The sequence below is a fragment of the Lipophrys pholis genome (assembly GCF_963383615.2).
Source record: "Lipophrys pholis genome assembly, chromosome: 4".
Lineage (NCBI taxonomy): Eukaryota > Metazoa > Chordata > Actinopteri > Blenniiformes > Blenniidae > Lipophrys > Lipophrys pholis.
The window spans coordinates 27,878,815-27,941,208 of record NC_137637.1 but is presented as its reverse complement, the minus strand read 5'-3'; the positions used below and the strand labels follow the sequence as shown (position 1 = coordinate 27,941,208).

General features: G+C 40.1%; 5 protein-coding genes across 5 annotated transcripts; 2 read left to right on the top strand and 3 right to left on the bottom strand.

The window, feature by feature from the left end:
- The first annotated feature begins 6,145 nt into the window (after positions 1–6,145).
- Positions 6,146–19,407, top strand: LOC308108806 (tetraspanin-2-like). The gene is made up of 8 exons (XM_080462044.1): positions 6,146–6,342; positions 9,606–9,708; positions 16,483–16,580; positions 16,822–16,896; positions 16,991–17,077; positions 17,163–17,234; positions 18,228–18,311; positions 18,411–19,407. The coding sequence occupies exons 1-8, from the start codon at positions 6,274–6,276 to the stop codon at positions 18,474–18,476; spliced, it is 654 nt and encodes a 217-aa protein (XP_080318170.1). The 5' UTR covers positions 6,146–6,273; the 3' UTR covers positions 18,477–19,407.
- Positions 19,408–21,943: 2,536 nt separating this feature from the next.
- On the bottom strand, positions 21,944–27,032 carry slc25a55a (solute carrier family 25 member 55a). The gene is made up of 10 exons (XM_080461507.1): positions 26,921–27,032; positions 26,123–26,231; positions 25,737–25,862; positions 25,344–25,399; positions 24,096–24,186; positions 23,881–23,999; positions 23,594–23,789; positions 23,325–23,479; positions 23,161–23,236; positions 21,944–23,059 (listed from the first exon to the last, which is right to left on the bottom strand). The coding sequence occupies exons 2-10, from the start codon at positions 26,140–26,142 to the stop codon at positions 22,900–22,902; spliced, it is 999 nt and encodes a 332-aa protein (XP_080317633.1). The 5' UTR covers positions 26,143–26,231; positions 26,921–27,032; the 3' UTR covers positions 21,944–22,899.
- A 4,353-nt stretch (positions 27,033–31,385) lies between these two features.
- On the bottom strand, positions 31,386–32,921 carry tshba (thyroid stimulating hormone subunit beta a). The gene is made up of 2 exons (XM_080461473.1): positions 32,638–32,921; positions 31,386–31,944 (listed from the first exon to the last, which is right to left on the bottom strand). Exons 1-2 carry the CDS (start codon positions 32,797–32,799, stop codon positions 31,663–31,665), a joined length of 444 nt encoding a protein of 147 aa, XP_080317599.1. The 5' UTR covers positions 32,800–32,921; the 3' UTR covers positions 31,386–31,662.
- Positions 32,922–34,587: 1,666 nt separating this feature from the next.
- On the top strand, positions 34,588–41,939 carry slc5a8l (solute carrier family 5 member 8, like). Its single transcript, XM_080462252.1, has 15 exons — positions 34,588–35,320; positions 35,652–35,717; positions 35,976–36,027; positions 36,248–36,315; positions 36,606–36,760; positions 36,973–37,113; positions 37,190–37,319; positions 38,041–38,129; positions 38,373–38,485; positions 39,238–39,305; positions 39,414–39,500; positions 39,617–39,810; positions 39,948–40,057; positions 40,150–40,235; positions 40,328–41,939. Exons 1-15 carry the CDS (start codon positions 34,967–34,969, stop codon positions 40,439–40,441), a joined length of 1,827 nt encoding a protein of 608 aa, XP_080318378.1. The 5' UTR covers positions 34,588–34,966; the 3' UTR covers positions 40,442–41,939.
- An 8,479-nt stretch (positions 41,940–50,418) lies between these two features.
- LOC308107989 (monocarboxylate transporter 1-like) lies at positions 50,419–58,361 on the bottom strand. Its single transcript, XM_080460631.1, has 6 exons — positions 58,102–58,361; positions 57,068–57,146; positions 54,871–55,119; positions 52,538–52,681; positions 51,557–52,330; positions 50,419–51,441 (listed from the first exon to the last, which is right to left on the bottom strand). Exons 3-6 carry the CDS (start codon positions 55,085–55,087, stop codon positions 51,206–51,208), a joined length of 1,371 nt encoding a protein of 456 aa, XP_080316757.1. The 5' UTR covers positions 55,088–55,119; positions 57,068–57,146; positions 58,102–58,361; the 3' UTR covers positions 50,419–51,205.
- Positions 58,362–62,394: the final 4,033 nt, after the last annotated feature.

The following is a 62,394-nucleotide window of genomic DNA, read 5'->3' as shown; positions in this document are numbered from 1 at the left end:
GTAGCTCACGACACTACCTTGTTTATTTTGATCAGTGCAGATTAGTCTATCTCAAGCTGAGGCCTCGTATTCACTCCTCCCAAACAAAATGCAACACCGCCCTCTAGAGGACACAGGCTGGAAGAATATGTAAGAATGTCTAGTGTTTAACTAGAAAGGGGAGAAACTCAGCATCTGCCTCAAATAATTGATTAACAAGCCAGGCAATTGTATTTCCTCACTTAATGTAGTATCATAAATGTAATATGTATATATAGAATATAATATGATGAAAATATAAGATTCATATTATATAAAGGAATGAACGCTTTCCCCAAAATGACTCACTCATTTTGTCAAAAGAAAGTGAAATTAAACTATGTTATTGTGCTCAGAATCCATCCCATATAAAGTGGCCAGCAATAAATTATGGAGATTCATTTTGTCTTTGATGTGAGATTATATTCGTGTTTGGTCTGGTCTGGCAAACTGATTCCAGGAAAGTCAGACTGACCGACTGGTGTCTAATGGATGTCATGTTAGGAGTTTGTTTGTTTGTTTGTTTGTTTGTTTGTTTGTTTGTTTGTTTGTTTGTTTGTTTGTTTGTTTGTTTGTTTGTTTGTTTGTTTGTTTGTTTGTTTGTTTGTTTGTTTGTTTGTTTGTTTTTAGACTGTTACATTTACTTACATTCAGTTCAAATGATTATCGCGGAGCTGTGAAAGACAACCTGAGGTACCTGAAGGAAACCTGAGGAGGATAAACATGCAATCTCACCACCTAAAGTGCTGACCATTGCACCACTGTAGTATCCTCCTAGCACATCCTTGTTTTTAATCATTACCATGCATACCATCTTGCTTTTCGGCATTAGGCTAGTTGTTATGTTATGTATTTTTGGTCGTACGTATATGATGTTAGTTTTCATTAGGATACATGGGATTTGGAACATTTGTAGTTTATAATCTATGATACAAATATTATGCCCCATGTTCTGTGTCCCTGTAGTTCATCAGCTGTCACAGACAATATATTAATGATGTTTACATCGTTGTGTGAACCTGCTGATTAAAACATTTGTACTCGTAGTAGTAATATTTAAAAAAAAAAACAACAAACAAACACTACAGTGATCCAATGATGTAGTAGAAACACTTTGAAATATATATAAAATGCTTTGATATTGAAAATATGAAGTGTGAGAAACCAGCGTGTGAGTGTGAGACACTTGTATTTAGAAGTTGAGATATGTAACTGGAATGGCTAAGTGGGAGGAAATATAATATTTAATACCTGCAAAGTTTAAAAATATGAGTCATATAGGCAGAATGATTTAAACCTCTGATCTTGAAGAAACAATACATAAATTTACATTTATTTGAGTAGCTATGAAATTATTATTGTGAAAACATTAAGTACTAAACTCAGCATCCCTGACTGCAACTTTAGTATTGAAGCAAATAATCGGTTGTAGTTAGGGCAACTTATATACATTTGAATTCAAACTAAAGACAATTCCAGTCTTGAAGTTGCGCAAACTTCAAGACTGGAGATGATTTTGCAGTGCACTGAAACTGTTATCCCACGAGAATGGTAAGAAAGTAACTCAAGATTATGTTGTCAGAGAACTTATAAAAGCAATAGGACCAGATAATCAAGTGAGTATTTCATGTCTAAAACAGTGGTCAAAACAGAGCAACAGTCTGTGTGGACATTTCTCACCGTGGCCACTAGATGGTGACAATGAGAGACTTTTGTTCGTGTGGTTTCAGCTCTCCTGTACTATTTCCGATAATATTAGTGCATGCTTAATATTAATTGGCTCAGATGTTGATACACACTGTGCTATAATTCTTTTATTGCTCATAGGCCCCTGAATGGGATGACATTCTGGCAGTGATCTGGATCATGTGTTTCTTTACCATTCAACCCGTATATGTCACTGAGTCCCGTCTTTTTCTTATTAGCAGAGCTGCAGGCCTGCTCCATCCAGTTCTTATTTTGCCGTATCCACACTGTCTCCTCACCTCTGCGATCGTGCGGATGACTCATAGCTGCACCATATGGGGAACGGGTTACACTATCGCAGCTGATTTACATACCAAGCACAGTAGAGGAGGGTGAGGAGGAACACGGGAGCCGGCTGTGGAGGAATAATGGGACTTTGACTCTATTATACCCAGAGGATAGGGTTTCAGTTTGGGTGTACTTCCGCAGTGAAGATTAGAGCTGTAAATTCATGTCAGGACAAGGAAGCCAAACTGAAATTAGGTTAACGGTGCAAGTCAGTGATCCTGTTCTGAGTCACATTGAAACTATTAATCATTCAAGATTGATTTATCCATCCATCCATCCATCCATCTATCTATCTATCTATCTATCTATCTATCTATCTATCTATCTATCTATCTATCTATCTATCTATCTATCTATCTATCTATCTATCTATCTATCTATCTATCTATCTATCTATCTATCTATCTATCTATCTATCTATCTATCTATCTATCTATCTATCTATCTATCTATCTATCTATCAATGAAATAAATGACTCTCTTCATGTTCTGACCGAGGGAAGAGGAAGTAGGCCGTGATGCGATGCGTCTCGTGATCGACTCGGACTGATCCCGGCTGATAGTGGAACAGGGAGTCGCTGTTTCCCTCCCACATCGGCGCAGCAAACAAAAGCCACACAAACATGAGGAGCTTGAATGTCAGAGCGGTTGAACCCGAGCTGACCTAACTGCAGCCTGCAGAGGAGCTCTGGTGACACGCCGCATTCACAGGAACTTCAAATGCATTTCGTTGAATCCAAATGCAAAATATCTAAAAAGAGCTTAACCTGACTTAACATTCTGTCTAAATTTAGGACAAGAATTTATAGCTATATATACAGCATATAATTTTCATTTGTGCCAGACTAACACAGTGATCTTATAGGTGAGTATAACTAAATACAGTAATCTAACTTCCAAAACATGCCAGATTTTAAGGCTTCTATGCTTATTGAAATATCATGAGTGGTGCAACCACAAGCACAAGCTGTGAAAAAAATAAAATAAAAAATAAAAAATTTTACACATCGATACTGAAATAAATTAACAAGCAACCGTCCTGATTTGAAAACAAATGTGATAATTAAATAGAAAAGTTGTCAGAAAATATGTCTCATGAGCCAAAAACGGGACAGCCTGGGAACGTGTGAAAATGGCAAAATGATTGTCTTTTATTTTCAGTGGACGTAACAACATTGAGTGCTGAGACCGAGAGTGATGCAGCAGTGACATCTCGTCATCTCATTGCCACATTGTGAGCAGCGGTAGCACCAGGGGCATCATGTGAGAGTGAGACTGTGAAAAACACCCCGCAGAAATCCTTCTCCTTGACAAGTGGCGACATCACCCTGAAGAGAAATACTGCAGCAGAGCAGTTTACACATAATTACCACATGGCCGACCAAAACTGAAAGTTAGGTCGTGTTATGTTGCAGTTTGGTCTTGGAGTAAAAAGGTCAAATCAAAGACATTTCAATGTAATTTTACACTTCTATCCATTGTCCTTAATGCAATAATGTTGGCACTGCACTCATGTTTCTTCAAAACAGTTCATGAGTTTATGCGAAAGATGTGTTTATTTAGATGCTGTAAGTTTTATTATGAACCGAGATGTATGTACACATTTTGAGAATCATGGAATATCATAATGCCATTTTACTGGTCTGGCCCATTCTAGATCAGATTGGGCCTTTTGTAGCTACTGGACTAAAATAAGTTTTACATTCATATTTTATATCAATATATGACCAAAGATTAACATAGAAGAAAGAAATACAAACACTCATGGGCCTAAAAGGGAACAAACGCTTCATTCATATGAACTGAGGCCGGTTCAGAAGTGTTCCATAAGGTTCATCCAGACGTCTAATGTTGATTTAATATTTAGGGGGAACCTCTTAAGATGTGAGTTTATTGAGCGGTAAATGGTGTAGGACGATCTTCAAAAACATGTTTGTTCTCTGAGAACTAAATATGGGGTCAGAACAGTCGGTGGGAAGAGCTGAACTGTTATTGGTGACATATTAAGATCCATATGTAACCTACTGTATGTAAGTGGGCGCTCTGGTCATGTGGCACAAGTTTACAACACAAGTTGATTATGATTTAATGAGACACAATTATTAAAGTGACTGTTTCTCTATGGCGTGTCATGAATTCTGTCATGGGTCTGAAATTTCATGGCTCAACGCATCATCTAATCATTTTGACCAACGTCTTCATCCGTCCATCCATCTTCTATAGCTACCTCTTTATCTAACTTAGAGTTGTGCAGATCTGGAGCTGATCCCAGCAGATTGTTAACTGAAGGCAGGTTCCACTATGGACTGAGGCACAGGCGACTGCACACTCACTTTCAGACGTCCTAGACATTTTTTAAGCTCTCTAATTAACCTTAAACATATATTTTCAAACTGAAAGAGGAAACCACTGGGAGAGAACATGCAAACTTCCCATATAAAGGCTCATAGGCCCAGACTGGGTCATCTCTTTGTGTGAGGTGTGTTTAACCACAGTGGTGATGTGTATTGTTTGTTCTTCTAACTGGCTTTACAGACAAATCTCCTGCATTGCAATTTGTATGTGCTGTATGATGCAACAAACTCATTGTGGTTCCTGAGCTGAAATGACATTGGGGTGACCATCGATGATATGTGCAACCTCCGAGATTAAAACATAAAGAATGGCACACTGTGACGTGGTAAAAACTGTCTCCACATAGGAAGAATGTCACTGGTTCCAACTTCCTGTTTTTCTGTGAGTTTTCTTTTCCCTGTGGTTTCGGGTTTGTTCGGTCACTTGGTGACTCTTAATTTCTCTTAATGAATAGATGGATGGATGGATTTCTACTGATCGTATCTATTTTGTTTTTATTTTATTTTTTTCTATTAATAGTGCCGTAAAACACCTTATATATATATATATATATATATATATATATATATACAGTGTTTGAAATTGTCTTTAAAAGACATGCAGACACTATGACAGTATAGCCTCAGTCTTGTCAATATACTCCCCTCACAAACTCCAGATATCCAAAACAATTCAAGGATTTCTACTTTGATTATTGAACACAATCCATATGGAAATAAATTAGACAATCGCTACACTCTCTCCTATAAATCCTTTCTGTGTCCCTGCTGCATCACGGTACAACTGTGTCATTTGTTTCAGGTGTTTCTGGTGCACACAAAAGCCCATATTTTCATAATAAACACTGTTTAACTCTTGTTAAACTTTGAACGTAAAGGTCACACGAAAGGTCTAAGTAATGGAAGTAAAAGTAACACTGATTTTTCTGCTTTGTTTGTCTTTATTAGACATGACGGTCAAAGATTTTAGGAAAATGAAGTCAATATATTTACAGAGGATGGTAGGGGAAAAAGGAGGGCGGCTGGCCATAATGTTATATAACTTTGTATTTAGTCATGCGGTCACATCAGAAATCGACAATCATACGGGAAGATTTGATTTTAAGCAACAATATGTATATCAGTTGTTGGTGTACAGATCTGGAATTCCCAAATACAGGATTTAAAAGGTTGTAATAATCATCCATTTAAGAAAAATACATACGTAGAAAGCTTTGTTATGGACTTAAACGGGGGTCACAATAAATTCATACTGCTTCTTTGTTAGTTCATTGTGTGTTCTATCATCACTGGGTGAAAGGTGTAGGCTTCTGAATTCTTATTATTTATTATTATTTTCACTATTCTTAAATAAGAGGCATTTAAAGATAATAATTTTTTCTTCTTCTGGCTGTTCCCTTCCAATCTTAGAGGTTTTTCTGACAATTTAGGGTGTACTGTTGTAAAGAAGTCTACAAACTCACGTCCTTCACAAATGAAGTTCAGTGGAGAAAATGTGATTAAATGTGCTCCAGTTTGGAAGATTGCTCTCACACCCTTGTCCCTCGTTGTTGTTTTTTTTTTTTTTTTTTTTTAACAAAGCGTCAAACCCCAGCAGCGACCTCTCACGCTGTAATGAACCTCCTCCTCCCTAGGGGGTCCCTGAAAAAAAAAAAAAGAAGAAAAAAAAAACCTACCTTGGGCTCACGCGTAATGGGCGGCGCGAGACGCTGCCGCGCTTGTGCGCATGCTTTGGCGCGCGGATGGTGTGACGGGCGGCGCAGGTCTTCACCATCACTTGCATGGGGTTGACGCGCGACTGCGAAGATTTGCAAAAGAAGAGGGCATCGCGCTGCGGATCGGAGAACGCGACGGACCAGGGGGCATCATGGGCAAAGTGCAGGGTGGGATGAAATGCGTGAAATATCTGCTCTTCGTCTTTAACTTCATCTTCTGGGTGAGTCCGCCGCCGCCGCGCGCGCAGCGAGCGTGGAAACAATGTTTCTAATTTTAAAATCCCTCTCTTGTTTTGTTTTTTGTTTTTTTAAATCAACACGACTGCTTTCATTATTGTCTACTTAAAAAAAATGTTGATTTATTGAAGTAAGCAACTGACTAGATTTGTTTTCACGAGGGCAGCCTGTTATTGTGACGCGCCACTGTTGTTTACATGCCTCACCATCGATCCTGCTCACATTGTTTGATATTTGTTTTTAATGAGCCTGGCTCGTTATGCAGCGGGGAAGTGTGGATGCAGCAGATTGCCTCTGTTCAAACTGCACTGTTCACACTTTCTCCAACTCCACCCCACCCCACCCCCACCCCCAACATCCCCAAACTCATCCAGACTTATACGATCAATTATCTTTTCATTTCAGTCCATTCCGAGCTGCTTAAACAAAAAACGATCGCCTCTGAAACAGCCTCTACAAACCTCTGTTTAGTAATTAATGAGTGAGTCCAATCTGGGCTCGTAAGCCTTTGAACATTCATGATGATTTATCTCGTGTGCAATGTCGTCCGGAGCTGCAGTGTGTTGCCACTTTTCCAACACACACTCTCATCATTTGGCATCATGCTGTGACTTCCCTGCTGCAGGTCTGACAGTATGTGGGAAGGAATTTTTATTTATTTATTTTTCTATTTTTTCATCAACAGGGTTTATTTGTTTTGGGAACAATGTGTGATTTTTTTTTGTTTTGGTCTGCTCCGCTGCGCAAATTTACAAGCAACAATTTTTTTGGGGGGGTGGATTTAGTTTTGGTTTTCTTTGCAGTGACGTGTGTGACGCTGATGTCAGGTTGTACATCTCAGTGTATGAATCCAGAGTAAGGGCTTTATTACTTTTGGGTTAGAAAAAGCTTTTCTATAGCTGTTAGGATTTTAATATGCAAATGTTTTCAGATTATTTGGCTGATATAATAACAAAGTGTAACTGATAATGATAGTAGCATATGTCAAAAGTGTAGCTGAAGCTTTTTTCTTTTTTTTTTTTTTCTTTTTTTTAAGCCTGAATCAAGATAATGTTATTTTTGGTTATCTTGTTAAAGTTTTTTCCTCTTTATTTATGTGGTGGGGAAAACAATTTTACATAAGTTTGGCATATGAGTACATTGGATTGGATTAATCAAATCAATCTTTATTTGTATTGGACTTTTCAGACTGCGTTTGACACTTTAACTGAAAATATTTGCATGCATAAACCTAGAAGCACATCTACACGTACACACGTGCACACACACATTTTGAGATACAGAGCTGCACTGCAAATTTATGAAATGACAAAAGAAGTCAAAATAAGGTGAATCATTCAATGACAGACATTGTGCACTTTCTGTTTTCTCGTTTTGTCGTCCTGCAAATGTATCTCTGATGATAAACTATTGGTTTATAATACGTCAGCAGATCCTTCTTCAGATCGTAAGATAAGAAGACTCTTGTTAATTCGTAAATAGAAGCTGCATTTCTGTTTGGATTTTGTGAGGGCCTTTGATGAAGTGAATACAAAGGATGACAAACAGGTTTATGGGAGAGTGTCACAGAAATGTAAAGTGCTCGCTTGTTGTATCAGACCCTTTCAGTTGTTGGTGATGGGTACTGATATTTAACCGCTGAATGATAGAGTATATTTGCTTTTAAGACGGCTGCATTGACTTATCTTGTGCTCCGTAAGAAGATCACTTGTGTCGGATAAAGTGACAGCGGCTTCTTTGTTTGGCAGTTTGGGGACTGAAAGCAGAGCCGTTGTGGTCGGAGCCAAAAAAGGCGTACAGTACGCTGTCATTTTGGGGTGCAGAGCCAACAAGCGGCCAATGCCAGCGTGAGTTACATCACCCAGGCACCGTGAGACTGGCACAGCCTGTGGCTGAAACCCACCACGGGCAGATGGAGCACCGACGCCGGTGCCGGCGTTCAGACGTGATACTTCGATGCGCCGTGTGGACATGAGAGCTGCAAAGTCTTAGTTTGTCTTTTACAAACTTTGATCCTTTGATCATTCGTAGGCTTTTTGAACACAAGGAACAGACAAATAAAAGGGTTTCAGAATAAGAGGTCCACCAAATCTCACTTTTCCGGTGGGATTCAGTTTCTTTATGCCGTTAAAACGTTTAGGGTTGATGATTATTTCTACATTTCCAAAGTTTGAATCAATTTAAAAGAAACCATTGTACTGGATGTATGTACTCTAAATGTTGCTTTTTGTTGTTGTTTAAATTTGCATTTGTTTTGAAAGATTCCAAACTATGACAATGTCCATTCACTGATGGACGAATGCATATGTAGTATAGCTCACATTTTCAGGTTCATATTCCTGGTTGTAGAAACAAAAGATCAACTCAATTATAGTCAAGTCCAGTCACCTCAACTAATCCCCCCAAAAATGTTGATTTTTAAATAAACTACATGAATTAACTGACCAGCGTTTCTCCTGCTGATCAGGAACTAAACCAGACTTAAACCCTCAACCCTATCTTATATTTTCCTCCTTGACGAAACAAAACCTAAAACTGAATTAACAAAGTTAAGCTGACACTATTCTTGTTCTCTCGCTCTCTTCTTGGCACAATAGAACAACGAGAAACTAAAGTACACTGAATTAAACTAAACCAAAGAAAAAAAAATAAAGAAAAAATGCTTCTTTGGTTTGTATGGAAGGTCAGATGTATTCCTTTTTCTCAGCGTGACACCTGACCTGAATCGATTTGTTTATTTCTGGTTGTGGTTTCTCAGGAAGGAGGAGTGATGCTTCACAGAGAAGATAGTTGGCTTTTTTTCTTTTTTGTTTTTTTTTCCCCTCACCTTGTTTTGGCCGGTGGATTTCTTTTGAAAGGCCTTCAGCTATTGCAGAAGTAAAGCATTAACATATCTGGCAGGAGGTTGCTTTGAATCACGAGATGGGGGGAAAAAAACCAAAAACAACCTACCTCTCAGCATTGGTGGACACTTTTACCGAAGAGACAAAGAGGAGAGCGCCATCTGCAGAATGTTAATTAACTGATGATACAAGACAGATTAAAAAAAAAATAAAAAGGAGACGTCGCTGCCGAGGCCTGAAGCGATTTCTGGACAAACGGCTTGAGAGGAGCTGTCACCACTGACGTTATTTAATCCAAAGAAACTTCACAAGACTCCGAAATGTGTGAATCTGTATTTTAACAGCATTGTTACCCGGATAGATTCTCCGGCGTGAATGTTAATTTGATCATTTTCCCTCTTCAGCTGTCAGGCTTGTTGGTGCTGGCAGTGGGACTGTGGCTCAGGTTCGACCCAGAAATAGTGGAGCTCCTGACGGGTGATGAAGCCCCCTCCACCTTCTTCATAGGTACGTCCCCCATTCCCACACTTTCACCTCACATCAGCCTCGGATGTTACTCTAATGGAGTGCATTTATACTGTGGTACTTACAATGTAGTCATCGCAGAGCACGCACAACGATGGAGGGGAAAAGCTCACTTTTTAATAGCAATAAACCTCCCGAAAAAACCAAAAGGAGACATTGTGCTCCTCCCACTTGGACATAAAAAAAAGTACAGAGACTACAATCAATAAAAAAATAAAAATGAGCACACAAAGTTTTTGACATGGATTCGTGACATCTAAATACGTGGAGATTGAATAAAAGAGCAAAGTCTAAATAGTGTGATGAGGTCCTCCAGCAGTCCAAACCTATATCATCAAAACTCATCAAGTGGTTGAGCATACAGGTGAGCACAGTTCCACCTGCAGGGCCACACTCCTGTACGAGTTTGTTCCACTCCTGCTTCATCACATCTGATTGTTATGAAATACATTGTTATCAGGTTTAATGTAAGATGGTGGTTTGATCTCCCATCTTGCCCTGAACATGTGCTGAAGTATCTTTAGGCAAGATACTGAACCCCGGGGACCAGGAGTACAATATCTATGAGTTAAGGTGGCATGGAAATTCACTATATCTGGGTAGGGACACTCAAGACTGTATAATGTGGTGCAAGTGATGCGTTGTGATGATCATTGTTAAAGGCCCTAGTTATCTTCCCAGAGGGACGCCGCCCTGCCATTTTGACCGAGGGAGGTTTCAGGGGCCACAGGTGTGACACTCATCCCTGAGTGCTTTACAGCCGCATGTTCTCTCCAATGCAACGTGATGTTTTGTCACTTCTTCTGCACAAAGCGTGCTGGAAGTTGTTTTAATTATCCATTCTCTCTTCAACTATTAGGCCCATTTGACGGCTAAGTGGTTTTCCATTTGAAGTCCTCTCATCCTGCCCACTCACTCTTTAAATGGCTGCTCTCAGTGTCGTGGGGCTGGTTGACTAGTGGATGAGGAAATGCCAAAGAGTGACGGAAATGCATCTTCAGTGTTTGCGCTCGGGTTTAGTGCTGTTGGAGATTTATGTTGTACTCATTAACACTGATTTGATTACATTTTGCCTGAAGTAATAAACGTGACAGTCGGACACGGTCAAAGGATGACAAACGGCTCCTGTGATAGTTGAATAATAACATCTGCGTTTTTGCTGAAAGTTTTCACAACTGGCGTTCTTCTTTGATTGATGCTGAAGGAAGAGTTTCTCTGTAAAGCCCCAAGTAAAACACAGAGTAGATTATTAAAACATACAGTAGAGGAGACAAACAGCCTTCAGTGTTCAGCACTCTATACAATAGGCCCTCTCTGTGTTGCTCTGCGTAGGAGCAGACGATGAGAATGAAGCCTATTCTTGTTACACCCGTTTAGACCATGACCTAAAATGGTGACTTCACTTCATCAGCTCTCGGCTGTGCTTTCATGGAGCCGGATCCCCACAGGACATGTGTGGCAGGTTGGGTGGGGCAGGTGGCAGGAGGCAGGAGGCAACCCTGTGGTTGTAGGAACAGGAAGGATGTTAACTAACGTAAACTTGTCTTGTTTTTGCTTTGAGGGTGTCGTTTGAATCGTGATCCAGCTTGTGCACATAAGGAAGGGAAGATTTACAGCGCGCATAATTGTTTAATCATTATGCAAATCAGGGGTGGCCAACCAGTCAGAGACCCGCCCGCCGACAAACGTCTTCCCTGCGCACGTGAAGTGTTGTGGAAAGATATTTCTATACTTGAAGTCCAGTATAGAAATATACCATTACATCCAAATATCTGCAAAACTGAACAAAATAACACATATTTCACAATTTCCAAAGAAATCAAAGGGAGCCAACAATGGCCTGAACAAGTCACTAGTCTGCAGGGCTGCTTAGATATTACTTTAGTTTATCTGTTTATGCAAAGCTCAGGAGGCACGATACTTTTCTTTTTCAGTTTGGTGTCACAGCATTTGTAAATGTGACATGTAAACTGAGTTAATGTCCATCCATCTATTTTTTTTTTTTATAAACACTTTATCCAAGGAATTATTCTGATGTTCAGAGGCAATCCCAGCAAGAGAGAGAGAGGGGAAGAACACAGAAGTGCAGACAAATGTCTCACACCTGCTCACATTTGTCTTTGGGCAATTTAGAGAAATCCGATAACTTCACGAGCGTGCACGCAGACCTTATGAGGGAACAGGAGCACCAAGGGAAAGTCCACACACTCACAGCTAAAACATACAAATTTAACCTGCAGAGGTGTTTCCTACTCCTGTTATTTTAACCATAACTCTCCACTTTGCCTTTGTTTTTATTTCTGCTCATTCTTTTGCCTTTAAATTCTTCACCTGCTACTCTCGTGATTCTTTATTTTTTTTACACACAAAATAACTTTTTCAAGAAATACTTTGTTGACATAAACATATTTAGTGGAACTGATAACAACTGATACGGAACAAAACTCCTGAGGCGTTCAACAAATACAGACGGAAAGAATGTCATCCAGCTGCAAGGACTGTGAGAAAATGGACGAAAAGGTAACGCTGCATGAAGAGAGGATTGAATGAAATACGTGAAAGTAAGGAGTTCTTTGACTCTACTGCAACCAGTGTACGTGTTGAAAATGTAACTGAACAGACACAGATTGCATTGCATGGGAATGCATCCCACCGTGGACATTGCTGCAACAATTCAATGGATTTGTCTAAATATGACTGGAATAGCTGCCGAGGCTCCAAAGTCAAACGCCATGTTTCTAACTGGAGCAGCATCAGATCCCGACCTAAAGCGTCGACTCCAGTCTGGAGCCGGTCTGCTGTTGTGTGTAAGAGACTGAACGATGACGAAAAACCGAATCCCAGGAGAAACAGAAGAAATTCAACAAACTCCCTTTTCCATACAAGACCAGCCGTTCACTCCTTTGATTGTGGACTGCATCGCCAGGCGAGTCGGAACGTGAAGGACTGAACATTTTAACTGTGGCCGACACAACATTGCAGGAGGAGGAGACGTTACTCATTGTTTTGTCTACACATCCCAGCAACATAAGCATTGGCATTCACATTGACTCCTTTAACTTACCGCGGAGAAAGACGGGTTCTGAGGTCCTGGAAAAGTCCCTTTTCCCACTAATGGAGACACTGAAGGACTTGAAGTCGCAAAACATTTTTCATTTCAGGCCCCATTCCGACCCTGGGAAAAAGAATTGAATCTTTCTCTCGCCTTTCAGCCCTGAATATGTGGCTGACTTCAAGCTTGCATCTCCAATGGGATGAAGTTCATTGACCACTTCAACAGCATTTGGAACTGTAAGGACCGCTTCAAACTGTCCAAATGTCCCTGGATCCAGACTGCCTGGCGCCAACATACATCATGCCCTGGGGATAAATCGGTCAACGAGGAGCAGGGTGATCGGCACCAAGGACAACGGTGCAAACAGAGCCTTTGCTCCAGATCACGTTTTATTCGCCATATAATATCTTATGGCATGTTTTTATGATGTTAGACCATGCTCTTCATTTGTTTGTAGGGAACACATTCTCTTCCATTAATCATATTTCTGTTTCTGCAGAAGCCCAAACACAACAACTTTGACACTGTAGAGTGGACATAAGGCTGTAAAATGATTCGGTACCTTCTATAAACCTGATGCAAGAAAACTATTCATCTCTTATACAACTTGATGCTAAATGTTAAATTAGAGAATGGTTATATTTATGGTTTTATTTTAGATGTTATATTTATTTTTTCTCTAACCAGAACTGTGGTACTGAGACTGGGAAATAAAACCTAAATGAACATTGATTTGCCAACCGCTGTTTTAATGTTGACTCCTTAAATGAGCCTGTTCATTTATAAAAGTAAGTCATTAATAATAAACTAATCTCTACCTACGATTATTGCTGCAAGTACTTGGCAAGTTGCAAGAAGTACCACTGAGTAAGTAGGTTAATAAATGTGGGAGGGGATTTGTCAAATATTGTGCGATCCATTTTGATTGGAGGACGTATAAACCTCCACTCAGTTTGAAGTCTGTAACGCTCGGTGACTGCACGGTGAAGCGATCTTGCAGAGGATCTTCTCTTATCAGGGGCTTTCTGAGCAGAAACATGGAACCTCACAGCCAAACACTTAACCCCCCGCAAAGAGACAAAACAATGTCATACCATAATAAGGCAAAGTAGCAGCGTTCCCTGAAATTGGTTTTACTTTCCACTCTTTGTCTTACAAGTAAACAACCGTTTTACGCGTGTATATAAGATAGGGACAGGGTTAACCAGGGAGAGCTTACAGATGTTTCTGATGCCTGCTGACATGCTACTTAAAAATTAGGAAGTGCATTTGGCAGCGGTCTGCAGGTTATCGCCACTCCAGTAAAAATATTAGGGTCAGTGATGAAGCGATGGAAAACGAAGGAGCCTGGATCAGTTCACTGTGGACAGTCGGTATATACAGAGGCTTTTCTGGGCCCATTATACTTTCCATTGCCGTCGTGGAGAACCTGCTTTGAAGCCACTTCTCCCCTGCTTCCAACTCCCTTCAGCTCAGTAGTCGATTCAACTCATCTTTACCTTCCTTTTTGTTCGCGAGCAGGAAAACAACAGCTTGCGCCCAGCCCCATGTGGATTAATTAAATTGCTGCCGTGGTTGCTGTCTATGTCACTGATTAGGCCCCTTAGCATGGAGCTTGGGGACCAGCCCGGTGTACAGTTACAGTGTAAAGGGCTCAGGCAGTCGTGAGAGCTGGGAGAGCAAAAAGTAGAGCTGGATGACATCAGCCGGGCCCGAGGGGAGCTGTGATGGTGGCATTCAGCAGCAATCAAAACTCTCCCCCCAAAAAATTTGATTTTATGAGGCAGATGGCATCTCTCTCACCGCTTTGCCCCGCAGGACCACAAACAGTTAAGGTCTGAGTAATGGGAAACTGAGCTAATGCATCGAACAGGCAGACTGCGAGCAGCGTCCCTCAGTAGACTCTCCAGCTCCATCAGCTTGGATTCAGACTCTGTTATGATTCTGTTCAGACTCAGCAGCCGCACACTGAACAGGCAGCCTCAGGAAGAAGCTATTCGCATCGGTGTGAGGCGGGAAACAATCCAACACACTGTATTGTTCCTCCCACAGGCTGCAGCGCTTTCTCTTATTGTTGCCTCAACATTTTAAATTAGCAATTTTACCGGAGCTTTCTCACCTCGTGTATTTAGACAGGGCAGCATAAGCACAATTTATACACCATTTCTATAATTGCTTATTTGAAATCAAGCCGCTATAATAACTTCTTGATTTGTTTGATGAGCAGCTTTTCTTTCACATTTATCAGCTTTAAAGTAAAAGTGTAGGCTGATAATCACACTTTATTGTGGGAGCAGATTCAGAGATTTTAGGCAACTAATTAAGTTTCCACCTCCACCTTTTTCCTCCTGGCAGAACCCCCCCACCCCCCACCCCCACCCCCAACTCAAACGCTTTCGAAAAAGACACTGGGCTCACACTGCCATCTGCTGGTAGTGTTGGGAAGTGCAGTCATGTAACAAAAAGACAAAAACATCAATTGAGTCTGTGATTTCATAATGAACACAAAAGTGACTATAGGTGATTTCATATGTGTAATTATTGTTTTAATTTAGATTTCCAAGATTTGATAAGATCTGAATTAATTCCTCCTATACAACACAAACACAATTCACACAGGCTCGGTCACAAGGCAGACAAACCAACAAATAACTGCTTTTCTTGTCTTTTTATTTTATTTGTGAGCAGAACTGAACCAATTCAAACTTTTGCCACCCCCTCCGTCTTTTACAACTCAAACACAATCACTACAGCTTCATTTTAAACAAATAAAAACCCAAATGCTTTTGATGAATTAATAGATAAATCAATAAATGAATATGTGCCCAGCTTAAATAACATGATACTATTATATTTCATTTCAAATAATTTTTTTTTAAAAAGGTCACTCATACAATATGTGTAAGAAGTTATATCTCAGTCACCCAGTGAGCTCACCAAAATTCAGTATTTATGTTTTGTAACTGTACAAAAATATTAAACATTAAAAATATTGAAACCATGCAGACAATAGAGGAGGTGTTGCAAAAATAATCATATCCTCGTTGAACTTTTTGAGGTGGAACTTCGGAAATCATCATGACTGGTATCATTTTAAATACAAAATTGATAAATAAAAATAAATATGTGTTCCATGATTGAGGACAAAACTGCATATTACAAGATGATACTAAACAAGGGAGAGAAATGTAACAAAACAAGGCTATGGCTCGAGTGAGCGTCTGGTCTATGTCAGATAAGTCTTCATAGACTAGACAAAGCCAACATGTCGGCCTCTGTACTCCCACTTTAGGGCTCGTGAGTCGATTTCCCAAATTTAATAGGTTTTTGGTTTGACAGGTGATCAAAGGAAAATGTTAATTCTCTTTGAAACGGGTAGAATTACACATTACCCAAAATGACCTTATTACTGGGTTCATATCACGGAGGAAAATATCAAAACATGAAATTGTCACTTCATTTTTCAGTTTCGCAGACATAATTAATATGTTTTCAGTTTTGGACAACATATGTACAACTTTTTATTTTAGGCGTTTTGGATGCAACACTAGAGTTAAAGTAAATGTTTGTCAGTTAGATTGACTGATTCAAAGCTTCTGTCAGCTTTCATCTCAACTTCTCATTCAGTTTTCTATCACGGACTGTTCATTTATTTTAGATTTTTTTTCATGTGATCTCCCTGTTTTTGTCTCCCTCCTCAGCCGTCTACATCCTCCTTGGAGCAGGCGGGTTGATGATGATCGTCGGGTTCTTTGGTTGTTTCGGGGCCGTCCGGGAGTCTCAGTGTCTTCTTGCATCGGTGCGTTTCGGTGCTTGAAGAAAGCTGCCTGTTGTAGCGTTAAAATCCGTATTGCACTGTTGATATTTTAAAGGAAGTTTCCAAGAGGGAAAGCTGTGAAATATAATGTGATGCTTAAGTTTGGGAGGAATTTAGTTTAAAAAAAAAAAAAACAATTTCTGGACTAACTGCATTTCTCAGTCTCTTAATTAGGACATTTCAGTTCCCTGAAATAACTGAAGTATGTGTTTGTGTTTTACAGTTCTTTGCCTGCCTCCTGATAATATTTGGAGCAGAAATCACTGCCGGTGTGTTTGGATTCTTAAACAAGGAAAAGGTAGAGTCGGCCATCCGTTCAGTGTTGATTTACACAAAATAATGTATTTCCATTGTTGTTTAACTCTTTTTCTATCCACCTCCTCTGGTAACAGATTTCTGAGGAAGTTCAAAAGTTTTATAGCAGCTCCCTTGCAGAAGCCAACAATTCAAACGGCACCGCAGCCGCTTACCACCAAATAGTGAGTAAAACTTCTCAGTGACTTTCTTCAGAAGGATTGCCACAACTGCTACTGACGTGAAGTCATTTTACTTTGAAATGCACAGCTGAACTGCTGCGGAGGATCTTCCCCTGAAACCACTGCTGCTCTGTGTGAAGACGCTGCAGAGGACACGCAGGTAAACTTTCCAGCAGGGGGCAGTACAGGTTTTTTCTTTTCTTTTTTTTTTTAAGAGGAGCGTTTCATCACATACAGCACATTGAGGTCTCTCTTTACTTTTTAGGAAATCTCCTTTGTATTTTTTAATTAGTTGACATTATCCAGACTGCAGTGAACAGAGAGAAGAAGAAGGAAGGATGGAGAAAGAGCAAATTAGAGAAATAAATAAAGAGAAGTGAAAAGCTGCATCCAAAAAAAACAAAAAAAAAACTCCATGATATTTTTTCTTTGAAAATCATTTCTGAGAATTGTGACAAGTTTCTCTTTACCATGGTGACTCAAAGAAAATCAATCGACGACCATCTGTGAGTCCTAGAATTGCGGTAAAGTTGTCTTTTTGTACATTAACTTTCAATTAAAACTATATTTTCCTGCCCCGTGCTTTTCTGGGTGATTCTGCTTTCCTGAAACGGTCCAGAAACATGCACATGAGGTTGAAATCGCATTGCAAATAAGTGAACGTGAGTGTGTGTTTATGTCAGTGTCTCTATATTTGCCATAGCTCCTGTCTTATCCTGGACGAGGATAAATGTGTTGGTTTGCTCACTAATGGCATTATAAAACCAGATCACCTGATATTTGATCCATGTCCAACCTTTTTCTTCAGCTCGTGAGTTTCTCTGTGAACTCTGCCTTCCTCCAACAGACCGGATGCAAAAGAGATTAATTGTTGACAGTAAATAGCCTCGAGGAGTGAATGTGAGTGTGACTGTGTGGATTGTAGGACAACTCGTCCACTGACGTCTCTGTAGCCTCCTCCCACAGTCACCTGAGCCCCACTGCCCTGTGACCATGAGTCGGATAAAGTGATATCGATGATGTATTGCTGGCTTTATACTCAAAACGTACCCTTAACTATCCCTGTAAAAGTCATGCTTCCTTCTGATTTCCTCCTAAAATGAATGTTGAGGATATTTCATCCTCACTATGACGTCTGTCTTGTTTGTTTCAGGACTGTCTGACTGCAATATCGGACTTTTTTGACCAAAAGCTGCACATCATTGGCTTCGTGGGGATCGGCATCGCAGGAGTCATGGTGAGTGTTTACCTGTATTTCAATATTGGAGGTATTGGTTGTAATACAGCAGAATATTTAATGTTACCAAAGCTCTAACGTGCACCATTCTGTTCTCAGATTATAGGAATGGTCTTCAGCATGGTCCTTTGTTGTGCCATCAGGAACAGCAGGGAGGTTATATAGACGGTGAACCCCCCCCCCCCCCCCCAAACAGGCCATACACACACACACACACACACACACACAGCCACATGGGTAGGGAAACGCCAAAGTCACATTTAGATGCCAGTTCACGTCGTTCACACTGATGGTGGTGGGGATGTTCACAAACAGCGAGCCGATACGCCGGATCGTTCACGCGTCCTCCTCGACTCCCCCAGCACTGAAAAACACTGATTGCTTCCTGTCCTTTTCTCGTAACACACGCTCCGCTCTTAACGCACCTCCATGACACTTTTAACGCGTTTCCGCCGGACCGCCGGCGCGCCGCAGAGGCTACGACGCAGCACACAAAGCCTTTTGACTGAGGAATGGTTGTGACTGGGGAGTATTGCTGTAAATACACCTGTTTTATACGCCCGCTGTTTAACCTTATTCACCCTGTGCACTTTCTCACCCTTTCAGGCCTAATGCCAGTCATAGCGTGCTTTTGTGTTTTGAGGACTAGCCTACCTTTTTTGCAGAGTAAATAGTCCGTTTCTGTGCCTATATTTCGTGACAGCGTCTCTCCCCCCTGCTATTGGACTCTTGCGATTTGACACATGCGTTTAGGACTGTGCTTGTTCCTGCCGCCACTCTCAAGTATTTGCCCCTGCAAAGCACAATAGAGCGGCGTGTAGCCATGATATCGAAGCGAAAAGGTGAGGAAGGTCTGACGATAAACTGCCCCCGTTGTAAATCTCCAAAGCATTTTTTTCTCTGAAAGTCGATAACACTTTGTGCTGGAGCGTCTCTGAACTGTAACCGTGAGCTAGTTTGCATTTTCGTGTCAATTGTTGTGGATGTAAATTTTGTTGGTGTGCCAATAAGATGTGAATTATAGAGTAATATAGTTCCTGTAATTCTTTTAACCGTAATAAAAACTCTGGGTGCTTTTAATAAAACGTTTTCTGTTTCTTGTCTCGTTAATTTTTTACATTATTATCACACTTGGCAAGTGTTTTATTTTGATACCCGGCTTAAAGTGGTTTGGCTTTCATTTTTCAAAATTGATCCTAAAGGAGTTCTTAAGAAGTAGAACCACGGAATCCGTGTAGCTGTCTGACTTGAAAAGTAGAAGATCTGCGAGCTGATGGTTTTTTAAAGGGGAAAGCTTAATTAGATTGAAGAAAAGAAATCATAATACACACGGCCACGTTTTCCAAACTGATGGGAAAAAAACCTTTGATGATCAAAGACAGACTGATAATGTAATAAATTTAATCTCTTTAGTCCGGCTGTTACGCAGCATTTGTGATTTATGATCTCATCATTTTATGCCTAAATGTTTTTCCTATCTTCTATAAATGTTTCATTTTTGTTTTTCTTATTCCTTAATGTTAAGCTTTAGATCTCATTTTAATCTTTATCTTTCCTGCAAGTCTCTTTTACTGTGGTTCATATAGTAACTTTTAATGCTGCTGTATGTTCAAAAAATACTTTTTCGATTTTTTTCAGTCAAAGTTGGATTTCAGTCGTTTTCAGTCGTTTACTTTTTTAACAACTTTTACTGGGTTTCTTCATCTGTTATTTATTGTAAATTTCAAAGATGCATGAAACTTTGAACCTTATATGTTGTGGAAGTAAAACTAACTGACAAAATAAGTCACTTTTTAGTGGTATTTTGCGATAGAGGCCGTCTATAATTCGGCAGAAAATGAAAACCAGGGTCAAACACATGAAAAGGTACGAAGTGGCTGAACAGCAGGTGCACGACGGCCCGTGTCGCCTCAATGTCGCCTTTGCTTCTTGTTCGGCGAGACGTTGAACTTTCTGTTTTTGCGGTGAAGACGGTTTCCTGAGCACGTCCGTGTGGGTCGACTTGAGCAGGAACTAAAACTTGAAAACAACACGTTTGGCAGGAAACGAACGTAAATACAAGAAACAGACCGGAGAAAAGAGTATATACACCAGACCCCCTGGAGCGCGACAGCGCATTGTTCAACTGGTGTCAAATCGCTCACAGGCCACATGTAGATCCATTTGATCCGGAGTCGGTCGGACCACAACAACAGTTGTAACCCTGAAATACACACATTTATTTTTGGGACAGCTCAAACTGTTTGCTTTTTGTTAATATAAAAAAAGGTTCATTTTGATAAAACTCCATCAAATTGAAGATTTCAAAGCCCAAAAAAAAATGCAATTCCAACATTACACTAATTTAAACAGATTACAGCAAAATATACCGCCGTGCCCTTTAATCGTGAGTCTTTGACCTGCATTGTTTTGACCCTCAGTGTGGTTATGATGAGGCAGCTACTTACTGGAACAGTGAGGTGGATTGATCTCTGTGATAAGGTCTCAGTGTGGTTTTATGTCCTCTGCTCTCACTAAAACCGTGTGAATAAATCAACAACAGTAGTTATTTTTGTTCAAATAAAGTCAGGTTGATGTTTTCCTTATTTTTAAAACCAGGAGCCGAATTGGATTATGTAGCGGACTAATGTTTGACAGCAGTTTAAGACTCCTGGCCAAGTGCCTTTCAGCTTTTTTTCTTCATAAGTAAAGCCTTTAACTTGAAATTATACATTAACTTTGGGGTTAAAACATAACTAAGCAGGGCAACTGAAACAGTGAAAGTGTTACGAGTAAATATAAAACATTATCCAGACTGAAAACACAAAAGTGTTGAGAAATAAATTAATTATAAGTTCATGGTATGACCTAAAAAATTATAAATATGTTTATTTCATCCGACTGCAATCATCAAATTCCACCAAACACGGCAAACAGGAATCCACGGTGAAAACTGAATTCAATAAAGGAAAAGTGTTTAGATTTACAAAATAAAAATAAAAATCATGGCGGCTCATCACACTAATGCATGTTACAAAGATATATAGATTTACTGGACTGTTAAGACTGCTTATGTAAGGTTACATAGGTTTGAAGTTAACTTAAATATTACATAATATACCGCCAAGAAAAAGCTTTTGTTTTTACTCAACACTCAGTGCTGCTCACTGCCACAAGCTGAAGTTTAACGTTCAAACAAAAGGACTTCAACAAGCAGCGCGCATGTCCATATATAACATGCAACAGGCTGGGAATGTCAGGGACGTAACACTCAATTGCTTCCTGGTGAGGAGACTATTCTCTACTTTGCGTCAACGTGAGAAAGCTTCAGGATGATAAACTATTAAACCCTCAAGATGATTTATTTTATGTTCATATCAACAAAACCTCTAAAATACTATTAACATGACTTGTGTCAGAGCTCTTAACATTGTATTAAGTGTAAGAAGAGTCGTGAATGTTTTAATTCATGTCCTGGAGATTTGTGCAGCCCTTAAATTTTGAATATAGACCCATGGTGGCTGTAGCCATGTTGGAAATGACATCACATAAACTATCATTGTTAGTATGAGGCCACTTTGTAAGCCTCTGATTGCATGAGGTCATTTTATGGTCAACATTCTCATTAAAGCAACACGTCAATGACAAACAGAAAGGTTGGCATAGCAAATTTTTAATATATACATTTATACACAGCGAGTACAAAATGCCATCACAGTACGGAAATTATTATTTTTTTGAACAGTAAAGTAGTAATGCTTGTTTTCACAGAGTCAGTCTGTTAAGGCATAAACAACGAAACGCTCCTCTCGGGCGAGAGGTCGGCATATGTAAATACTTCGAAGTAAGAATATGTGGACAAAACACATACATATGTATATATTGTGCATGGATGCAGCTCAAGTTTTTGCAGATTCTCTTAGATACAAAGAGAGTAGGTCACAGATCACTTTACAGTGAGGAAATACGAGGACACAGTTTGTGGTCCCATGTCAACAGGAAGGTTTCATGATGAGATTCAGTTGATTACTGAAAAATGTGTTTAACTAAATCTCTTTGCAATAAATCCTGTAACTTGCCCCCCACCCCCACCCCCTGTATCATCCATTTTGAATTTTAGTCCAAAATTAAAGATTGAGAATATTTTGTAACAAAATCACCCCAAAACATTACTGCAAGATTTTGAATTCACAATAATAATAATAACAAAAACAAAAAACATTTTAAAATATATCTACTTTGTACAAAATGATGACACTATTTTAGAAAATAGTTCCGGTTGTGAAGGATTACGTCCCCTCCCTCACAGAGGGAATCTCCAGAGACAGAAAGTATTGACACTGACGCCCGAGTCAACAGCTCAGTAAGGCCAACAGCTTCAAGTGCAAACGAGTTTCCACAGCCTCCTGAAATAAGTCACAAAAGTGTTCAAGTGCAACACAGCGGTCAGATGTGTTGAAATCTTACAAAAAACAACAAAAAAAAAAAAAAGGGGGGTCTTTCTGTCAGACAAAGACGACACCGATTTGCTTTGTGGTGGTAAACGGATGAGGTTATGTAGCTGCCTTTCGTTTCCCCGTGCATAGTCGGCCAGCAGGGCGGCGTGCTCTCACGCAGACAGGAGGCCCAGGGGCGAGTTGTCCAGAATGTATTCGCCGACGCCAACAAAGTACATCACTTGTGCAATCCCGAAGAGGGGGGCGATGACCAGAGCGCGACATCCCGCGCCTTTCAGGAAGGCGGACGGCCCCTCCTTACGCATGATTTTACTGTTGAGACACGGGGAGGGGGGGGGGGGGGGATTAGTCAGGTCATGTTAAGGCACGACTGAAGTGAGGAAACTGCCTCGATGAACAGCTCACTGCCTCACCTCACGCAATCCATAACGCCGTTATACGACTCCTCGCTGGCACCTTTATTCAGCGACTGCAGCCTGGTCTTCACCACTGGAGAAAAAAAGAAAAAGAGAAAAGTGAGCATTGAGGCTGCGATCACGAGGAAGGATGGCGGACAACAGAAATGAAGAAAACTCACCATCACAGGGGTTGACGGCCACGGCGGCAATGGATCCTGCACCGCAGCCCGACAGGAACGCCCAGTAAAACGGAGACGACGCGTCGGGAGAGGGTTTGCCCAGCTTGTTTAGATTCGCAAACAAGGGGAAATAAACCACAGAAAAGGGAACATCCCTGAAAGAGACAAAAAGTTGTTTGAGACTTACTCAAACAAAAACAAACAAAAAAAAAAACTGGTCTGACGAGTATAAAACTGGTTTCTTTTCGAGATGGAATCAGTTGTTCTACCTCATCAGTGTTGCCCCCAGCCCTCGGTAGAGCCCCTGGATGCCCTGCGTATGGAGGAGCTCCTTCGCGATCTGCGTGGCGGACACGGCTCGTGGGACGGACACGGCCGCGCCGGAGTTGTAGGAGCGGCTCAGCAGAGGGTTGGCAACCACGATCTTTGTGGAGGACATCATGACAGGTTTTTGCTGCTGGGCCGCTTTAAGAGGAGAGACGGGACGCAACAACGTGGTCATTAAACACATCAATTACACCGAGTAACAATATAAGTAACTTTCAATTTCCCTTACCAAGTCTGCCGGCATCCTGGAGCTGGATTTTAAGCATTTCCATGGGCGTAGTGACAACCACCTGACACATGCCGGCGCCACAGCCTGCCAGCATCTCTTTGGCCACAGTGAGCCCCTTCCTGTTGACAGACGAGTGGGAAAAAAAGAAAAGGAAGTCAGCCGATGCGATACTTCACCTCCCAGAAAAGACGCGTCCATGCATTAATTGCGCTCACCCGTCCTTAGCGAGGTGGTGTCGGAAGAAGTCATTAGCGGCCAGCTTAATCGCCTTCTCGGGAGTGACCAAGGTCAGGTTGACCGCGGCGCCTGAGGAGAAACAAACACACAGTTGGCACTCGAGCCACAATCGCGTTTCGTTCAGCACAAGTACAGAAATATTCCCCTGCCTCTATCATTACAACATGACAATGTAATTAAAAGGATGGCGTTAATAACATACACAGACATAATGCTTAAAGAAGCCCCAGAAGAAATGAATAAAGGGGGACAAAGTCAAGAAGAAGCACATTGAAAGAGACGACGAGGTGGAAAAAAACAAACAAACAAACTATTACACAGAAGAAAGACAGCGACTCAAAATTCAGAGAACGAAACAAAGTCTGAGACATAGAGTGAATCAGTGTATGAAAACGGGGCCCGTTTAATACGGGGAAAACTTTCAAAAAAGAACATCTTTGCGTCTACCGAAAGGCGACAAGTCAAAACCAGACAAAGGTGTTAGTGACAGGACAGACTGACGAGACTATGCACTGCGTTTGCAGACTTTGTGTGAACTCGTCTTCATATACTGATCAGTTTGCCCAATCGCTTGCAAGATCAACCAAAGTCTGCAGTTACAGGGTTCCTGGTCTTTTAAGAAGTTAGACGTTGACAGGACAGTGGAGGGACGGACAGTCGAGCGGTTGTTGGAGAAGTAGTCAAATTACAGAACAAACAGATGGTAAAACAAGGACTTGAGCCTAACAGTTTTAAATAGAGCAATATTGTAAGAACCATTAAATGATTTGCCTCCAGCGCGGCTGCGCCTTATCGGCTAGCCTTCAATATCCCCGGGGACCCCAGGTCTGTAATATGAAAAACACAGATGCATTCCTCACACAAGCAGAGACCCACACTAAAAAAAAAAAAAAAAAAAAGATCTCACTTTTGTAGATTAACCTTTTGCATGTGTTACTTTACATACAGTTTTAATGAAATGTTTAAAAAAACAAAACAAAACAAAAAAAAAACTCATTGGAAATACATTATGGTCGTAAGGTTTGCAAATTGATCTCATGCTAAGAAAATTCAAGTTTCTAATGCACTGAACCTGCAGCACATCTGAACTCTCGGTACACAAATGCATCCAGCAATAATTAATAATTACAGTGTTCAGCCTCATCACACATTTACTCCTTTTGTAGCGCCTCTACTACGCCTGTTAGCCTACTGCTTCCTACTGTGCAGATATGTGAAAATCTTACCTCTGTACATTCCAAAGTATCCCTCTGATCGAACCGTCCTGACCAGGCAGTCCAGCCTACAGAACGAAAAATAAAACAAAGTGAGAACGAGTGGCCGGCTGAGGGAAATGTACACACTGGGCGGGCGTTTAGTGGCAGTAAAATTTCCGCCAGTAAAGGCATGCTAAAGGGCAAGGACCACCCCACAGCTGAGGAATGAGAAAAATGTGAGTCCAGTAGATCGCGTCAGGAATGTTCCTTATCCTGCGCAATAGTGACGATGCGTCACTGTCGGATTAGTCAGACTAGATCTGGATTACACACGGGCATGGTGGGGATGTAATGCCAGGAAACTGGGCAAACAAGAGTGTTTGTGGTGGAAAACAACAACAACGTCTATGAATAAACACTCACATGCTTTTGTAGGCCTGTTGACCTTGCCTCTGGTTTTGCAACCTGGTCTTCGCCAGGTCAATGGGGAAGACACATGTAACTCCAACAATGCCAGCAATGCCTCCATTAATGAGCTTGGCTGGGAGGCTGAAAGGAGAGGACACGCAAAACGATTAAAAAAAAAAAACTGTCTCAGGCAACAAACTATGTAACAGTAATAGCTTTGATGTGGATAGAACAGGAATTAAAAGCAATTGCCAACATTGTTTATGATTTATCTCATTACATATTCAGTACTTTTATATACAGTAATCAATATTGATTTGATGGCGAGAAGTTCGAAAAGTAATGTCAATATTTCTTATTAATGAATATAATTGTTAGGTAACGGGTGGTAAAAGACTTACCTGATTTGATTCTGAGACATGATGGCTTTCAAACGAGGGTAGAGACGAGAGTGCACAAAGAAAACCGTGAAGAAGATTCAAGTGCTGCTGTAGTAAATTCAATGGAGTCCTGCAAGGAGAAGAAGAAGAGGAGGAGGAGGAGTTACTAAGAATATACTGTCAGGGTTGTGTCTGCTCTCACACTTGTACGTCTCCTGAGATTATCCCACCCGCTGCAGGCTTTAGGTTATCTGTGCGGCTCAGGGTGACCGATGATGCGCGAGGCCTAAACTCTCACTATGACTGTACCGCCCGTGGGCGTGTCCATGCCGAATACCGGAACCCCCATATATGGGCATTATCCGACTTTCTTTAGTCTGGAGATAGAGATCTAGCGGCTAAAGTTGAATATCCATTTAAGTTGACATAGAGACACGGGAAATGTACAAAGACGTAACTGTAGAGCGAGTTTCAGCAGGTGACATTCAGGCAAAAACATCGAAGCAAAGAACTTCGTGCAAGTTTGACACCCTGACATTTTCTTTTGAGATAAATGTCTCCTGAAATTATGTAAAAGGCATAATTGGTTGTGGAGAAGCAATTAAACGATCAAGAAAAACAAATAACACATTAGTAGATAACTATCACGCTGTTTTCAGTCAAATAGAATGTTACAGACAGCGTGGGGTTGGCAGGAGACATGCATCCATTCAAGAACAATGCCGTCCAGAAAACCAAATAAAAATCAAGTGCAAGAACCAGCTATTACACGAATGCAAATAAAAAGCAAATACAAGGCTACGTGGCCATTTTACTCACCCAAATAAAACACAGTCTTATTGTAGTAGTTCTCTGAAGTTTGCTTGAAGCCGGGAATGCACCTTCTGGTCCGCCCTGCCTGCTAATATAGAGACAACTTGACTCAGTGGAAATTTCCACTGAATTTTAAAAGCTAAGAGAACAAGTCCCGCCCATTTCCCACCATTACAACCAATCAGAAGGTCGGCAATACTGGGAGCCTTATTGGTCGATTGAGCCCAACTCCCTCTGATTCATTGGTAGATGTACCCGTCACTCAAGCTGCTCCACCAATCACAGTCTCAGAAGGCAGTCAGTCGGCATGAAAATACAGAATAGCCATTGTTCTGCGGGGGAGTCTGTACACATTCCACATTTTTTGATGCTAAACGTTTAGTGTATGACTTTAAAATTGTAAGCCCGTGATTCACAAATGGGTCGTCTTTCACAAGAACCTTGAAAGTTGACGGGATCTCAGTACTAGTAGGATCAGGCGGTGTTAAGATAAGAGGCTCCGCCTGCATCGTGTCATCGTTCTGTACTATTCCATTGTGGTCTCATTTCATTCTAGGTCTTTCTATCTCATATGATGTCACATAAGGTGTACGACTTAAGAAATGCACCAGCCTATAATTGCATGGTATGTTGTCTCTCACCACATTCATACTTAAAATACAAACCATGCCACCAGTTCATAAAATTAGTTAAACCTCTCAACACTGCATGTAGTCTGGTCTGAGGTGAACCAACATTAATACAAATAACCTTCAAATGTTCAAATCATAATTATAATACAATGAAACTTCTTATTTGTGGTATACATCTCACACAGGGCATGTTACCAATAGAAACGTTTGGGTTTTCACCCCCCCAGCAAATATCCATGTAATATTATCAAGTCCCAGAATTAGTTTTTCAAATCCCAAATAGAATGTCCACACCACTCCGGTTCAGTCTTTTGTCAGTAACACAATGGTGAGATTAAATGTTCATTCTGACCATTCTCATTGTTGAGGTGCTCAGTGAATTGGAACCCCGAGCAGCGCAGATCAAGATGTTAGGTGTGGCTGTATGTACTCATGTGGATGTAAGGCAGGGTTTCACCAAATCAAGACAAAAACAATGACACTAAACATATATAGTTAAAACATGACTTAAAAACAGATGATCAAATGATGGAAGGGGATATTTCATGTGTGAAGATAGCCCATCATATACACATGACATAATATGAAGAGAGGGAAATCAGGTTAAAGTGTCAAAAGGTAACAAGTTGCTTTGGCATGTTTGAACTCATTCCAAGACATCTGCAGCTCAGGAGTTATGGGCGACACATGCTGAAGCCTGCAAGGCAATCATGCAAGACTTCAGAGTTAAAATCTCTGTGGCTGTTAGCTCACAATGTTACGTAGGTAATCCATACCAAATCTCCAAGCATACATCCTGCTTTCTATATGTACAAGTGAAGAAAACAATTGAATCAAATGAAATCTCTTTATAAAGCAGCTTTATGTCCTATAACTTGTGTGTTACATGTTATAGTGCCAAGAGCAAATAGTCTGTTTTATTCTTTGATCATCCAACGATGATAAGCGAAAACAAATAAAAGGGATCAGGTGTCATGCTCATGTCTCCATGAGGTCGTAACTGAGAGAAAAGTGCTGACATCACTTAGGTTTGCATCTTAGCATGCGCTTTGATGAAAAGCACATCTCAGAGATTATATGAACGTCCTAGTCTGGTATACAGTTGAATGCCCCTAAAATTTTCAAACAAAACAAAAAAAAACCTTCTCTCTGCTGGTTACTGTAGCAGTGTTGACAATGTCCTTAAAAATCATGAAAAGCCCGTGCTCTGCAGTCACGGTATGAACATGGCAGATTGACATGATGTGCATGCATGCAGGGGGACCACTCCTTCACCAATTATGAAAGGCACACATAGTGCAACCTAGAGACAAAACCAGTTTTACGTTGTGTTTTGGCCTATTTTTAAAGCCTTAACAAAAGGTGCTTTACTTTGGATTTGCAACGACAACGACTCAGCAGATATTTATGTTTTATATTCTAAAGCACATCAGTAGATATCCCATTTGTTATCATGCTACAAACTAACTAACCAACCAACCTTTATTAACCCCCTCAGGGAAATTCCTTTACCTGCTCTGACCAATCCTATTTCTAAGATGCAGACATGCAGCCACATTACGAGGGTCAAAGGTCTTGCTCAGGGGCCCACAGTAGTAACACATCAGCTGTGGGATTCGAACCTGAGAACTTCTGATCCCAAGTCCGCTTCTCTAACCTGCATCTTTGAAAAGGTGCAGGTTAACACATGGTTAAATGGGACAATAGAGGCTTCAGCTGATACGTCATCGCTCTGTGTATGGACTACTATACAGCCTGGTTGTTATTTTCCTTTGCAAACTTTCCAACTCTGAACGTTCTAACCCACACATCAAATTCAATTGTCGCAGCTGCATTAATTTTTAAATAAAAAGACTATGTTAATAAAACAAAATACTTTTTTGCAACAACCAAAGAATTAGGGACCATCAATGTCTGACTGTGCATCCTGATTTTAATAAACAAATACAGAGAACAGTGACTACAGATGTGCATCTTTATGAAATGCATTCCAGAATATGGAGTCTGTTTATATGCAAATGTTAATAAATACAAAGTTCCTAGCAGTTGTCCCCGATATTAAAATGTCAGATGTAGCATACATAGCTGATGATCAGTTGTATAAAAAATGGCTTTAGGATCGTGCACATTGTCACATGTAGGTTCAACTCTTAAATTAATTGTAAGCGATTGAATAAAAGATGATTCTGGTCAGCGTGTCTTTGTAGGGTGAGACAACCACATCGCCAACATTGCCACCCTATGAGCCATGCTGCCTCCCTGGTAAAAAAAAAAAAAATTCACACATTTTTTTTCTAGATGAATAAACACAACCCAAACAGAATGGCATGGTTTGAATGAAAGAGTGATCGGTATGTGAACTATGTAGCTGGTTCCCCTGAACTGCTGATGCAAGCAAATTCCCTCTCATCCACTGCTTCATCCAAAAGGGGATTGGGGTTTTCAAAGCACCACTACGCAATATAAGCAGGGCAATTCAGAACATTTTGTCAAATCAAGGCCGTTGATTTTAGAGTCCAGAAGCCACGAAAACACCTCAGCGCCTCAAAAACACAAGAACAGCCAAATAAAACAATGTTGAACGTCAGATATTTGCCACAAGGGGCATTATTTGACTTTGATGGACCGTTTGAGGCAAGAAAAATGGTTCGGAATGAATCTACAATTAGATTTATAATTAACTCACGCTCTATGTAGTTCTACCCTATTCCGAGTTTGTGGGGGCTGAAGCCGATCCGATAATTTGTGTGAAGGCAGATTCCACCCTGGACAGGCTGACGGTCCATGGAAACGAAGAGACGCGAACTCCACACAGAAAGACCTCAACCTGGACTCAAACTACAAGAGCACTAACCACTACAGCACAGTGCAGCCTGTCAAAATATGAAAAAAAAATATCAAAGTAAACTTTTCTAATGTATTTGGATTAGAGGAGCGCCTCCTGTACAGATTATACAGCCATATACGGTGACAAAACTACAAATGCCACAATGCACCAGTTCCTCAGACGACTGTTCACATGGTCTGAAAGGAATAGATTGATACTTTTTATAAACTGATATATCTTCTATCACAGGCTTGGTCATGTGCAGCTCACGAGGGCAAGGTAGCAAGGCGTATCGAAGTGTGATATCTCGACTTACATCTCGTTCCCAGGTGTGGCTGAAATTGTGACTTTGACATGTTAAAACAAGAAGCAGTGCTAAGATCTTTAACATCATGTCACGGGGATCTGCGTTCTATTTTTTTTTAATTTAGTTTATGCTTTTCAAATGTTTGTCAGAGATCCAATAAATGATTAAAAAATAAGGGGATGTTTTTTCTTATTTTTTACATAAACACCAACCTTTGATGTCGAATCTTTAACCGAGACAAAAGAAAGCCGTATTTTTGTGGCGATGAACTAAAAGACTGGATGATGAAGGCGGCGTCACAGAGACCCTCGTGATGGACTCATCATCCACCCACTCGCAACAGCAGAGCTATTTTTAAGCTCCAGCTGTCTTCTGAAATTCCCTTTGTGAATGGGAAAGCACACACACACGGATGAGACTGACACGGAGTTAACAAACTCACACATTAAGCCCGGTGTTCGGTGACTCCTCAGTCCACAGTGTGCCAGATCTTTCGGAGTTTAGCATCGTCACCGATAATCTATTTAATAAAATGGGTTGAGTCAACAATCACGTGCCTTCTAGAATGACCTCTGATGCAAATATAGAAGCGGAGGTGACATTGTGGACCGTGACGGTCTTGTGTTTGTTATGTGGTAAACATAAAAGCTGTGGTGTGACAGGACGTGATTAAGGTGAGGACAGCTTAGTCAGGAAGCTATTTTAGAGACTTCAGCTTTAATTGACATGTATCCACGGTGTTCACCTCGGAGCAAACACAATATATCTAAGAGTCAAGAATGCACACGTACAAAAGGGTAAATAATGAAGCCAACAAAAACAAACAAACGTGCAAGGGCGATACTGCCTGTTGAACGTGAGAAGCCGAACCAAAGAATATGGCACAAGATAACAGTCCAGGTGACGAGTCTGGTGTCAATCGCAAGTCAAAGGAAAACAGAGCTCTTTTTTGTAAAAGAACAAGGTGTACAAAAGAAGGCAATTAAAAAGGAATCATGTAGCTGTTCTGGCCAGAGTATGGGTATATACGCCTGACAGGTTTGGTACAGCGAGCTCTGGCCGTGCCCGCTCTTTGTGTGCACTCGCTGCTGCTCGTCTTGCAGTAGTCACAGTGGCAGCTGAGAGCCACGGGGTAGGTGAACATGGGGTTGGAGTCCATGGGACAGCCGGGCAAGAGGGCCGTGTGATACTCCACTTTGTCATAAGTACAACTACTCTGGCTTTTGACACGCCGGCTCCCGTAGTCCCGGATCCAGTTCCTCTCCTGGTCATCAAACAAAAAAAATGGGGGACACCATCGATTAGTGCTCATTTTGTAGGATCAGTTCAAAGAAACAAAAACACTAAACACGGCTAAGACATGGCAAGATAGTGGCCCAGAGGTTGGGTAAGTGAGCCTGTGATCAGAGGCCTGCACATTCAAATCCCACAACTGCCACCACTGTACTCCCTGAATTCAGCCCTTTACCTCTAAAATATTGTATGTCACTGAGGTTTCCTGATTGTAGAGAAATGATTATCCCCAGGGGGATGAAAAAAAAAAAAAAGCTTTCTAAGAAATAGTTTTTTTTTTTAATTGGAGTTAATTTTTTCCCTTTATTGTTTACAGCCAGTCACATGAGGTAATTTTGTTAAAGACAACTTTTACAATGTTTTTTTTTTTTCCTGTGTAAGAATTTATTTCTTTCTTGGAAGAACAATAGGTTTCACCTTTCTAGAGTCAGCATGGTGAGTTGTTTTGCTGCAACCTGAGCAGTTAAGGGTCAGGGGTCATGCACAAGGAGCCACAGCGCTGCCCTGTCGACTATGTGACCCAAGACAGCAAAGTTCTGGTAACACGCTTCCTCCTCCCTCACCTAAAATCTTGGCCACCATCCTCCCATTGATATCTTTCTTTATGAATATATATATATATATATATATATATATATTTTTTTTTAAGTTACAAAACACATACCCAGGAACGACAAAATCCCATACAGATTGTTGTGTTGACAGCCACACAGAAGTCACACTCTGGCTTCTCCACGTACAGGGTGAATCCGGAGGGTAAACACATGGGAACAGCCGGGCTGAAGAGCAGCAACAGGAGCCAGCAGGTGAACGCTGCGGATTCCATGTCAAGCAAGGTGTTTCCTCAATCAACTTTGGTCCTGCAAAGAAAGAAAAAACAACAACCACAACCCGTGACGATGGATCATTAAAAACGACAGTTAACTCTATTTTTGGTCTAAGTTACCTGCTTGCTCAGCGTGGATGCTTGCAGATGAGATAATGCTCCGAGTTTGCTCCTCCCTGCTGAACAGTATTTATACACATATTTCATGATCCATATGTATCCAGGCTGACTGTTATCTACTATCTGTGACGACAAGCATCTAGTGACCGTTTAGGCCATTATGTGGATGACATGAATAACTATTTGCTTCTTGAACAATTCATGCAATAACTATCTTTTTATGATAAAAGGGGTCTAAAATTTTAATACTATGACCACTAGATGTCACCAGACACCTCAAAACCTAATTTCAGCTTGAAATAAACCACATTTCCAAAGGAGACACTATTACAATTTGAACTGAGTTTTATACCCTTTTCCAAAACAAATCAAGTTAAGACATTAATGAGGCAGTGCTTTTGTGTGAGTTTTAGTGAAAGTGTAAAAAAATAAAAAATAAAATAAAAGCCAGTCTGAAGAACAGGCAGCAATGTGGGTGAGTCACAAGTCGCCACAGTCCAAACTTGTACAGAACAAAGCGAGAGGACATTCAAAGCAGATGTGTTTGTTGAAAAGAGCAGCAGTAGGCCTCAGCTTTATCTCGGAGTAACGCTTTGGAGTGTCAATGAACAATAACAATGCCACTGTGAGAGTGCAATACACCAGATGTTCCAGGCTGCACTTGCAAGGATTCCCTTATCTAGAATTGAGGTTAATGATTGTCCAGGTTAGTCAGTCTCTGCGACACAATAAGTCATCCCAGTGAAACACAGGTGTCTCCTATTTCAGTCACTTTGGGGTTTACACAAATAAATGTATGTGTTCTGTCAATTGGCCAACAGGTGAATAGCAGGAAAAGTTACAATATAGGTGACAACTGCCTGCCATATAAAATATTTCACTCAAAGGCCCACTAATCTATCAGTCACCAGGAACATTGGCCAGAAAACAAATACTATACAACAAAAACTTCAACCCATACCATCAGAGTATATATAGGTCTCGTCTAGTGAATCCTCCTTCTCGGGCAGAATCTTGCTTTTTCAAACATGAACAATGGTCCCAGTTCGAGTTCCACAATAATGTTTCTCACATTTCATCACTGAGTTAATTAACTCAAAAAGAATCAACTGTAAAATGTTTGATCTTCAGTTTGTTTGTTTTTTAATTAATATTACTACAAGTTTCCTTCTTCTGAGGCAAAGACCTTAAAACTCCTGTTTTTTTTTTTTTCTGCTGACACTTTTGAAATGACTAACTGTGCATCATTGCTGAAATAAAAAGAAAAAAAAGCCCCACCAAGTCATTCAATTGTGACTATGTGGACAGTTTTGGTCATGCTATAACAGCAGATGTAGCAGCCAATCCCTGGAGATGTAACCTGCCCTTCTCCTCAATGCCTAACCAAACCAATAAGTACTGAGTAACGTGGAGTTCTACAAAGAGCCTCCCTGGAAGTACCAATAAGTCACTAAAAACAAGAAAATAATCCTTTAATGAAAGTGAGTGATTTAAAGCCATCAAAGCACAATTTGAGAAGCAAAACAGAATCTTTGCCATCTGAAGTTGCCCAAATGATGAATTCCTCACACCTAATTATAGCTTCTGAGTCTCGTGTCCTTGATGGATTATTAACTAAAGTGAACTACCGGTAACCTTTATAGTTTGCTACATGTTTCAGAGTGGACCAGATTTCAGCCAATTGCGAGAGACAGGCAGCTGAAATCTCATTGCTTTATAAACGGTAAAAGGGACGACACTGAAAGTCAGAAGGGGTAAATCTGGGCGCAAAAAACAGACAAAACAAACCAAAAAAAAAAAAGAGACTGAGAGCTGGACTTTTTTTTTTTTAAGGCAACGTCTACTTTTTTGTTGAAGGTTTAAGAGGAAACTTTACAAGTGTAGTGAATTAATTAGAAAACAGCACCGAAGAGGCTCTTCTGGCAGAGTTGGTGCTTTCGGTGCGAGTGCTGTGGCAATGATAGAATAACTCAGGTAATGTCTATATCCCTCTGGATTTCAAACTTTCTCTAAGTACAGAAAAAGTAAAGTTTCTTCTGAAGTAACTATGGTTGGCACTGGTGGACCAGTGCCTACTTTCTCCGTGTGGGATTATGTCGTTTTCTTTGGAACAATTGTGGGGACAGCGGGCATCGGACTTTTTCAGGCCATCCGAAGTCGCAAGGAGAGCAGCACGGAGGAGTTTTTGTTGGGTGGACGACAAATGACGGCGATCCCGGTGGCCATGTCGCTCACTGCCAGTTTCATGTCTGGCATCACGGTCATCGGCACACCAGCTGAAGCGTACCGGTTTGGAATAGCCTTCTGGCTCTTTGGGTTTTCCTATGCCATCATGTCCGTCGTCACTGCCGAGATCTTTGTTCCACTTTTTTATCGACTGGGGATAACCAGCGCCTATGAGGTAAGACAAAGATAAACTCTGATCATTTTATTGTTGACAAGGGCAAAAAAAAAAAAAATACCTTCAGAAATAAATCAGTACTGCGTGTAGCTATGTTTTATAGGTAGTCAGCAGTACAATGGCTCCCTCAATGTTTATGTAGGTAATGATTTATTGACAGAGAGGAGCAGCTATTATAGAATCACTGCGGTATGGTAAGAAGTACGCAATAGTTTGGAGGAATAGATACATATTAACTAACTAGACATTTTATATGTCTTGCAAATGTAGTGTAAAATGTATTCAAAATGTAGACTAAAACTTCCTTTTTTGCCAATCTTTTGTATTCCAGTACCTCGAGATGCGCTTCAGCCGCCCCATTCGGATTATTGGGACGTCAATGTACATCATACAGACGGTAACAACATGCTTTTGTATAAAGGTTTAGCAAACATTGTGTTTCCTTTGTAATCAAAAAAAATATGCATAAAACAGTCACAATCGCATCTAATAAAAATGACTAAAATGGCAAATGTAACAACAGGCTGGACGGCCTTTATCGCTTTTTGACTTTATGGAAAACTGATTGTTGATACCACTTCCCAGAACCCATTAATATGAATCACATGCTTATTGTGTTTCCATCTAATCAACTAATGGAGACATCTCTTCTCAGGCTCTGTACACCGGGTTAGTCATCTATGCTCCAGCACTTGCACTGAATCAAAGTGAGTCAACGCGCGAAAAAGCTCAAACGCACATCATTGACTTTTCGTTAATAGTCGAAGTGACCTGCAGCATACTGCTTGAGCTAAAGTAGTGACGTATTCAAGAGTTTTTCTTGTTTGACATGAAGTTAAAGCAACCATTTGAATCTCTTTTTCTAGCATTTCACACACAGTCCAGGCATGTTTAAGTTTTGATGTGGACTTATTTTTTATGGCACAGTAACTGGACTTGATCTGTGGGGAGTGCTGGTGGCCACGGGAGTGGTGTGCATCGTCTACTGCACTTTGGTAGGAAATGTCTCATTTCAAAACAGATTTTATGTGTCATACTAAAAGAAGGCGAGTGGTTTGTGCACATAGTCTGAAGTCCTTGAAATACGTTTCTATTTCACACCATTAACAGCCTCCCGTTATCATTTTTATACGGTGGTAAATTTCATCAGGAACTTTACCTTGACTTTGTAAAACTGTTTGCTCCTCATGTGATGTTTTTGTTCTGAACCACCGAGCACTGAATTGGAAATATTCTAGAAAAGAACTTGAAGGTGGAGCCCAGTCTAAGCGGGGTTTTGTTTCAGGGCGGTCTGAAAGCAGTGATCTGGACGGACGTCCTGCAGATGGTGATCATGCTGGCAGGTTTTGTGGCCGTCATAGCGAGAGGCGCCGTGCTGAAGGGAGGTCTCGGTAAAATATGGGAAGATGCGAGCGAAGGAGGCCGACTGGTAGCATTTGAGTGAGTGTAAAAGCAGATCAGAAGCACAGTTGTAGTGTTTTCTGAATCCCATAAAAAGAATCAGTGTCGAAGTATTTGCATATAGTAAACAAGAAAAGAAGACATCAGGAATGTAAAGATAGGTTTAGGCCAGAGAATGTCATGAAACTTGTCAGATACTTGGACTCGTGTTGTAGCCAAATCCCCTTCAGCAGTCTTCCATATCACCACAGCTTTGATCCAGATCCTCTCAAAAGACACACCTTCTGGACCATAGTGGTCGGTGGCAGCATAATGTGGGTGTCGATCTATTCCATCAATCAGTCCCAGGTGCAGCGCTACATCTCCTGCAAAACACTGGGACATGCCAAAATGTAAGAGAGCTGCAAATGACAGATTCTTGGCTGAAAACGTGCTTCCTGCCCTGACTCGTCTTCTCTCATCTCTTAGGTCTTTGTATGTGAACATGGTTGGCCTGTGGACCACTGTGAGTCTGGCTATGTTCTCTGGCCTCACGATGTACTCAGTTTACAAGGATTGTGATCCAATTTCAAACGGTGATGTCGCGACCTCTGACCAGGTGAACACAGCTGCATTTGACTCCTCACTCGTTCTCCTCACTGAAGTAGATGCACATATATATTTGTGGGAGGAAAGAAATATTAAAGTAGAGGTACTGATTCCTCTTTATAAAGTAAAAGTAAAAAAAAAAAAAAAGAAATCACAGACCTAAGATCACAGACTTAATCACAGATTAAGATATACCCAATACATACACATACAATTTTAAGTGTTCATTTCTGATCTCAGAGCAAGAATCTCAAGCATTTCTCTCTAACAAAGCCATGGGTGTGGGAACATCTTGATGCTCCAAATCTTGTTTATCTTTAATTTCAATCTAAACCACTTTCATCCCTGTCAGTACATCTTGTACTTATCAAAAGACATCGCGCCCATTTTACAAGCGCTGCCGCCTTTTCGCCCGTTTATTCTGCCTGGTTGTCCTTTACTTCGTTTTTTGTTTATAGGATATTCAGCTGTGAAATGCAGTGATGGTTTATACGGTGATTGCGTTCCAAAGGTGACATCGTCTCAGCCAATGAATGCTAAAGCCCAATTTTGACTTTGAATTTATCGTTGTATATATTTTGGCAGAGTCCTAAGGATTAAAGCAAACTTTTCCTGGAGAAACAAAACTGTCAGAAAAGTAGCACTGAATGAAGTGCAAGAACCTGAAAACTTTAAATACCTGCAAACCTTGGTCACGGTGAACAGTAAATTGGTTCCGATTCAACACCCAGATGCTGCCTTACCTGGTGATGGATATCCTGGCAGACTATCCTGGGATCCCGGGCCTGTTTGTGGCTGCAGCATACAGTGGCACACTGAGGTGAGGCCTGAGACCGGGGGGGAAAAAAAGAAAAGCTCGCCATGGTCTGAGTTAGGAACGCTGAAGTAGATGTTGTAATGGGGAAGGAAAATCAAAGATACATGGGGCTTTTTGCAGATTGAGAAAACTTTCGTCACCCACATAAAGCAAGAAATCTGTTCCTGACACTAACATTTCGATTTGAATGCCACATTCGTATTGTTGTGTTCAGAGTCTAAAGGCTTATGGTCGTCTATCTTTCAGCACGGTGTCTTCCAGCATTAACGCCCTTGTGGCTGTGACAGTGGAAGACTTCATTTTTCCTGTCTTCAAAAACCTGACAGCCAAACAGATAACCTGGATGAACATGGGACTGAGTAAGCAGAAGAAAAAATGCGTTCACTGAAGCTCGTCAATGAAGACAAGGCGTGTTCGGTCTTTATAATATTAAGCAGAAGAAGAAAGAAGAACTCATCTGTTAGATACAAGACATCTTCTGTAATCTGAGCAAAAAGCACAGGAGTACTTCCTGGTCTAGTTTGAGTAAACAGAACACATCTTTATCACGTCTAGTGCAAAGAAAATAAACTCTACAGTAACTGCTGACTCTAAGAAGATCAGAGGACTCCGGTAGACACCAACATACACATTATCTACATTATCTTATCTTGTTAGTGTTAGGAGGCCATTCAAATGCTTCCTATCCATCAATGAGTCACGACATGGTTGCAGTTGTGTAAAACACAGATTATGAGTTGTTGGCTCAACAGAAAAAAATAATGTCATTAAATTATTGAGACGTGTATGCCATTAGTATCCCATCCCACGCTCTTGTATGTCTTAATGCTAAAACAAAGGGAATCAATTGGAGCTGTCGATTTAATTAAAGCCTATCATTTTACTAGTCTCGCCCAACTAAGATCAAATTGGGCTGTAATAGTTGTCTAAATGAAAACGGGTTCGACAGCTCTGCTCTCGAGGCAAGAAATATCTGAAAAAGTTTTTGTTAGTTTAGTTCTCTCTATTGCGGATTACCTAGACCCAGGGCTTTAAAAAAAAAAAAAAGGAAGAAAAGATGTCAAAACGTTTCAACGCTGTGGTTATTTAACCAAAGTCGATCAACTTTCAGGTGTATTTTTTGGAGCGCTGTGCATCGGGATGGCTGGAGTTGCTTCAATGATGGGAAGCGTTCTGCAGGTGACTTTTATTTTCTTTAATAGAATGCACAGGCGGCGCCGCGGCCATTTGTTGCTCAACAGCCCCACCATGAGCTGAATGACGGGAAAGACACTTTCTTATTTTCAGGCAGCTCTTTCTATTTTTGGCATGATCAGCGGGCCTCTTCTCGGACTTTATCTACTGGGAATGTTATTCCGAACAAGTAATTCAATTGTGAGTATTTTTATTTTTTTTTAATTCTATTGTGACAAACGTCCAGTAGAACAACTGCATCTTGTGAGCTGCTAAAACAAACAATGTGTCTGAGTGCAGTGCTGTTTACTTTCCAGGGGGGGATTGTAGGCATGCTACTTGGTCTCGTGTTGACACTGTGGGTGGGGATCGGAGCCCAGCTGTACCCGCCCGGTAATGACAAGACAAACCCTCTTTCATTCAACACTACCAACTGCAACGTCAAACCGCCCACAAATTTCACGACAGCGCTTCCTTCCACCAGCCCGGCGACTCTGACCACATTGGCTGAGTGAGTCATTTACACAAGACGCCACTGTTATCAATCGACCGCACGGTGTTCTTAAAAGCATCCGTGTACAAAATATCCGGTTAAATGGTCGAAGACTTTAAGTTCCATGTGAGTAAACGAGCTGTTCTCTGTGTCAGTGTGAGGCCACCTCTGGCAGACTCCTGGTACTCTCTGTCCTACCTCTACTTCTCTGTTTTGGGCACACTGGTTACAATAGTGAGTGGTCTACTGGTGAGCATCATCACAGGTGAGCTATGACCTCCTGACCTCTACTTTCACTGCAAATACATACGATCTGAGCTACAATAAAGAGGGATTTGCGTTTCTGTGTTTTCACAGGCGGGTGCAAGCAAGATAAGCTGAGCTCAAACTTGTTCGTGAGGAGGAGTGATTTGCTCTGCTTTAAGTTTCGCACTGAATCAAAGGTGAGTTGCTAACTCCAACACTGTCATTTATCTAACTATGAGCAGTTTGGTCCCTTTGCAAAGCCGACGCCATGTTTTTAATTCCACTACAGAAAGTGTACATGACAGAAAAAGCTGCTCGAGACGACAATCTGGGAGTTCACAACTCCGCGTACACAGACTTCGATGTGAAGATGAAAAATCTTGAACAAATTTCTAAACTGTAATGCCACCATATCACTTAGAACCTGTACCCAAACAACTGTAACACCATTACCTACTTATTTATATTGAAATGATGCATCTCAAAACTTGTGTGTAAAATTCAAATGTATAATTAAGATATTACTGAAAATACATGGAAGTTTATGATAAACATATAGTTAATTTCAATATGGGGCAGTGGTGGACTAGAGGGCAGAGAGGCGGGCTTGGGCTGGGAAGTTCGCAGGTTCGATCCCCACAGCCGACACGTCACCACTGCGGCTCCCTGAGCAAAGACCCTCAACCCGCAGCACTGCGATGTGGCCGCCCACCGATGGGCGGAGGGTCAATGCGGAATAAAGGAATTTCCCCAGGGGGATTAATTAAGTATGATTACTTTAGTTTAATATATGCTACTCAAGGAAATACAACAAACGAGGAAGCAATTAAGGAAGATGTTGTGCAAATAGTCGCTACATCTTCTCTTCCACACTGATTAAGCTATTCCCATTTCCTGTTTGCCGCTGATGAGGCGCAATTGTTTCACTTTTATTGCCCTTTGTTCACTTGTTCTTGTCGATACAGGATTCCAGCTTTATTTTCGACATGAACATTGTACTTTATTTCATACCGATGCACACGGAAGCGCGCTGGAATGTTATCGGTGGTCTGTTTAACAGTATGCACGATTACATTACAGTTCTGAAAGAATAGCAGCCAGTTCTTTATTCACCTGATTTTTTTTTATATGCATATTGATGCCTTCGTATGACCCACCTGCCCTAAGTTCAAGTAATTTGTATTTTTCAATAAAATTTTAGGGTTTTGTTTTTGCAGGAAGAATAGAGGAGTGGCAACAGTTAAAAAAGATGTTCACCGTGAAGTTACTGTGTGAATTATACTAGTGAGCAGTAAAATCAATCTGAACCTCATAAGAGAACTGAGCTTTGGACTGGTTTATAGCCACGTCCTTCGTCTCCTTGACAACACAGAGGAAGTTTACAAAACCCAGCCCTGCCCACTTTTACCTTCCTCTGTGCCCGTAAAATGACCCTTTAAAAACTGGGAACTGAACACACACCGACAAAAGGTGAATTCAAGTCTCATGAATTAGTCAACAGTACTTATTACTTGGCTTGGTCAAAGTTTCACATGGAAACAGGGAATGTATATGGTTCCATTAGTGAAACTACAGAAAACCAGAGTCGGGAGGCAGGAGATTGTAGATTGCACTCGGGTGTACTTTGTAGACGCAGACGAGTTTGAACAAATGTGTGTAAATGTTTGTTGTAAATATAACCGCTGCTTCAAATGCGACTGAGAGCATGACACGGCATGCCAACATAAGCCTGGCTCAAGTCACAAGTTACTCTCAGGTTTCTCACTCAACCACCTTATCTTCTGTAAATGACAAAGTGAACATAATTCAGCCACCATGTCTTCTGCAATAAAAAGGACCATCACTTTCTGAATTCTGAATTTGGCCTTGAATTTCTTCATTAAACAAGGTTTCTGCAGCTTGAAAGTCTCGTTTGTTGCTTGACAAAAACATGATCAAACAATAAGAAATATTTTTTTTTTTTGAAAAAGGGAATGAGAAATAATGAGCACAAGAATTAAACACAAATAACTGGTTTATTTGAACAATTCCTACACCTCCACTACATCACTGTCAATACAACTATACTATTTGTAACAACTACACCTTTTCCAACACCAATACAAACTTGAATTAAATCAAAGAAGACTAGAAGAGAGAAGTTACTCAAAACAGCAACCCAGCAAACATCTTCTGCACTGAACCAAAGAACATCAAGTGTGATTCAAAACCCATTTTTGCTTTTACTTTTTTTTTTTTTAAATGTTAGAACAATAACACTAAACTTTTGGTATCGTCACCAAATTTGTTTAACTTAACTTAGGCAACACTTCCTATGCATGTTAATTGACTTACTGTTTTTGGTTGATTGAAATACAAACAGTGTAATCAATGCATGTTTAGTAATTATTTCTATCAACGACGCTTGTATTTCAGTCTGAATATTGTCTGGTATGTATGGTGTGAAACAGAACTGCTCAGGCAAAGATCTTCTCATTGCTCCTCCTCTTTTTTTTGTCCGAGCCTGTAACAGCAGTCCAACCAGCAGCTCTCATTCTTTTTATTGCAGCCAGTTTTAAGGAGTTTCTTGGCGATTCACTAGTAGCTGGACTCTGAATGTTAAAGAGGAAAAACAAATTTGATTGTTTTAAATGAAAGGGACCAGAGCTTGATTCATCTTCATCTACTGGACGTCAAATAAAGGGATCACATATCAAGATGTTGGGTTACCTTTTTGAAGAGATTGACTTTGCGGTGTGGAGTAGAAAAACTGGCTGTGTGAACTTTATCAAAACTCTGGCAAGACAAGAAGCAGAAGGCAAAAATGATCTCTTCTGAAGTTTCGCAGAAACAATTGAATTGAACCACACTGGTTTCTGAGATATTTCGAATACCAAGAGTACTCACAAGAAGATCCGTTTCATCGGAGCTGTCAGTCTTTGGTTCCATGTAGGTGCTGCTCTTTCCCCACAGTGTTGTGGTTTTAGCAGGCGGTGTCTTCACTCTGTAGGCCTGAGGGAACTCAAGGAATTTATAACAACAGAAATTCTTCACATCATCACTAAGTTGATAACATTTGAGTAGGTTACTTTGATTTTTGATGTTCCGCCAACCCTGCTCGTCACACTTCCTGGAGTTCTCATGTCTTCACTGCGAAGGTGCTACAATATAAAGTTATGGTCAGACGGTGTAGTAGCCACATCTGATGATGCTTTAGGTGACAGTTACTCCTTTCATTGTGAACAGGGAACATGTAGTTTATCATATGAAGTAGATATCTACCTTGGCCTTCAGTGTTCCACAGGGAGTTACCATTGATTCACCTGGAGTGCCCTTAATGAAGGAAGAGAAAGACTGTTATTGCAGCTAATTATTTCCTGGCAACTTGAAATCATCTGAGCAACAATTTGTGAAAAGCCTCCGGGAATGACCTCATGTTGTGTTCGCTATTCTCTGCTGTGACTCAGTGAAGTTTTATCCATATGAATGTAAACTAAGACAGTCCTGTGTGGTTGTGCTTCCTTTTCTTGGACATGAACTGATGTCATATGACACAAAGACAAGCTGGGGTCTTAGTCCTCTAAGATGAACTCAATATACTAACTTCACTTTAATGGTTTATGTGCAACATGATTAATTTACAAAAGCATAAATCAACTGTATTTGAAAGCAGCTTTACTTTCACTTGCCATGGATCATTTTAGTCAATCTTTTGCATGCAAACTATTGAGCCAATCCTTCACCTCTTTTTCAGTCAGTTTTGGTGGATGAGCAACAATGTCTTCAGAAAAATAACAAGTGTTACAAGTTGACAGGCTAATACACGTTTTCACAGTATTTCAGATTTATGTATTTTTCTTTGAACCTAAAGAATGTATCACAGAGACGCCTTTGGTAAATGTGAACCAAAAAAGTAATGACTTAAACACGTCATCTCTAACTTGCTTCAACAATTGAGGAGAAGAGGAATGAGCATTGTGTTTTAAAGGCATCAGTAAAATAAACTTACAGATTTCTTAATAACTGCTGTAATCCGATCATCTTTGCCATAAGACGGGGTTTTCCAGGTGCTGCAGAAATCAAAGATCTGATTCTTTGAAGAGCTTTTTCCTGGAGTCTCCGAGCATCCCTCTTGCTTGTGGTTTGGAGCGCTCGCCTAGAATATTACAAAATAATTCTTATTGAAGCAAAACTGATGACAAACCAAGTGTCAAGTTGTAATATTGCAGACTTTCCTGTACCTGCTTGTTGTTTGTTTGTGACAGCTGACTGATTTTCAGAGACAATTCTTTCTTCAAGTCATTAAGCTCTTTCTGTAAAGTTTCCTGGAAATAAAAACATAGATGACTTTCTTGGAGAAGGTATCACACAAGCTCTTTGAGAGAAACACCAAATGTTAACCGCCATTAATTTAAACAAGGACATACCTTCTCTGCTTTTTCCATTATCAGCTGTTTATCTAACACATCATTTTGTGTTTTGAGTTTTGAGAGATCCGACTCCTGTGTTCAATAAATGTGTTTCAGGAAATGTAAGAATGTAACTTGATTATTGATATAAGTATTCTATAACATTTATACACATTGATTTTTGAGATCATCATACCAACAATTTCTTGTTCACGTCAAGCTCTGCTTCTTTTTCTTTAAGCGTCTGGTCACACTGGCCCTGGTGAACACAGTTCAAGTTGCTTCCAAACAACATTTAATAAGATCGTTTCCAGACATCATTACAAAGAGTTGATGATCTTACCTGATGTTTATCCATCACGGCCAACACATCAGCTATTTTGTGCTGACATTTCAGTTCTGCTTCTTCCTTCTCCTTAACAGCCTCTGCTGCTGATAACTGGAGCTCTTGCATCTGCAGTAGACAGAAGAGGTTTTTCTTTTCCATTCAGGAGCTGTAAACATTTGTCATAAAACTGCAGTCTAAATGATAGACGTGACCTCTTTCTCAAGCTCGGTGGAAAAGGTGGATTTTGCTTCAAGATCCTTTTGTAATTTCTGAAGATCTTCATCTTTCTGTCTTTGACAGTTCAGGGACTCTTCGTAAAGACGGTTGATCTGAAGGCAAAACGAGCATTGATGTTTAACACAGAGTTGTTGTTTTTTTCTTTCTTTTTTTGATAAAGATCAAGAAATTCTACTTAATTTTTACCTCATGGGATTTGGCAGTTTCTTGTGCAATTTGTCTTTTTAGCATTTCATTCTAAAACAGGACAGAACAAAAAAAAAAAAGAACACGGTGTAAATTAATTCTTTTTAATCCACCGTACATAAACAGATTCACTGTCATTACAAACCTCTTTCTTGTATTCCTCCTCCTGGGCTTCGAATTTCTCTTCAAAATTATTTTTGAGATTAAACAGCTGAAAAACAAATTAGTCAAATTTAGAAAAAGATAAACATTAACATCAAAATTCAAGATTCTTTAGTTTTCTCAGTCACCTTTGTTTCCGCAGCTTTAATTCCCTTTTCTTTTTCTCTGATTTCCACCTGCAGATTCTCAAACTGTAAACAAAAAGCACAAGTGGAATCCTCAGGTCACACTTTCACATGAGCCATATTTCAAAGCCTTTTGTTTCTGGAGATATCCACTTTGAAAGCATACTTACATTTTTCTCAATTTTCTTCTGGACTCTCTCAGTTTCTAAAAATGTTGCTTGCATTTGGGCTTTGGCAGAATCGGACTCCTCTCTAAGTAACAGAGATGTAGAGTTATAAATCTCAGAAATGCACAACGACATGGTTTTAGGTCTGAATTGTGTAAACTCACCGTAAACACAGGTTCTCTTTTTCCAATCTTGCAAATTCTTTTTGGAGCTCTGCTGCTTTCTCCTCACTCACCTAAGTTTCAGATTTGCCATTCATTAACGTTTGGTACTGAGAATTCTAACAGGTAGCGTACTAGGTTACTATGTTCAATTTCTTATGTGTCCAAGCTAGACCTTACGTTTCTATCTTATTTTTAAAAAAGTATTTTCATCACCTGCAATTTGTGGATTTCCTCAGTTTTCTTTGAAAGCTCAGCTGAAAGTTCCAGTATTTCGTCTCCGCTGGCATCAATCTTGGCCTCAATAGATTCGATGGATTTCGATTTTATGTCCTTAAACAACACAACAGTGTTCTGCACTCTTCACAACATATTTATTGGTTGATCGAAATAATTATTTTCAAAAACTATCAAATGCTCCTTACTAGCTCATCTTTGAGGGTATTGATCAGCTCATCTTTCTTCACAGCCTGTTCGCTGGCCTCTCCTGTGCAGTGAACCACTTTTTGATATTATGAACAAGCATCAAACAAAAAGTCTACATATATCGTACCAATGCTACCTGCTTTACATATTAATTGAGTATTTACATTTATAGCACAGAAACTTATTTTTATATGACCTTTCAAAAAAACACTAAATAGGTCAAATCTTTTAAGTGCTGGAGTCCAAAAATCCCCAGATTGAAGCTAATAATCCATCAATGATCTTTTCACAGTAATCTTACGTGTTGACTCGTGTAGCTGCTGGCATTGCTTCTTAGTTTCATGGAGCTCATCCAGGGTTTTTTGTAGTTTGTTTTCCTTGTCCTTAACTTTTGTTTGAAGGATTGCAATCTGTGAAAACCGGAGTGACCCATAAGTTATTTGTGGCAACATGTTTGCAAATGAAAAGTTCTCAAAGCACCTTAGAAGAAAACTGTTTTTTTCCAAACTGACCTCTTCTTCTTTCATCTTATATTCTTGCTGATATTTCTCCTTTAAATCTTCATAAAGCAGCAAGTCCTCTTTGACTTAAAGACATGATAAAAGCAGATCTATTGTTAGTAGACATTTAGTTTTTGTTTTCTTGTTTCTAATCTGGCAGAAGAATTAGTCTTAAAACTACTCTAACATTTGAAACTTCTAAAACAATCTTATGTACCTTTCTGCATCTGTTGTTGATTGTCTTCTGCTTTAATACCAAGGGTGTCAAACGCTTCAATTAGTTTCTAAAAAGAGAAGCAGAAAATCAAACACCCAAACAAGTTTTTTAGCCATACATTCTTATGATTGAGATTTAGTTGAGTTTCACCTTAATACTCTCACTGTTTTCCACAGAGAGTTGATGAGTTTCTTCTCTTTCAGATTCAACTAAAAAGAAATCAAAACTGTTACAAAATGTTTCTGCACAATCCAAGCTGGTTACTTTAGGAGCATCCGAGATGATTTTACTCACATAAATGCATTTTCTCAGCTGAGCGCTGAAACGTTTCTTTAAGGATGCCACACAAGTTGCTTGTTGTGTTGCTTCTGCATTTGAAAGGTTGAAATATTTAAACTTTGCAGCAGGATTGTCAAGTTTAGCTGGTTTTCAAAGAACAGTCAAACAAAATCCATACCTGTTCCTTAAATCCTCATTTTCACTGAACTGTTCCAGCAGCTTTGTGCTCAGGCGTTCATTTTCAAACTGAAAAAAAAAATAAAATCACACATAAAATTAAGAATAAAAGATATTGAGAGTCAGAAAGAGAAGTCACCGAAGCACACACCTGTAACTCTCGGATGGCTTTCCGCTGGCTTTCAATCGTTCTGTTGTTATCTTGCAGCCTCCTGTCCTTCTGCACAATGTCAGAGTCAACTTTGACCTTCCAACACTTCATCTTCTCCACCTCATCAAATAGCTTGAAATAAACTTGAGTGGAAGTGTAGTCAATCTATAAAATATTCACAACGACAAGCAAATACACCTCGCATCAAAATACACAACGATCCTACAGTGGCCAAGTGATTCCTCCTAATGTTTTGCCATTTACGATAATACCTCTTTTTCCATTGGTGCAACAACTTTCGTTTTGGCAAAGTCTATTGAGGAAACAAAACAACAAATCCAAAATTTAGATGCAAACTTTTGTTTTGGAATCACGCAGCTGTAGTTTTAATAAATGATTGAGTTTCTTAAAAAAAAACCACAAAAAAATCCCCACCTGCTCTGATTGGTTTAGTTGGTGCGACCAAGCCTGTGTTGGAAAAAGGCACGTTTTGCTCTTTTTCATGACATTTGCTGTAACCCTGGTGGGAAAGAGCAACACAATAATGTTTAAATTCTCTTCATATTTTCATAATTGCTATCAGACATCAGCGGGTTGAGGTCATCCATCTGAGTTACAATTAAAACTGGCTTGCAGTGTCATTCTTTTTCTGTATTTGAGGATTTTACACAGTAACTTACCAGCTGCTGCATGCTGTTGAAGTCACTGCAGCTCTCAGCTGTTTCCTGGGGTTTTTCTGCACACGTCTGTCCGTTACTCACCCTGGGTGGCATCCACAGCTTGAAGCTAAAGCCACGGTCTCTCTGCATTCTGAAATGACAGTGTAATAGCCGCTATTGTCTATTAAGTCCTAAACAAAACAAAAAAAAACAAAAACTGAATTTTTCTTAGTTAAAAAATGCAGAGATACTGGAAAGAATGTGTGAGAAATGTAAGAATGCGGTTCCACAATTGAATCGTCAAATAAAGTGAATATTATTAATGCTAGTTAGCAAATTAGCCGCACCTGCTTCGACCACGAACGCGGAGCAAAACCTGCATGGTTTATATGTTAAATTTAGGGTCCAGCCTCACGAAAACTAACTAAACAGAAGGTTGTCACTGACCTAACTTCTCTTGAATACATACCTGAAGTATTTTTTTCTTTTTAGGAGTACTGACCTCGCTGTGTTGAGTTTACCTGGTGAGAAACACGGACTGACTTGGCCAGATAGAACTGAGGGTGGGCGCTCGGCGCGTGCCGTGATTTGCTCCGGAAAAAGTTAACGGTCGTTTGAATCGGACGTGTTGATGCCCAACAGACCTTCAATCGACGTGCTTCCATTATCGGACACGATGTGTTGCCTTTTACGGGAGTAGGAAGTCAGCGATACAAACTGCTTGAACCTTTATCACTCACCAACGGTTTGTGAGATTAAAACAAAACAAAACAAAACAAAACAAAAATTGAAAACAATACAAGGTTTGTAATGTACAAACGTAAATTGCAATAGCAACAATATTCTTTTAAACAAATAATAAAATAGCACAGATAAAGGAAGAACAAAAAAAACAACAACAATAAATCAATGTGACAGACTTCATTGGGATATTTCGTGTAATATGAGACATAAGACAAACAGGAGAATACCTCTGTGTGGATATTGATAATTGATATTGATATATATATATATATATATATATATATATATTGTAATTAAATTAAGAGAATCAAAATAATGATCAAATTATAATCAGAAACAACCTAATGAATGGAGTATAATTTTTGGATATGAAATTTCCCTAATAAAATATTGAGATTAACAGGAGTGCATGGTTACTTGTCTTTGGATTCAAAATAAGAAATAATGTTTTTCAAGTCAATATTGACTTTATGTGTTGTTTTGTATAGAATATAGTGCTCCAGTTCTTTCCAAAATGCACTACTGTATGAGCAAACAAAAAGCAGGTGAGTTTTCACGCTCAGATTCAGTTTTACAAAAGGCACATTTGTTACGGATGTCAAGGAATCTTGATGTATATGTGTTTGGTGGATATATGTTATGTAGTATTTTTAAATGTAATTCTTTGACCTTTTTAAAAGCAACAAGCCATGCCTTGGGCCAATTAATATCCACAGAAAGGACACTAAAAAAATCCATTGTGGTCTTATTTTCCAGTATTATAGAAACATTCCCTGATTTTTCTTAAGTGCCATAGATTGAGGCCTTGCAGCTTACTGAGTTAAATAATGACGTGAAGTTTGACGGACGCTGGTTTGAATCCCTAAAATTGTGACCCTAAATTGCTTGTACATACTAATTTGAGTGTGATTGTCTGTGATGGGCTGGCCGCTAGGGTCTACACGCAGCCTTACCACACTTACAGAAGATGGATGTAATTGCAATCCAAACAATATTCTCCATTATCCATTTCGGGATTGCAGGGTACTGGAGCCAATCACAGCTGACTACGAGCAATGGCAGGGTACATCCAGCACAGGTCACTCATCCACAACAGGTCCAAAACATATGTGTTAATGACATGTATTTCATTATTAATAAAGATTCATATTATTTGAGTTTAAAACATGAAATTCACATGCATTTTCAATAAACTTTTTTTTTTTTTTTTTTTTATGAATGGAAGGCTGTGCATCAATGAAGTTTGACTTATGTAAACATTACAATCATCAAATCAGTTAGACAATTATTGTAGTAGTTCAGCCGACGCAATGTTTTGATCAGGACCATGTTTGCACTGATATAAAGTGATTCCATGCTGTGGAGGGATTTATCTTTCTACACAATCATCAATAATGTCAATGAAGTCATTGAATAACTTACTTCTTCCATCTAGGCTTATCCCAAAAATTGAAAACAGTAAACTCTGATCTTACTGTCAAATGGTTGTTTATTAAGAAAACGTGTTTGATTTTTTTTTGCACACATATTCTTTGGGAATATCACACACAGCAAGTTTTTAACAATCTTGATATTATCAAGGTTATTATCAACTGACACCATCCATCAAAAAGAAATGGACCATGAAATTATGTTTCACAAACAATTGTAGGATTAGTATGAATATATATTTTTTAAATAAACAAAGCTATAATGGCATGACAGTGTTTTCAAGACATTTGTAAATTGCTTTTTGCTGACAGGTTCTTGTGACGAATAAAGTTTATTTAAAAACAAAAAATGCATTTCAGAAATTACAACTCAAGCAAAGTTAGGTGCATAGCATGTATTTGACAGATAAAGTGTATCTTCAGGGGAATAAAGGGTGTCAAATAACATACACTTCACAAGCTCAGAATAGGATTATTATGAAGGCGTTATTGTGATATTAACTACCTTTAAATAAATGTCATGACATTTTTTTAAGTGGCATAAAAGGCACAGCTAAGTTCAATACCCTCAGCATGAATATAAGAGGTTGTTTTCTTTAAAATGTCGATTATTTATTAGCTTAAAGCGATTTAATAGGCATCTAAATATTTTATATTGAAATGCAAGTGAGGCAATGATTTCTATGGCAGTCTCCAAAAACAAATGCATTAAGAGAGAGAGGAGAAACGTTGATGTGGCCTGTTTCACCGAAGCATCAATGTTTCATGAACAGGCACCTCACAGACAGCATGAAATTGAACAAAAATGTAAGCTGACAAGGTACAGAACATTAGACTGCGTCTTCTGTGTTCTTAGCCTCTGCACCCTCCTTGACAGCACTGGCCCGGCTGGACTTCTGTTCTCGAACTCCCATCCTGCCCCTCCTCTCCTCCTCCTTTTTTTCTTTGTCCAGCAGCCGATAGTTGAGTCCCATTCCTAGAAATAGGAAGACACCGGCGACGAGGACGAGAATTCCACAACCCTGGTACGTGTACTTGTAGTCGTTGTAGATGTCTTTGAACTTTCCTGAAAAAAAAAAGAAAGAAAGTGGTATTTCATAAAAAAAAAAAAAAAAAACCTGTTGGGCCGTGTTTGTTTTAGCTGCATAAGCAAAAATTGAAAATGAGCTGGTTTCACTCACCAAGCATTGGGGGCCCGAGCAATACAGGGCCGCACTCCACAATAGTGACGAGCCCAACGGCACTTGAGAAACGTTGCGCTCCCACCAGGTCCATCAAAGTCTCAAACAGCACTGAGCTCAGCCAGCCGAAGGCAAAGCCAAAGAAGATGGCGTAGATAATAAACCCTTTGTAGTCAACCGATATTGGCGCCAGAACATGACACACACCATTAAGTATCACAGAGGCAGCAAAGAAATATTGTACTCTGGGCCTGACCCACTTGGTGTTGGCCACGATACCCATAGAGGGTCGTGCAACCATGTCAACAAAAGCCAGTATGGATAATAAAAAAGCTGCCTTGTCCTTGGGAATTTCTTTACTCTTGGCATAATTAGAGAGGAACACCAGAGGTGTAAAAAGACCAAAAAACATGATAATATTGCCTGTAATATAAAGCAAAAAGCCACGGTGCTTGAACAAAGAAAGGTCAATGAAGCTATTGACGGTCTGCATGACAGTCCTCCTCTCAGTTGTCTTCTCTGGAGGTTTGGGTTTGGGTCCTATTGGTCGCATCAGGGACCCAGCGACACAGCAATTGAAGAGAAGGCCACCCAGGATTAAAAAACTTCCTCTCCATCCAAACTTGTCAAAGAGCCAGGTGTTAATAGGAGCCATGGTGGAGAGAAACACAGGGCTGCCAGCCATAGCAAGCCCATTGGCAATGGGCCGCTTCTTGTAGAAGTACTTCCCAATCATAGTGAGAGCGGGGTTCAGGTTGAAGGACAATCCCAAACCTAAAACAATCAGTTTAAAAGTATTAGTCTTTTTTTTTTTTTTTTCAAGAAAAATAAACCTGTCACATTTAGGGTTAAAACAACATTTGGACAAATAGCTTTTTTGGTGCTGATATTTTTTAGGAACACTAGATGGCAACAGTGCACAGTACAAAAAAGAATGAATCATGACCAAACTTGAAATAAAACAAAGTTAAGATGAGGTACCTCCCACCACACCGATGCAGAAGTACAGCGCATGAACAGTATTGCAGAAAGAGGCAGCAATGAGGCCTGCTCCAGACAGGCATCCACCGAACATCATAACTGGACGACTCCCATATTTATTTACCAGGATGCTGCTGATGGGACCTGAAGCACAAAGACATGCACAAATAGACACTCAGATATGACTCACTTGCGCTGTTCAACATGTAACCACCAGAGGGCTCCAGTGTGACTGCTGTGGCTCTGCAAATACAGGAAACTTCTGCAATCATTTTTGTCAGTGCTGCACTGCAGTAGATGTGTTCGTGTGCCATTAATAATGCGATTTGTCAGAAAAGCTACGACTACAAAAAAAAAAAAGCCTCAATGAAAGAATAATCTATCTGGTCCAGAGATTGAAAAAAAATGTGGGAAGTTTTCTGTGGGGATTCTTTAATCTATCCCTGACACATGATTATTGGAAGTAAGTCAGTTTGGATAAGCGTGTTAATGTGATTGTTTGCAGGGCATTTTGACTAGTATGTGTATGAGGGATAACAAAAAACAACAACTTTCTGTCTTGGCACTTGGTTTCAGAAATAGGCAACAGTAAATTCCCTTGTTAAGATGAAGTGCATGCAGGTTTGAACATCAGCTCAAGAAAATTGCAATAACCCAAATGGCTGGGATGCATAGAGGGTTCAGGCCACAAAACACCATCTCCATCTACAACAACAACCTTAAATGAGTATGAGGATCCACAAAGAGGACACTTCTGCATTGCTGCCAACAACCCACCCCCCCCACCCCCCCCACCCCCACCCCACCCCAATGAACCTAAATGGAAACTGACAGTTTTTGTTTAGAGGTTGTCCAGACTCATTTGCCAGCTTGGTACAAGACAAAAGGTTTTTAAATTGTAATGCAGGCAGTCTCCGCACAAACAATGAGTTCTTTCCTTCTGCTTTGCTGGGAGGGTTGCTTAGGATAAAAAGGTTGGAGACAAACCAATGTAGAATATTATGAACGTAATGAATCAAAAATTGAAGGAGTACAGAGGTACGCAACAGTCGGCTGGTAATGAACTTCTCCTGCCGACGTGCTCAGAATAGCTAACCTACGGACTCAACTGACATCTACTCACAACACGCGCAAACATTTACTCACTTAATCTCAATTACTTTGCAGAGCTGGTCTCCCTCTTTTGTGTGTTTACTTGTAATAATTTGCATTAATAAACAAAGTGCACCTGAACATGTATAAAGATCACATGATGCCAGTGTGCTGCCAAGAAAAAGGCAAACAAACAAGCGTATTTACACTGCTGATGAAAAAGTGTTAACTAACACCTTATAAAGTGAAAGTCAGATTAACTACTGCCTGCGTGTCATTCTGCAGCTACTTGTTAAGGGAATGTGTTTTGGAACAATAGGCAGCATTGATTCCTTTACAGGGAACACGATACTTCCCTTGTTCAGTAATGTTGGCTTAAGCTGGAGGTGATGCTTTGCTCCCCTTTGGTATGCACTGGTGTTTTAACTAAATCACATAAGTGTGGCAGCTTGTTTTTATAGGATTTAACAGTAAATAAAGTAAACGGCAGTATGTTTTGCAGTATTGCACACAATACATAATTTAAGTTTTTTTTTATAGAGTGATTTATTTTCTACTCTGCAAACATTTAGCAAACTAAAGTAAGTTCCAGGAAGCATCTCTAAAATTAGGTGCCTCAGTCATCATTTTTTCCTGTTTGATCACACATTAGAGTAAAGACAGCGGCAGTGTTTTGATTCCAAAGCAGACAGACTTGCGGGACGAGGAGTGTTTCCTTGAACTGGGCTTGATTTGTATTGAATATCACGCACATGAATAGAGGTTTACCGTCACCTGACTGACCAGACCCGTGTGACATCAGCCCATTCATGTCGTCTGTGCAGGCACTCAAACAAAACCCCCTGGTGGTCCCCCGCGCTCAAAGCACAAGGGAAAACAATGCTTGAGAGTACAAAACCCGGCCCCCAAATCCCATTTTGTGAGCTCCAGAGACAGATGATGTTGCAACAGCACTTCCAAGGAGGAATCATGGTATTGTTGTTACAGTACAAGAAGTGTTAATCTGCACAATGGTTGTGATTCTCTATTGACACAATCAGTCTGAAAAGGAGCTCTATAGGCCTGTACTTCAGGAAAAAATACAACATATGGATTTGCTTTTAACTGAACACTGCAGTGATAAATCTATTTACAGTTCAGTCAAAAGCAAAAAAAAAGATAATCTATATATATTTTTATTACATGTGTTAAATGTCAAGTGTTACCAAACATGTGTTCTGTGTTTTCAGGTTGTAGCTCACCTCCACCGTACATGACAGCTAACATGATGGAGGAGATCCAGGACACCTGGCTACTTGTCACATTGAAGATCACCTCAATCTCTTTGAAGAACACAGTGATGGACTTCGGAAACGCATAGGAGAAACCAATAGAGATGAAGGCCCCAATCACCACCATCCATCCCCAGCCACCCTCAGGTGGGGTGTAGCCCACAGGACCTCCAACGGCAGGCGCCATCTTTCTTCTTCTTCAAATTCAGATGGGAGAACCTTCAGAAAGGAACGAAGACAATTACTTGCTTAATTACAGTTTAAAGATCAAATAGTTAGATGGATGAACTCTTTTCTTGCCTCTTTCTGTTCTTGTAATAATGTGCAAAGGAGCTCACACGAAATCTTACAAGTATGCAAAACGCACGACTCAATCATAAGGTTAACTTAACACTTTTAACTTTGTATTTATTGGTTTTTCTCTTTCTTTTTTGTCGTCTGCTGTGTCTGAACTGTAGCAGTACAGTCTCTCCTCAGAGATTCCATCATAAACTGATACCACAGCTTTTGCAAGTCTGTTCTGTTTTCAGCACACTGAATGTTTATTTTTAAAAGCTGGTTTTTCCAGCCTAATTTCATCATTGGTTGAAATTTGAGAGTACTGCATAAAAGTTTTAGTGCACTAAAAACCTCTCCGACTCTAACTTCTCCTGTTTGTATCAAATGGATGATGAATAAATACTAATAATAACAAAATTGTAAGACTTTCCATTCCATAAGTTCTCAATCATACATGTGTACAGTATCATTTTTCCCAGATACTATTGTGCCCCATGCTCTCAGCTTTGTATATTTTGCTCATTGTGGAGATGAAATACAAATCAATGGCTGTTTCACAATGCTGATCTCAGTATGAAGTGACCACTTTGGTGTTTCTGGCATCTGGAGACTACGTGCTTTATTCACTGTATTTCACTCTGTGAAATTCAGTGTGTGCCCTCTAGACTAACCAATAAAATGTAATGAGTATCCAAAGCTTTTATGTTACCTGCTGTGAATATGCAAAAGGAAGAGGATTTTAAAACCCATATTTCCCTAACCTACTCGCAAACCTTTAAAAAATAAAGACGTCATTTATGGTGTGGCTTTGCTGGGAATTACTGTCTGCATGTATTCACTGAGCTCCCACCTGCTGATCTCACACAGTTCCAGTTTGAAGGTGATGAATAAGAGTCCATCCGCAGAGTCAAACAACTTACTGTATTGTTTACACAGGGGAGACTATCCGGAGAGAACATCGATCAGACCACGAACACAGGTTGAATTCATACAGCTCAATAGCTGAGGGCTATGCGCTGGAGTGGGTGATGATATAAGGTTTTTCAGCCAAGGAGGACTTGATTTGGTTGATGAATTGGTTTAGGGCTCTGAAAACTTATTGGATAAGCCAGTTGTGCTCAGCAAGTAGTGAATATTTAATGCATTAAAGAACTGTTGTTATTGAGCTGGGATTTCAGGTGCTACAGTGCAGCTGTAAATGTGCCTCCTGCATTATTCTACAGCCGCTATAGGCGATCGAGGGGTATGACAGGGGAAACAAAACAACTGTATATCTCTTTTTTTTTTTTAGTCAGTGTTCACTTTGCAGTCACCACATAAATGAAACATCTTTTGAGGTGAATGTTGATGTACAACACTTTGGGAATCTCGGCACAACAGAAGAAATTAAGAAAAAGGCGAGCTCAGTGCTGGAATCCTCTGATCTCACTGCACTTATTGTCACATAAAGTCACTACTGATTTGTTTCAGCCTGTCCTTTGTAATGTGCATTCCTAGATATTTGCAGATCAGATTGATATTGTTTAAAAAGTTTTTTTTTAATGTCGTTGCAAAGACGAGCATCAATCAACAATTTCTTTGCAAAGTGGAAACCTGGTTGCAGACTCCTATGGAACACAGATACTTAAGCTGATATCATTTGTTTCACTCAAGCTGTTCAGCAATCAGCATCTATACCCAGAGGTTTAAGTTTACAGCTTCCTAATGGTTTTAACATAAACCTCGATACAACATATACATCCTGCCATTGTTTGACAATAATGTTTGTATGTTTTCTTTAGGGAGGCTACTCTCTCTGGATATTGATGCCGTTAAAGATAGGGCTGGTTACAATGGACACACTGGTTTTATGTGAGGCTCTTGACAGATGTAAGAGGTTTGTTCTCACCTTAAAAAGAAAGCATACGTGACTGTTGTGGACTTCACCACTGTTGCTTTACTCTCTTTGGATACCGATTTGAGAAGGCCTGAAACCAAAAGCAGAGACAAGGTTTCCATAACGTTAAGGGGGGGGGGGGGGGGGGGGGGGGTGTGATGGCAAACCTGCAGAAATAATTAATAGAACAGATCATTTCATTCAAGAATTGATGGCTCGACACTGATCTTGAGCGATCAAAGTGCCAAACACTTCAGTTTGAATGCAAGTTAAATGAATTTATCTACATTTGATAAAGCAACAAATTAATTGGACTGATGGGCAGAGGCCTGAAGGCAAACTGCTGTCACAGAGTAAACGTCTAAATGAAGGAGTCCAAGTGTGCGGCCCTCAAAGTGCCACTTGACAACATACAGTGTACACATACCAGACAGGGAGGACCCAGCAGAGGTACAACACATTGTAGATTCCATGCGTAAAGGTCACACAGCTGAATTGTTAGAGCAGAGCTACTTTATATTTGTTTGGCAACAACACGATCCACTCTAACCCCAAACGCTCTGGTTTCACGACTGATCTTATAGATTTATAGATTTGTCATCAGATCATCATCATCCTCCGCTCTGTGAGAAGTAACAAAGCTACAACTCTTCATGGTTCTTGAATTTAGATATATAGATTTGTACATGGTGCTAGTAGGCAAGTATCACATTAAAAAGCAGCTTAAATAACCCAATAAGAACATCACATTTTACAAACATTTTGTTGAAGTTATTTTTTTTTCCATCTTAATTTTTCCCTGCAGCAACGCTGTGGGGCTCTCCTGAGCCCAAGGTTTTTAATCTGTGATAGTAAATCTAGTAGATTTGTCTGATTATTTATAGATGAGATAAATATTTGTACATGGAATCACGACGAGGTCATTACAAGATGAATTTTAACATTGACAAAGTAATGCATATTTTACCGATACCCAACTTGAAAAGGTGGAAAGTGATGCCCGGGCAAATGTTAAATGTACTCCGTGTTTGTGTGAAGCATCTTACCTTTGCAGGAGCTCTTGAACAGGGACAGATGAGCTCTGAAGACTGTCTCAGTTTCACGCTAAGACAACACGGACATCACTGAAGGTGACTTGGTTTGTTTCACAGATACTTAACAAACCGTCTATAAGTCCAAAGACAGTCCAAAGGTTCCCAGTCACACCTCCACATGAGACTGCATATGTTCCAAGTGAGTAAAGTTGAAGAGTTGAGTCCATTCAGTGCCCAGATCAAACAGGTTGACGATCTGGACACCGTGGAGCAAAATAGTGAGGTCAGACAAGTTCTTATTGGCCGTGTGAGGCTGAATGCCAAGCCCCTACAATACTTTCCCCACCCCTCTGTCATGTGCACAGCACTCACACAAGGTCACAGTAATTCACTGCACAACACCGTAGTTGTGAAAGAGGATATAGAAAAATGCCTGCACTGTAAAAGATAAGATGCTTTGCGAGATGCTGATTTCCTGTTTCAGCTGATTTGTCAGTGCTATTCAATTGAATATTGGAAGTAACAGCTTTAAAAAATTAGGTTTTATTGAAACAACGGCCATTGTTCAGCTCGAACACCTGAAAGAAAGACTTTCGAACATTTCAGGGGTCAGTCCTGGTTGAGCGTTTCTCCACAAGTCCCTCGGGAACTATTAATGAATCTGAATCGGGGCTTGGGGAAGAAAAGGCCCGAGTACATGAGGTTATTCAAACAGCATGTACTTGCACAGTGCCTTCAAATTCTTGATACCCTTGAACTATTTTTTCTTCATGTTTGGCTGTTTTATGTTGTTCGACTCATTTTTCTCTTCTCCGGTGCTTTTATTGCTTTTCAAACAGAGGATGCAATTTAATGTTTTTTCCTTGGCTGCCATTTATTCACAAGGGTAGAGTTTGAAGCATGAAAATGGATTTGTCGGAAAAGCATTCATATTTGCAGACTAACACATGTATGCTTATAGGAACGCATGCATACAATCCGCCACGCTCGACAACCAATGAATAATTTAATAATTTCTAAACACAGGGACAATCTAGGTGAATCTATGGTCATTTGCAAGTTATAAATCTGTAAGTCATGTAACTTTAAGACGAACAAGCAATCTAAAAGACATGACAGTTTTATCAATATTTAAGCTGTTAATCCTCTGGTGTTATGTTGTATATCACAATTTCCACAGGACATATGTCTCGCTTCACAGGCAGTCTCAACATTTGGTCCAGATATATCCATTCCCACCAAACAGTTGGCATTTTTCCCAGAAATACAATAATTTGTCATTTTCATAATACTTGTTAATATCAGTGGAAGTAGGACATCCTTTATTCCCAAGTTCAAGAATAACAAACATCTTATAAAGAGAAATCAACAATCGGTGCAGTCATCAGAAATATAGTTTACGTGGGAGTCCCTACAGTGACACACTTACAGTGAAAACAAAACTCCCAAAAATATATGCTTTTCTTCATGGAGTGGTCTCAGTGGCTTTGGAAAAAAAAAGCAGTTCCAGAATCCAGAGACAAGATACAACGGTTCACAATAAACCCAAATGTTCTTTATAGCATAAATATTTCCCTGTACAACATGTCTTTGGAGTAGAAACCAGTTTGCATGTTCTCTGTGTGCTCATGGGGGTTTATCTCCGGGTACTCGGCCTCCTTCCAACAATCCCAGCATCTACTGGATTAATGGATGATCATATGTGTTGATGTCTGTTTCTCTCATTTATGTTAATAAGGTGGTCAACGGTGACCAGGATGTTTAATCATCAAATTTATCACACTGAAAACTCACATTTTCATAGGCATTTACAAGTAAATCCGGAGAGGTTGTCACAAGCAGCTTTGCTGTCATGTTACTTCCACAGGCAATTTCTTTTTTTTTTTATCATCTGGCCCAAGTATGTCTGATGGTTTGGTTCAGGAGGACTTTCAAGTTCCAGCTGTACTTACTGCTCAATGCTGATATAGCAAAAAGTACAGAGTATGCTCAGAGTCACCACACTAACATGATGGTTACCTTGGGTGTTTGGATTAAAGTACTGCTGCACCAGGAGCGCAGCCTCTCAGAGCTGTTGGCATGACTGCGGAGTTCCAGTCTCGTTTCGGCATGCACACTGTTCACTGACATTTCTGCTTCCGATCCAAAAAGGACTCAAGTGTTTCTGTCGGATTTAACTTTACCGCCTCAGTAGGATTTTCCTTTGTTCTCCCGAGTATATCTTTTGAATGAACCGTGATTGTCAAAACAGAGCCTGTCTCATTTCCTTTTGCAGCCCCGTTGAAGAATTAATATCTTTTTCCCATCAGGCAGCAGCTATGTGGAGGTCTACGACCTGCTCACTCTACGAGCATAATCACTCTCAGTGAGCCAACTCTCTGGTGTAAAAAGAATCGGGGGCAATGACGTCAGCTTCTCTCCCTTCCCATCCTGGATTGTCAGCCTGTCTGTGTCTACGTGTCGGACCTGTCGTTGCCTTGCAATCAATTGTTCTAATCCTATTGTACATGCACTTAAGATGCAGAGAAGCTTTAAATCCGGGAGAGAGGAGGGGATTTCTTTAATCACAGTTTGCAAGTTACATTAGCCATGAAAAGAGTACTCTAAGTTTCTCCAACATATAGAAAAACATTTATATCTGCGGTGAGACTGTTAAGCGTAATAGATATCACTATTTTAACATTGGTAAAGAAACTTACTGACATGAAATGAAACTGCTTTCTTTATTATCTGAACATAGCTGTTCACATCAGTAGGGGCATGGAGGGAGCATGTTTTGGAAAGAATAAAATTCTGTGGGAAATTTAGATGTTCGACCGACTAACAAGACGTAAAATGCCCCTTGGATATCAGATTTAAGTGTTTGAGTGGAAGATGTTGAATGACGATGACCTATTTAATTCAAGGTGTTGTGTGTTCAATGGGAATGGAAAGTAGTGATAAAATAAAACAAAAGCTGACATCGGCAAAAAATATAGTTTGAGTGTATATTTCTTTCCTAATGTTTTCCCTCGGCTTTGCAGAAAATGTTCTGAGGTCCAAAGACATGGATTTAGGAGCCATGGCTGCCTGTGAAAGACCTTATACATTGTCACAGGGATTAAGATTTATTAGCTCAGCTATGTGAAAAACCGTTCTAATATGATCTAATAAACTGCAGTAAGAAGGCTGCAAGTTCTCCATAGAATGAAGACATTCTCGTGCACGTCAACATGCACCAGCATCGCTCTTTGCTCATTACTTTGATTTGTGAAGCAGCTGTCTTGTTGTTTTTAAGCAATAGTCACTGCAGTCCTGGATTCCAAAAGCCTACAACAGGTATTTCCTGCTTTAACTCAGATGTTGTAAAATAAATATGATTGACCATATAACAAGCGCGCGACGGCCTTTTTTTTTTTTTTAACCAGCAATATAACTAGGAACCATATTTAGTTCCATCGAACCTCCAATTGCGATGGGACTAAATAGAATTTACAGTGGCCCACAAAACTGACACTCACAGGTCAAAAGTCAGAGGCAATTATATTTTCCCGAGGCAAAGTGGCACTGATTAAAGTGGAGACCATCCTGGCTTGGTGAAGAGAGAGTGAGCAGGATTTTCATGAGGGGTCAGGGTGAGGGCATTATGCTGCAAAAGCCAATTAGCTCACACATACAAGTTGCAGTGACAGGAGAGCTCTCACCTGGTACGACGTGCAAAAAGGCCCTTTTGCACCTCAGTCCGCCTCTTTGCACCTTCCTCCACCTCACCGTCCAGTGATACATGGCGGGATTCTTCCCTGTCCCTCCCAGGATATTTGGCAGATATTTTGTACAGTGGAACGAGGCCAAGCCACAGAGTCACTGAGACGCCCAGTTTGAAAGTGACAGAAGATCTGCCCAGTTCTGGCTTCGATGGCAGCACATCATTTTCCTCAAGATAGCGGCTCAGGGGACATTCGTCTCTTGAATGGTTGCTCCAATTAGATCCTCGAGGTTGAGGCAACACAGTCATCATCCCACTGCGATACAACACTGTTTGTCCATCGTATAAGTGGGAACAAAAAAACAAAAGGCAACAATAAACTAATCAACATTGGCTGTTATTAGTACGTCAAAAGACTTTATAAAGAAAATTCTGATATTTTTGGGAATACCACAAGTCAAACGATAAATTACGTGAACAGAGTTTGATGCAGTAACAAACAGTTCAAGAAATTTGCCTATTAAACAGCTCGCCACCTTTTGTTGAGGTCCTGGTTAAAAACAGTGTATCTTAGACAATTTTCAAGATGGCACCAAGATGTAGAGCTTTCATTATTTCTT

Coding starts and splice junctions, on each gene's coding strand:
- LOC308108806 (XM_080462044.1), top strand. CDS start 6,274: ATGGGCAAAGTGCAGGGTGGGATGAAATGCGTGAAATATCTGCTCTTC. Junction 6,343..9,605: donor TCTTTAACTTCATCTTCTGG/GTGAGTCCGCCG, acceptor TTCCCTCTTCAG/CTGTCAGGCTTGTTGGTGCT. Junction 16,581..16,821: donor CTCAGTGTCTTCTTGCATCG/GTGCGTTTCGGT, acceptor TGTGTTTTACAG/TTCTTTGCCTGCCTCCTGAT.
- slc25a55a (XM_080461507.1), bottom strand. CDS start 26,142: ATGTCTCAGAATCAAATCAG. Junction 23,790..23,880: donor CCAGGATGCCGGCAGACTTG/GTAAGGGAAATT, acceptor CTCCTCTTAAAG/CGGCCCAGCAGCAAAAACCT. Junction 23,237..23,324: donor GGCCGTCAACCCCTGTGATG/GTGAGTTTTCTT, acceptor TTTTTTCTCCAG/TGGTGAAGACCAGGCTGCAG.
- tshba (XM_080461473.1), bottom strand. CDS start 32,799: ATGGAATCCGCAGCGTTCACCTGCTGGCTCCTGTTGCTGCTCTTCAGC. Junction 31,945..32,637: donor TGGGATTTTGTCGTTCCTGG/GTATGTGTTTTG, acceptor TTTGATGACCAG/GAGAGGAACTGGATCCGGGA.
- slc5a8l (XM_080462252.1), top strand. CDS start 34,967: ATGGTTGGCACTGGTGGACCAGTGCCTACTTTCTCCGTGTGGGATTAT. Junction 38,130..38,372: donor GCATACAGTGGCACACTGAG/GTGAGGCCTGAG, acceptor TCTATCTTTCAG/CACGGTGTCTTCCAGCATTA. Junction 38,486..39,237: donor CTGGATGAACATGGGACTGA/GTAAGCAGAAGA, acceptor ATCAACTTTCAG/GTGTATTTTTTGGAGCGCTG.
- LOC308107989 (XM_080460631.1), bottom strand. CDS start 55,087: ATGGCGCCTGCCGTTGGAGGTCCTGTGGGCTACACCCCACCTGAGGGT. Junction 52,682..54,870: donor AGCTGTCATGTACGGTGGAG/GTGAGCTACAAC, acceptor TTTGTGCTTCAG/GTCCCATCAGCAGCATCCTG. Junction 52,331..52,537: donor CTGCATCGGTGTGGTGGGAG/GTACCTCATCTT, acceptor TGATTGTTTTAG/GTTTGGGATTGTCCTTCAAC.